The following is a 71,480-nucleotide window of genomic DNA, read 5'->3' on the forward strand; positions in this document are numbered from 1 at the left end:
CAGTAAATGTGGTTATTGATGACAATCCAGAAGAACCAAATGTAGTAACAATGGCTGACTTAGAGTCAGACTCTCTCATCAGTGATCCACCAAAATCGTCTAACACAGGCAAACTGACTGACACACATGAATCATCAGAAGAAGATAAGGATAACCCAGAAACGGACAAGCCGCTCTCTGATTGTGATGGAAAAAATAAGCCTACCTAGAACTCAGAAAAATCATCCATCAGATAACATCATTGGTGATCCAACAGATGGAATTCACACCAGAAGCAGGTTGAGAAGTAATCTGATAGAAATAGATGGTTATGCCTGTTACACCTCAAAAATAGAACCCAAAAATGTGAAGGAAGCCTTGCAGGATGATCTATGGGTTAAAGCAATGCAAGAAATCATGTGTGGGATCTTGTTCCAAGACCTGACAGTGTAAACAAAATCGGAACAAAGTGGAACTGATGAAGTTGGTAACATTGCAAGAAACAAAGCTCGGTTTGTTGCTCAAGGGTATACCCAGATAGAAGGAGTTGACTATGATGAAACATTTGTACCTGTTGCAAGATTGGAATCAATCAGAATCTTACTAGCAATAACATGCATACTGGGCTTCACACTGTTTCAGATGGATGTCAAGATAGCATTCTTGAATGGATATTTGCATGAAGATATCTATGTGGCACGGCCTAAGGGCTTTGAGGATCTAGTACATCCAAATCATGTCTACAAACTTAGAAAAGCTCTCTATGGACTCAAACAGGCTCCAAGGGCATGGTATGAATGACTGACGCAGTATCTATTATGATCGAGGGAGTGTGGACAAAACTTTATTTGTCAAGACCACAGGAAATCGTGTTACAATTGCTCAGATCTATGTTGACGATATTGTGTTTGGATCTACCCTACAGAAGTGTACTGATGATCTAGTGGAAGTCATGAAAAAAGAGTTCGAAATGTCCATGGTTGGTAAACTGACTTACTTCCTAGGCCTCCAAGTTAAACAAAGTTCTAAAGGGTACTTCATCTCTCAAGAAAAGTATGCTAAGAACTTGGTTAAGAAGTTCGATCTGGAATCATGCAAGAGACCTAGGACTCCTATTTCAACCTCTACAAAGTTGTCTAAAGATGATGTCGATCCGCCAATAGATTCCACAGTCTATCGAACTCTGATTGGAAGTCTGCTCTATTTAATAGCCAGTTGTCGAGACATAATATTTAGTGTTGGCATGTGTGCTAGATATCAGTCAGCCCCCAAAGAGTCACATTTGATAGCTGCTAAACGGATTTTGAAGTACATCAAGGGTACAATTCAGTATGGAATATGGTATTCCAAGGACAGTGAACTGAGTCTGATTGCATACTGTGATGTTGATTGGGCAGGAAATATTGATGACAGGAAAAGCACATCTGGTGGATGCTTCTTTGTTGGGAAGAACTTAGTATCATGGCTAAGCAAGAAACAGAATTCAATTTCTTTGAGTACAACTGAAGCAGAATACATAGCAGCCGAAGGATGTTGCACTCAACTTGTCTGGATGAAGCAGATGCTGCTAAATTATGGTCTCTCTCAGGGCTCTATGACACTTTATTGTGACAATATCAGTGCCATAAACATTTCAAAGAATCAAGTTCAACACTCGAGGACCAAACATATTGATATAAGGTATCACTTTATCAGAGATTTGGTTGAAGTAAAAGAGATTGAAATGGAATATATTCGGACAAATAAGCAACTGGCAGACATACTGACAAAGCCTATAACACCCCCTAAAACCATGCTATTTTAAGCCTTAAAACATGCATATATCTAAACCAAAACATCAAACACAGCGGAAGACTGAAAGAGGATAAATATAAAATTGAAGGAACGGGGTGCTATGCCACGCTCACCCAAAGGTGAACGCACAGGCTACATCTGCATTGTTCAACATCTAAAACCATCATAACAAAGTACTAAGTCTAATTTGGCTCACATGCCACAAAACATAAGAGGGGAGCTATACTAGCTGGCACTAAACCGCGCACCCGTCTAAGCATCACCTGAAAGAAGCATATAAAACATGGGACGACGCCCGGTCAGCGAATAACGCTGGTAACCCACCAATACATGTGAAATATCATACATAGGTAAGATATAAGTTTGTAAAGCCATTTTCGAAACGGAATACATATATATAAGTCCAAAACCAAGATTAATAGTCAACACAAGACTCAAACACTCTCAACAAGAACACGGGAACACATCCCAAGACTGCAAAGAACAACAACGACTCACAAGAAGTCTCAAGGTATAATCTATCATCACACAATAGATTAATACCCGACATGCATAACTCAAAGGAATAAGGACACATCAAACGACAACACATGCCAACGCAACACATGCCTTTGTGACTACACACGTCACAAGAAGAGAACTCACAACAACGGCTACACAAGCCCTCGTGACATCACCCATCACGAGTTGATATGCCTTCCTTATGCCCGGTTCCAACCTTATGCTACCCCCAACCTTATATCTAGTTCCAACCGTTACCTCCAGGACCCCTGTACTTCTTAGTCCAACCTTTTCCCACCTGGGACCGTCGTCCCCAACCAACAAACAACCAACAAAACCACCAATTTCATAGTACACAAGGTACCGATCACACACACGGCGACACACACCTCTCCAAAATACGTGAACCTGACACATAGGTCACAACTCCATAATCACGTCATGGCCACCACAAGGACCACTGCAATACCTTGGTGACTAGTGTCCCATACCACTAATCGTGCAATCCAGGTAAAGCCACACACACATCACACCTCAACATGAATCAATCAACGGATCACAACGAAGATATGAAACCATACTCAATCAAGAAATGGATCACAGTCCACAACAACAACGATGAATAACAAAAGTTATCATCAACCCATAAGAAGGTACAAACAACACACACGCTAGTATTTAAACACCGAACTACCATGCTTATCAAACGGGTAAACCAAATGTAGTTCCGAAGAACACACAAGACCCATCACGGTTCAACGAATCACAATGTTAAACACTTAGCACGATTCACGTCACCAAAACCTACATGGATTCCTACCATATAGTTCTAGACATACGAAACGTCAAGAAGACACTCAAATAATTCCATAAAAGAACATCGGGAAGTCAAAAGACCAAATACCGAGTCAAAAAAATCACGGGAAAAAATCCCCAACCATCATCAAAACACGTACCCGCGGGTGGGGCCACGGGTGAACCCCCACCAGTGGTTCCGCCCGCTAGAACCATTCCCCAAAACCAACATTCCCAATGGGTGGGCGGCGGGTGGACGCCTACCCGCCGTTCCGCCCGCGGGTACGTATACCTGCACAAAATAATACCTTCGGGGTTTTTCAACTTCAAGTCCAAAACATGCCAAATCTCACCAAATATAACAAAGTGACTTGAATCAAAGGAATAGCCAAGCAATGGCACACATGAACCCTAAACACAAGCTCTAGATATGCATTTTCACAAGACAATGCATAAACACTCACATTTCATAGCAAAACACATGTAGAATCCAAGAAATCATCATATAGGTAAGCAAAATAGATTTTGTAGAGCATGGGTTACCTCTTGTAGACAAAAACCTTTCTCTTAACACCTCACCAAGCTCCTAACAAAGCTCACCTTCCAAACCCACTTCAAGAACACACCAAAAGATCATAAAGATTCTATCTTTAAGAAAAGACACCTTAGAAAACACTAAAAACACAAGATGAACATGGATCTTACCCTCCTTGATGCCCAAATGTATGAAAGGTAGAATCTTGGAGACAACTCTTAAAGTTTTGACAAAGCTTCAACTTGGTTTGGAAGAAAAGCTATCCACCTTTTTAGAGAGAAGGTGGAGCTAGAATTTGGAAAGTGTAAGGAGAAAAATGAGGGTGTTCTACTAGGTTAGCTTACAATACTTACACAAGGTGAAAAGTCAAGAATACCCTTACTAACATGAAGGAGTGTAAGGAAACAAGGGAACTCCCTACAAAGCTCAAGGTACAACTTTGACTTTGGGGTTGACTAGTCAATTACTAGTCCCCGACTATTGAATTTTCAGGATTTTAGGAATTAAATTACCAATTGAAATAGGATTCATTATTTAATTAATCCGTTAATCGAATTTGGATTTCGGGGTGTCACATGCTCTCCCCCTTCAAAGAAGCTTCGTCCCCGAAGCTTGGGTACGACGAATTAGAACAAACGGTAAAAAGGAAAAACAATGTGACAAGAGTGTCAAGAACAATTTCTTTTGGTCAAAACCCAAAAGATTCCACAAGATTTCAAGGCAAGAAAGAATCCAAACAAGGATTAGCAAAAGTTTAATCAAACGGATATATTGAGCATAACGAACTCTAGTTCCCACACAAACATCAACTTTTAGCCAACAACTAAGAACTAGACAACCAACTCAAAACACCAACTACAAACTATCTAAACAACAAAACAACAAACAAGAACAAGCATACAAGGCAAGCATCAAACAACTACCAAACGATAACAACAACTAAGAAGATAACAACAACTAAGGAAGGGCGAACAAGGCGGCCACAACTCCACTCTAGAAGGACTCTCTCTCCCACTCATCGGTGCTCTCATCGAATTCTTCATCATCCTCTCCTCTGCGGCTTGAACTGGCCTCGATCTGATCTAGCCTTTGATGCACGGCGACAAACTGCGTCTTCATGTACGCGAAGCCTTCTTCGATCATACGGTTCTGTTGACGAAACAAAGTAACAACCCGCTCCTCATGCGTCATGGCATCATGCTCCCTCTTGGTGCGAGCTTCCCTCCTCCTTCGATTTTCTTCACTTTCAGAATCACTTTCTTCGGCCTCGGCAGCTTCCGGTGCTTCCACTTCTTCCTCACGGCCTACCTCACCTTCATCTTCTTCATCACCACCCAAACTCTGGACTGCGAGGCTCAACTTCCCGGCATGAATCCCAAGCTCGGCTACCAACTCGGCTCTTTCCTCAGGGGCTTTCCTTGCCACTTCTTCCAAAGTGATGTAATCAACATCTTCCAACTGAAATAGATTGCAACAACGAAAATTGGTGACATCCAACACCAACTTCCCCACGGCCTTCGGTAAACAACCATCCACACTTACACCCTTCCTAACTAGAATCCAGCTCAACACCATCCTATACGGTAGGCTTTTCCGGTTATGATCACTGCAGAAAACCATATGTTGTAACATCAAAGCTGGCAGGTTGAACTTGACCATATTCTTGAGACAAAAGGCAAAGGTGCATTCCAACTTTCCCAACAACTTACTTTTGTTGTTATTAGGTAACAAACAATGCGATATCAACATAACCAAGATCCTCTGTTCCGCAGACAACCACTTTTTCTCCGGCCTTGAAGCTTGAGTGAAACCACTCGTGCGACCCAACAAATAACTCAAATAGTCCCGGTACCCTATGGTATCCGTACTAATCCATGAGTTACCGCTATATTGAGCAACTCCTGAAGCAGATAGACTCAAAAGCTGAGCTAGCCTCTTTTCAGACAGAACTACCTTCGCACCTCTCACTTTAGAAGTGATCTCAAGCTTATCACCATCCTTTGTCACAACCATGTGACGATAGAATTCCTTAACCAGACTCGGGTAAGTCTCGACCCTTATGGCGAGAAACCCATCCAACAAACCTTGGAATCTAAGCATGTCCAACAAAGAATTAGAAAAAGATTCTGGGTCAAAGGCTTTACCTTTAAGAACGAGGTAATGGGCATCCACCCATTCCGTTTTCCTAGCCAAACTTGACCTTCTAGGCATGGTAGGAGATGACCCAAAACTCAACAAAAGGAACCCGAAGCTTTCCTCTTCTCCTCCTTCTTCTTGCTGCCCTCTCTCACTCTTGCTGCTCTCTCTCTCTCTCTCTCTCTCTCTCTCGCGGTGCGGCTTTGACGAGGCGGCCCGGCAGCAGCTCGGCGGGGAGGCTCCGGCTTGCGGCGGCTCTGGCGGGCGGCGACGGTGGCAGGTCGGCGACGGGCGGGTGGTGACGGATTGGGGAGGGGTGTCTCTCGGCTGATTCACGGGTAGGGAGAGGCGGAAAGGAAAAGAAATTGGGGCTTAGCGATTTGGGGAAGAATTGGGGAAAAGATGATTTAATTTGGGAATTTGGGTAAAATGGAGATTTATGGTTTAAATGGAATTAAAATTGGGTAGGTTCCATGAAAGATAATTAGCTCAAGTGGTTTAGAGGTTGGATTGGTAAGGAGTATACTCGGGTTTGAAACTCAAGAGTTGTAATTAAACATTTTGCTTGGATTTTAGGCTACACAAGATAGGACTTTTGTATGGGTTTTCTATTCTCACATTCAAAGAACACTTGGGAAATTTAGAGGGTTCTCAAAAGAAGGGTTACAAGGGTATCCAAGTGCAAGGATTGTAGAATTATTCCAAGCATGATTTATTTCGAAGATAAATAACTAATTTCACAACGAAACTTACTCGCAAAAACTAAGGGAATCATCTATCAAGAAGATCTTACACTTAACTCCAAAGAATCACTATCAAAGAAAATATGACTAGGATAGCCAAGTAACTCAAGTAGGCAACGAAGAACACAAGACGACACTCAAGGTAGCAAGGAACAAGATGCGCACAAAATATAAGGGTAGGCTAGGAAAGAATTACCTGCTAGCTCCTCCTCCACCAAATCTCGGTCTCCGCTTGCGAACGCCCCATCACAAAGACTCTCCCTGCTGGCCTGGCCCCAGCTGCTCCACGGCTCAAGCTACCTCCCGCTGCTCCTCCGGCTCCTGGGGGTGGCGGCAGCGCTCTTTGATTGGCCTGGTGAGGGCACTCAGCAACCTTGTGGCCCCTTTCTCCACAACGAAATCACTTAAACGGTTGGCCATAACAATCTTGGCCCGCGTGCACCTTCCCACATCTTCGACACGGAAACAACTTAGCTTGATTCCCTTGCTCCATCCGGTTGGGTACTTGAGTCGAAGATGACACATTCTTGGCTTGAAAACTCGGCCGTGGCTTCTTGAAGGTGGAAGAGCCTCAACTCTCGGTTCTTTTCCTCGCTTACTCAAAAGATCCCCGCTGAAGCTGCTAAGCACGGTACAAATCCGCGGCACTCAGATAAGCATCCCTAAGAGAACTCGGCCTGCTCATAGTCAAAGCTTTTCGTGCCTCATAATTCAAGCCGGCAACGAATCTCTCGACCTTAGCGAGCTCCGTAGGCACGAGCATCCGAGCAAAACGCCCCAACTCCAAAAATTTCTTGTGGTACTCGACCACAGACAGAGATCCTTGCTGCAGGTGGAGAAACTCCTCGTACATGGCGGCTCGCACATGTGCCGGGTAAAACCTCTCGCGCATCCTACCCTTAAGCGCAGACCAACCGAACTCAGGCTCTTCAAGCAAGGTCGGACCCTCATGAATCCACCACAGATCAGCTTCATGACAGAAGTAGAATGTTTCCAGTTCTACTCTTCTCTCCTCGAGATAACCCACAACCGCGAAGATCTTGTCGAACACTCTCATCCATTCTTCTAAAACCACCGGGTCTTCTTCACCCGTGAAGGTCGGCGGCCTATGACCCGACACCAGACGGCCCATATCCCTGTGCCCAGCAGGTTGAGGAGGTGGCACGAGGTGGTTGTTGTTCAGCAAAGCCTCACTAAGCGTCTGCATCGTATGTGTTAGCTGCTGGAGGTTCTGAGCAAGCTGTTCATTCGTCGGGGTCTCCGGGGTATGCGCTCGTGGACGAGGAGGCATCGCAAACTTCTACAACAACAACACGGTTACCAAAAAGACAACAAGCAAGCAAATAACTGAAAGCAACACTCAACTCACTGCGCAACCTAGAGTCCTAAGCCTAACACTTAGATTCTTAAGGTCAATTTAAGGTCTCAAACCACTCTTAGCCACTTAGAAAGTCTAGACTTAACCCTCCTAGGCTCAAACCTATGCTCTGATACCAACTATAACACCCCCTAAAACCATGCTATTTAAAGCCTTAAAACATGCAGATATCTAAACCAAAACATCAAACACAACGGAAGACTGAAAGAGGATAAATATAAAATTGAAGGAACGGGGTGTTATGCCACGCTCACCCAAAGGTGAACGCACAGGCTACATCTGCATTGTTCAACATCTAAAACCATCATAAAAAAGTACTAAGTCTAATTTGGCTCACAGGCCACAAAACATAAGAGGGGAGCCACACACACATCACACCTCAACAGGAATCAATCAACGGATCACAACGAAGATATGAAACCATACTCAATCAAGGAATGGATCACAGTCCACAACAACAACGATGAATAACACAAGTTATCATCAACCCATAAGAAGGTACAAACAACACACACGCTAGTATTTAAACACCGAACTAGCATGCTTATCAAACGGGTAAACGAAACGTAGATCCGAAGAACACACAAGACCCATCACGGTTCAACGAATCACAATGTTGAACACTTAGCACGATTCACGACACCAAAACCTACATGGATTCCTACCATATAGTTCTAGACATACGAAACGAGAAGAAGACACTCAAATAATTACATAAAAGAACATCGGGAAGTCAAAAGACCAAATACCGAGTCAAAAGAATCACGGGGAACAAATCCCCAACCATCATCAAAACACGTACCCGCGGGTGGGGCCACGGGTGGACCCCACCCGTGGTTCCGCCCGCGGGAACCATTCCCCAAAACCAACGTTCCCCGCGGGTGGGCTGAGAGTGGACGCCTACCCGCCGTTCCGCCCGCAGGTACGTATACCTGCACAAAGTAATCCCTTCGGGGATTTTCAACTCCAAGCTCAAATTCAAGTCCAAAACATGCCAAATCTCACCAAATACAACAAAGTGATTTGAATCAAAGGAATAGCCAAGCAATGGCACACATGAACCCCAAACACAAGCTCTAGATATGCAGTTTCACAGGACAATGCATAAACACTCACATTTCATAGCAAAACACATGTAAAATCCAAGAAATCATCATATAGGTAAGCAAAATAGATTTTGTAGAGCATGGGTTACCTCTTGTAGACAAAAACCTTTCTCTTAACACCTCACCAAGCTCCTAACAAAGCTCACCTTCCAAACCCACTTCAAGAACACACCAAAAGATCATAAAGATTCTATCTTTAAGAAAAGACACCTTAGAAAACACTAAAAACACAAGATGAACATGGATCTTACCCTCCTAGATGCCCAAATGTATGAAAGGTAGAATCATGGAGACAACTCTTGAAGTTTTGACAAAGCTTCAACTTGGCTTGGAAGAAAAGCTATCCACCTTTTTAGAGAGAAGGTGGAGCTAGAATTTGGAAAGTGTAAGGAGAGAAATGAGGGTGTTCTACTAGGTTAGCTTACAATACTAACACAAGGTGAAAAGTCAAGAATACCCTTACTACCATGAAGGGGTGTAAGGAAACAAGGGAACTCCCTACAAAGCTCAAGGTACAACTTTGACTTTGGGGTTGAATAGTCAATTACAAGTCCCCAACTATTAAATTTTCAGGATTTTAGGAATTAAATTACCAATTGAAATAGGATTAATTATTTAATTAACCCTTAATCGAATTTGTATTTCGGGGTGTTACAAAGCCTCTGGATGCAAATCGGTTTGAGATTCTCATATCTGCTCTGGGGATCTGTAGAATGGATTGTTAAGGCAGAACGATAAATCAGAAGAAGGGTTTTGAATTTCTCAGCCTCGAGTCAAATTTCAAAATTTGATTTCCTTAGTTAAACCTCTTCTCATTTGTTAAGTCCAATCCTACCCTATTATGTCTACACTAATTACTTTTTCAAATTCCAAACCTTCCATTTAATCCCTAAAAAGAAGCCATATCGTTGCGTCAATCACATCATAGCTGCATGAACCTTGTCAGCCGCATTGATTATCATCTCTCACCCTTGGGATTATATCTCTCTTGTGATCATCCTTAGTGGCAAAGAAAATCCTAAACCATCTCTACTTTCTTCGTCAAAATCTCCCAAAATTCTCTGTCTGAGTGTTGCCTCTTCCTCACCAAGAAATCCAACAGTCATGGCCGATGCGGTGAAAAATATAATAAAGTTTGGAAGAAAGGATCACTCACCAGAGAGTGCTCTAAAGTATGTGAATACTCTTCTCCGTCTTGCGATGAAGAAGAAACTGAAGTTGGATCCTGTTCTTCGAGATGAAATACTTGTCACGGTGATATCAGACTTTCCGGAGTTCTATGAACACTGGTCAGATGAAGATACTAGCACTTTGATGGTGATGGCCACTGAGGCAGATGATGACAACAGTCCAGCCACCATTGATGAACCAGAGGATGGAAATCGAGTAGGGGCATTCCTGAAATACTTTGCATAGAGGGCTTTGGAGTGGGATGAAATTTCTCAATGATGTGCCGATGCTCACCCTTTGTATCTACAAGCAGCCCAGGAGGAAGTACAGCGACGATGAGAGGTTCTACAAACCAGGTCAAACACTTCTGGTACTCCTATTGAAATTTCACCTGATAAGCCTTCTGAGTCTTTATCTATTGCCGTTGAGTCTAGTCTACCTTCTGTGGTGTCTGATTTGGTTCCGGGATCTCTAGAGTCATTATTGCCTGCTACGTCGAATATATCTGATGTTCCACCCCGTTTGTCTACTGTTGATATGTCTAAGGCTGAAAAACTTGATGGGTCTGTGTCTGATAAGGTTGCCCCTTTATCTACTAACATTGATGAGTCAGTACATGTTGTGTTATTTGTTGATACTGGTTTGCCTATAATTCCTGATGACCATGAGTCCACAGTTCCAGTCAAGAACTCTGCTGACATCTGTTTGGTTAATCCTTCTCTTAATGAGTCTGATGTTCCCCCATCTGAACAGTCACCCAGTCAGAGAATACCCATTCATCTAATCCAAATGTTGCCATTCCTGTCTATACATCATCTAGTCTGGCTGAGAGTCTAGAACATATTCGCCACTTTGCGAATTTACCCTCTGAATCAGTACCTGAGCCCTACAAAGTGATACGACCAAGGCCTGTTCCTTCTATTCCAACAGACATTGATGATGAGAAGATACTGGCTGGAGTGTATGGTTCCAAGGCTCCACCTTCTGAACTAAATGAGTCTCTATCAGTGGCAGAGACAGTTCACCCAGATTCCACAACCTTCAAAATCAGAGAAGTTACCAAGCTTCTAGCCTCATCTACTGCACATGGGTCTGAGACCAGCAATTCTGTGTCACCAAGTCCTACAAAGAGTTCACCAGTCAAAGAAATGGCCTACAAGCCAAAGTTTGTCTCTGATGCTGCCAAAGAAAAATGGCCTACAATGGTGAAACGGGAGTTGATTGTACAGAGATCGATTGATGAGAATAAGCTGACTTCAGTGTGTGATGTATTGCCCCTTCTGCGTGAGGTTGGCCTGCTGAAGACTGTGACGTCTGTATGTGCTTATTCAAAGCTCCTCACATATGAGTCCTACTGCAACCTAAACGAAGAAATTGATGATCTGACCAGCAAGAGGTGTATGCAAATCTTCATTCAGGGTAATTGGTATGTATTTGGCCCTGATGTGATCAATCGGTACTATGGGTTGAAGCCAGTGGATGAGGATGAAATCACTGACTGGGATCTGGTAGCCAAGACCCTCTGTAACACCCCCTAATTTCCATGCTATTTAATGCCTTAAACATGCAGATATCTAAACCAAAACATCAAACACAGCGGAAGACTGAAAGAGGAAATATATAAACTGGAAGAAACAGGGTGCTATGCCACGCTCACTCAAGGGTGAACGCACAGGCTAACATCTGCATTGTTCAACATCAAAAAACCAACATAACAAAGTACTAAGTCTAAATTAGCTCACAGGCCACAAAACATAAGGGAGGAGCTACTCTAGATGGCACTAAACCGCGCACTCGTCTAAGCATCACCTGAAAGAAGCATATAAAACATGGGACGACGCCCGGTCAGCGAATAATGCTGGTAACCCACCAATACATGTGAAATATCATACATAAGTAAGATATAAGTTTGTAAAGCCATTTTCGAAACGGAATACATATATATAAGTTCAAAACCGAGAGTAATAATAAACACAAGACTCAAACACTCTCAACAAGAACACGGGAACACATCCCAAGACTATAACGAATAACAACGACTCACAAGAAGTCTCAAGGCATAATCTATCATCACACAATAGATTAGTACCCGACATGCATAACTCAAAGGAATAAGGACACACAAAACGGCAACACATGCCTTTGTGACTACACACGTCACAAGAAGAGAACTCACAACAACAACTACACAAGCCCTCGTGACATCACCCACCACGAGTTGATATGCCTTCCTTATGCCCGGTTCCAACCTTATGGCTACCCCAACCTTATGTCTAGTTCCAACCGTTACCTCCAGGACCCTTGTACTTCTTAGTCCAACCTTTTCCCTCCTGGGACCGTCGTCCCCCACCAACAAACCACCAAAAAGACCACCAATTTCATAGTACACGAGGGTACCGATCAAACACACGTCGACACACGCCTCCCAAGAAATATGTGAACCTGACACACAGGTCACAACTCCATAATTACGTCATGGCCACCACAAGGACCACTGCAATACCTTGGTGACTAGTGTCTCATACCACTAATCGTGGAATCCAGGTAAAGCCACACACACATCACACCACAACAGGAATCAATCAACGGATCACAACGAAGATATGAAACCATACTCAATCAAGGAATGGATCACAGTCCAACAACAACAACGATGAATAACACAAGTTATCATCAACAATATGAAGGTACAAACAATACACACGCTAGCATTTAAACACCGAACTAGCATTCTTATCAAACAGGTAAACCAAACGTAGTTCTGAAGAATACACAAGACTCATCACGGTTCAACGAAACACAATGTTGAACACTTAGCACGATTCAAGACACCAAAACCTACATAGATTCCTACCATATAGTTCTAGACATACGAAACATCAATAAGACACTCAAATAATTCCATAAAAGAACATCGGGAAGTCAAAAGACCAAATACCGAGTCAAAAGAATCACGGGGAACAAATCCCCAATCATCATCAAAACACGTACCCACGGGTGGACCCCCACCCGTGGTTCCGCCCGCGGGAACCACTTCCCACTGGCTACGTACCCCGCGGGTGGGGCGGCGGGTGGTGCCCCGCCCGCCGTTCCGCCCGCGGGTACACACCCTGTACCAAAATAATCCCTTCGGGGATTTTCAACTCCAAGCTCAAATTCAAGTCCAAAACATGCCAAATCTCACCAAATACAACAAAATGACTTGAATCAAAGGAATAGCCAAGCAATGGCATACAAGAACCCTAAACACATCTAGATATGCATTTTCACAAGGCAATGCATAAACACTCACATTTCATAGCAAAATCACATTTAGAATCCAAGAAATCATCATATACGTAATCAAAATAGATTTTGTAGAGCATGGGTTACCTCTTGTAGAAAAAATCCTTCACTTAACACTTCACCAAGCTCCTAACAAAGCTCACCTTCCAAACCCACTTCAAGAACACACCAAAAGATCATAAAGATTCTATCATTAAGAAAAGACACCTAAGGAAACACTAAAAACACAAGATGAACATGGATCTTACCCTCCTAGATGCCCAAATGTATGAAATGTAGAATCTTGGAGACAACTCTTGAAGTTTTGGCAAAGCTTCAACTTGGCTTGGAAGAAAAGCTATCTACCTTTTTAGAGAGAAGGTAGAGCTAAAATTTCGGAAAGTGTAAGGAGAGAAATGAGGGTGTTCTACTAGGTTAGCATACAATACTAACACAAGGTGAAAGGTCAAGAATACCCTTACTAACATGAAGAGGTGTAAGGGGACAAGGGAACTCCTTACAAAGCTTAAGGTACAACTTTGACTTTGGGGTTGACTAGTTAATTACTAGTCCCCGACTATTGAATTTTCAGGAATTCAAGGAATTGAATTACCAATTGGTTTAGGATTAATTACTTAATTAATCCCTTAATTGAATTTGGATTACGGGGTGTCACATCTTCTCCCCCTTCAAAGAAGCTTCGTCCCCGAAGCTTGGGTACGACGAATTAGAACAAGCGCGAAAAAGGAACAACAATGTGACAAGAGTGTCAAGAACAATTTCTTTTGGTCAAAACCCAAAAGATTCCACAAGATTTTAAGGCAAGATAGAATTCAAACAAGGATTGGCAAGAATTAAACAAACGGATAAATTGAGACACAACACAAACACCAACTTCTAGCCAACAACTAGGAACTAGACAACCAACTCAAAACACCAACTAACAAAGCTAACTACTCACTAAACAAACAAGCAAGAACAGCACACAAGGCAAGCAACAAGCAACTTGTAACGGTAACAAAGCTAAGAGGATAACCACAACTAAGGAAACGCGAACGAGATAACCACAACACCGAGCTAGAACGACTGGCTCTCCGACTTATCGGTGCTCTCCTCGGATTCTTCATAATCCCCTCCTCTACGACTTGAACTGGCCTCAATCTGATCTAGCCTTTGGTGCACGGCAACAAACTGCGTCTTCATAAAAGCGAAGCAACTAAACCAACTACTCAAACTACAAGCTAACGACCACGGCAAACAAGAGAGAATGACCAAACGCACAACAGAGCAAACAACTACCAACGAACCTACTAACAAAACAAACAAGGGACGCAACAAGGTTCCACAACGAAAACGGTAGGCTCGCGAAACGGATGGCAAAGCTTAAGAGATGGGTTGCAAACGAGGTTTTAAGCAACAAAGATGTTCACCACCAACCAAAGTTAGAGAAAACAAGGGTTTAAAGTAAGGTAGTAAGATTGATAGGCTTGGTCACAACGAAGTTCAACACCAAAACCGTCGGTTAACAAAACGAGAGACAAGACTTAGAGATAGGTTGAGGGTTCACAAAGGTAAGACAAGAAAGAAAGATAAGGTGATAGATAGAAGATTTACCGGAAAGGAAAGCTAACTTCACAACGAGCCTAACTCCTGCTCAAAACTAGCCAACGATCTACTCAAAACGAGACAGCCCAGCTAAGGAACAAGCCACAAGCAGAAACTGACACCACAAGAACCCTAAACTAGATCACTCGGGATCACAGAACCAGGGTTGCAACTTCGAACGATCTCTGCTGACTTCTTCAACCAAAGGAAACAAGGTACCCCCACTACCTAACTTGAGCTCGACATCTGCGTGAACTTGATCCCTCACTTTCGACAAAGGCTTCAACTGCTAGATCCAAAACACGAGTTGGATGTCCATCTCTCCGGCTCTAGGGTGAACTCGCTGAAGGCTACCGACTTAACACTTGCATTAGCACACCACTTCCCACCCTCCACAGAGCAACGCTTGAAACTTCAAAACATCGGTCTTGATGAAAGGTTCAAAACAGGAATGGTAACAAAGGAGAAAGGTAACTCAGGGGAAAAAGGCTCACAAGAAGGGATTCGGTACCACGGAAAGGATTAGAGCGAAAGGTTTGGGTTCAGAAACTCAAGGACCACGTTACTTAGGAGTAGGATCAAATTCATCAAAGTTACAACTTAGGAAATAAGGTTGCCAGCTTGCACAGAATCGTTAGAAGCGGGGAATACAAGAACGAGGTTCGGTTCAAAGGGAAAGATCAAGGTGAGAGTTTAGGTTCAACAATGCGATAACCATGTTGATTAAGAAGAAGAGAATTGTAAACGAGGTTACAACTTAGGGAGTAAGTAATCAAACGGGGTTCAACGGAGTTGAAAAGGATTTCCCCACGGAGGGTATCCGGTTTAAACTCAAGGAAAAAGTTTATTAGGAAGGGAATCAAGATTTTCAAAGTCACAACTTAGAAAAGATGAGGTTGCAACATTGAACAGAGTTGAGTCAAGAAGGAAACAAGAATGAGGTTTGAAAAGATAGGAATGATTTCTCGAAAAGGGGCAAGGGATTTGACGAGGGCAAGAGGGGAAGATCGGCTTCAAGAGACATAAAGGGTTCACAACTTCTGGCGAAGCTTCGACTTGACGCTGATCACTCCGCTTGTCAAACTGAAGGCTCTCTACCACGACTCAGACACAGATTACCTCTTAGACCTTGCCAGATTCCTTCATAAGCTGATGACACCGCTAACTTGCACAAGATGATTTGGAAAGAAAGCAAGAACAAGGTTCGGAAGAAAAGGATCACTTGGCAAAAAGGGCGATTGGATTTGTCTAGGGACAAGAAAAGATTACAGAGGGTCAAGGGTGACTCTCGAACAAGATAACACCTGAAGCTAACACGCAAGGAAGGGTACAAAGACAATGGGAGGTGTAGCAAAAGGGTACAAGAGCTCACTTCAACGGTTCCCACTTGCATCTGCCTCACGACTGCGAATCTTGCCTTGTCGAGGTCCCAACTTCGTACACAGGTCTTGGATGCTATCTCCACTTAGTCCATTATTGCATCCACTTCGAGACTTTCTTCCTGACCAGGGTCCCACACTACCAACTGGTTTTGTGTCCACTGAAGTCCTCTTCTTAGCCCTACACTCAAAGGATCGGTGACCCTTCTTTCCACAAGCAAAGCACTCTACCGGCTTCCCATGACAGTCCACGCCGGGGTGATCACTTCCACACTTCTTGCAAACGGAGCACCTTACCCTAACCTTGATCTTCCAGATTGACTGGGGAGCCTTACCTCCCTTAGAACCATCTCTTTGAAGACTTCCTGTTGATTCGACATCGGTAGCCATCAAACTACTAACCACCACTTAGATTCTTAAGGTCACTTTAAGGTCTCAAACCACACTTAGCCACTTAGAAGTCTAGACTTTACTCTCCTAGACTCTAAACCTAGGCTCTGATACCAACTGTAACACCCCCCTAATTTCCATGATATTTAAAGCCTTAAACATGCAGATATCTAAACCAAAACATCAAACACAGCGGAAGACTGAAAGAGGAAATATATAAACTGGAAGAAACGGGGTGTTATGCCACGCTCACTCAAGGGTGAACGCACAGGCTCACATCTGCATTGTTCAACATCTAAAAACCAACATAACAAAGTACTAAGTCTAAATTGGCTCACAGGCCACAAAACATAAGGGAGGAGCTACTCTAGCTGGCACTAAACCGCGCACTCGTCTAAGCATCACCTGAAAGAAGCTTATAAAACATGGGACGACACCCGGTCAGCGAATAATGCTGGTAACCCACCAATACATGTGAAATATCATACATAAGTAAGATATCATACAGTCAGTAAGACCTTGATTAATCCCAGAGAGCAAAAGGTTAAGCTTCCTTATCCCAATCTTATATATGGTGTGCTAACATCCCAGGGGTTGATTTCGATGCCTAGTGAGGTCATTACTCCTTCTCTGCTATATACTGTGGATCCACGCCTACTGACTGGCAAACACATCAAGGATGTTACACATGTTGATGCTCTAGGAACCACTGAGGCTGATATTGATGACGACACCTCATATGGTCGTGATTTGAAGTTGCCCTTACAGTTGAAGGCCCGTGTGTCTGAGCTGCAGACCGTGAGTAACATTATCTCAAATCAGCTCAACGTTGCTCGCACAGAGCTGGCAACTGTCTTACTCCGAATGAGCCTTTCTGAGTCTGCTGCTCGTGAAGCTTTAAAGTCTGACAGTGGAGGTCCCTCTAATGCTTAACGAGTCCTTTGCCTATCATTTGCAAAAGGGGGGAGTACTATACTCAGGGGGAGTATTTGTGATGGTTGAAGTCCTATCTGGCCCTGTCTGGGCATTTTTGTGAAGAAATGGTCTGTTCTATATCTTTATCCAACACGGGTTGTGTGCTGATGTTTTTTTTTATGGGTTGTAATCAAACAATATTTCTTTTTGCTAAACTGTTGTCAGTCATGGCCCTTTTAATTACGTTTTTTGCTTCTCTATCTTTAGTTGAGTTATTTTGCCAAATAATAGCCAAAGGGGGAGTTTATTAGTGTTTTATTTCTTTAAGAAAAACCCCAACATATAATTGGCAATATTATTATGGCAAATTAAGATAGGGTTTAGCTTGGTGTCTGACCATCTTAGAAGAAGATTGATTGATCAGTTAAATCAACAGACGCACATCTAGATTAAGCCACCGAATGACTGATAAAGGAAAGTTTCTAAAAGCTGGCACGCGGTTATGAGATGATGGTTTTGGAAAGAATATCAACGAATCATCTTCTGAGGTATGGACCGAATCTCAAGATTTATTTCTTCACAAAAAATCCTACCTTTTTACAACCAGAGATATATTTGGAGAGTGTTCGAATCAAGAAGTATATGTATACTTATTTGTTCAGAAGTTAGGGTTGCATTGATTGAAGCCGCAACACTTTATACTAAATAGAATACACATCTCTAGTTGTCATGCCTCTTCTCAAGACAATAAGTTCATGGTGATTACGAAGAAGAACTTGAGAAGTATCAACTTTGCTTAAACGATTGGACGCGAAGATCACTCAGTTGTGGGAACAACGTGGGACTGTGTCATTGAAGCGGACTGCATCAGAGTTAGCTCTCCAATTGAAGGGATTTCATTGGACTTCTGAATGTGTGGCTCTTCGACTTAAACAGTCCACTAAACCTTTGTAGACTGGGTACTGACCTTGTGTGGGGCACTTGGGTGAGATTGTTCTTCTCTACCTTTGTACATTGGGTTCTGAGTTAGTGGATTGGACGCATCGGTGATCGTCCCCCAGATGTAGATACTTTCTGTCTTAGTCCTCCGCAATATGCAATATCTGCCTATCTATCTGAATGACTGTTTGTTTGAGAATCTGAGTTAGTCAGTCACCTATTCAGTTTGCAAGAAAGTAAATCGATAATCCCAGATTAAGAGAATATGCAAAATTACAAATTGATTTAGTCAATGAATTGTACATTGTGCCTTATGCCTTGTACCTAGCCAATAATTTTTCCCTAACAATTTTGTAGACAAGGGAGGCTATTCTAGTCATTTCACAACCCTTACTTGATATCCAAGATATTTTTCCCTAACACACCACTATTTTCTTTCCCACACTAGGCAAGAACTTCATTTCCTCCACCTTCTCTCTAAAACCTTAGCTTCTTTCCCAAGCTAAACCAAAACCCTTCCCCAACCTTGCAAAGAATCCATCAAGACTCCAACTTTCATCCACCTAGACCTTAGGAAGGTAAGGTTTAAGCTTAGCTAGTGTTTTTAGTTGGTTTCTCCTTATCTTTATCTAGGTTTTGGTTGTTTGTGTGGTTTTTGGTTTGTATTTGAAGACTTTGGGGAAGAAGAGTTCCAAGAAGAGGATTAGAGGTTGAAGGAAGTGTTTCTAGGCTTAAGGAGGTAACTCATGCTCTATAAAACTTATTTTACACGTGATATTATTGATTTCTTGATGATCTTGATGTTCATGAGTGAAATGATGCATATTCTTGTGTTTATGCATGTTAGAGCTTGTATCTAGGGTTCATAAATGCTATTCTTTGAGCTTTTCATGTGTTCAAGTCCCCTTATTGTTGTATGTGTGATTGTGGGTGTTTTGGACTTGAACTTGGCATTGGTTGCATTTTTCCCTGAAGGGATTTTTCCTCCCAAGTTTTGGACCCGCGGACAGAACGGCGAGCCCAAGGTGAGCCTACCGTCATTCCACTCGCGGGGAACATGGTGAAGGGTAGCGGGGAGAGCCACGGGTGGTTGCCGACCCGTGGTTCCACCCGCTAAGTACATGTAGGGGGAGTGGCGGGTGGTTGACCCCCCACCGTTCCGCCCACTGGTATGTGATGTTTTGGCCTCCGTTTTGTTGAACCGTTGTGCAATTGTGTGTCTCCTTTGATGTTTTGGATGTCTAGAACGATGTCCTAAGTATCCACGATAGGATTATGAGTCTTGAATCATTGTTAAGGTCCAACTTTGTGATTCGTTGGATTAATGTGAAGTTATTGATGTTCGTTTGTAGGGGTGGGCATAATTCGGGTTCTACCCGAATTTGGGTCGGGTTTGACCCGAAAAATTCAATTCAGGTCAGGTGAATTTGAAATCGGGTCCGACCCGATTTAAAACCGAAAAAATTGTATATATTTCGGTTCGAGTCTCGGGTACAGATTTTTTATTTCGAAACCGACCCGAGACCCGAAGTGTTGGTCTACGTATAAAATGCTTGTAGGCATTAGCTTAGCAGAGTGGGCGAGTGGCAGTGTAGCTTGTAGGTACTAGGTAGGGGTTTCTTACTTTTCTCTGCAAACATGTAACCCATTTTCTCAAACCCATTTCCCCTCTCTCTACTTAGCTTCTCGCCGACAACCATGGAGGAAAACACATGTTTAGATCTATTTCTTCTCTCCCTTGAGCTTTAAATTCTTCAGTAGTTTAGCAAGTCACCGGCTACCACCATGGTTCATATGGTGATTTTGGTCTCCATCGTCCATTGCTATCTTAAATCGCCGAATTGGTGACCATCACTATCATGTATGTTCCTCTGCTCTATACTCTTGTTTCGATTTTTTTGTCATGCTATTTGTAATCATTAATTCACAATAACATCATAATGGTTTCTATGTTTCAATACAGAGTATTATCTTCTCCTTCCAAAATTTGTCTCTCATATCTCTAAACTTTTCAGTCTTATCGAATAAATCTTGCAATTTATTTTTACTGAATCTGGATTCACTTGTTTGTTTATTTATATATTTAATTTTGGAGTCATTAACTAAAGTGATTATGTTTTAATTTATATTTCACTTATTTATATATTTAATTTTGGGCATTATTCTCTATTATTAATGATGGTTAATTTATTACACAGGCAACAAGACAAGGGTATTCAAGAAGGCAAACAAGTCACTACTTTGGGGAGACTGGAGAGCAAGTGGTTTCTATTCTTTGGAATGTTAAAGGGTGAAGCAGCAATAGCAACTAGTAATTACACTTAGTTACACTTAGTAGTAATGAATGATAATACGTGTAATTGATAGTGTAAAAACTCATCTGGAATTGCGTGAAACTTGATAAAATTCAAATTCTTGGGAAGCTAAAAGACTTAATTCTTAAAGTAGATTCTTGGTAATGTACAACACTTACTACGAAGTACTATTTTTAATTATGATTTCGGGTGGTATAGTTCAAACCCGATTATAGTCCGACCCGAAGCACCCGAACCCGAACCATAATGCTATTATTTCGGTTCGGACTTCGGATGGTAGAATAGGGGACCCGAACATTTCGGGTACCCGAATTTTTAGTCGGGTCGAACCCGAACCCGACCCGTGCCCACCCCTATTCGTTTGAACCGTTATGTCTATCTTAATTGATGTGCATGCTAGTTATGATGTTGTTGATACTAGTATGTGTTTGTTCATTCGTTCTCAATGAAGATTGGTAACTTGTATTCACCAATCATGGTAATCTTTTGATTAAAGTCTATCGTTATTGTGTCATTGTCTTGAATGTTCCTTTCATGTCTCTCCTTGAAGTCTTTCAATTGAATCTCTTGTTGTGATCTTGTACATATGTTATACTCTATTGTTGATTCCTTGATTTGGCTATTGATGAGCCTCAATCCTCTATGTCAATGACTATGTGTTATGATTAAAAGCTGGCGGATTATGAGCTTTGCTCAATTGATTGGCGGGATACTATCACGTGATATGTATTGTTTATTAATGAAAAGCTGGCGGAAAAGTAGGCGGGGAGCAATGGCTCCGGAGGGATAAGGTTGGTGGAGTACAGGGTGGCTTGGAGGTACAGGTTGGAACTGATATAAGGATGGAATGGTGTAAGGTTGGAACATGGCATAAGGTTGGAAATGGTCATTGGTTGCAATCTTTGACTTTCGTTTGCTATGAGCATGTATTGATGTTATCCTTCATGTTATGATGTTACCTTGATTGATATTGATGATCATATGTTGTTGATTATTTTGTTCTTACCATTGTATTGATCCCTTGATTTATCGTATGATGGTCGGTTGATTGAGAGTGTCTTATGATGAGTTATATGTTGTCTCTACTCCTTGTTTTAAAGCTAGAGTTGCTAAGCTATATCTATGTATTCCAAGTCTCAAATGATTTTCTTATATCTATACCATATTGTACTCAACGTGTTGTGGTGGGTTACTTAGCATTATTCGCTAACGGGTGCTACCCCTTATGTTTTCAGGTGCAGAGTAGTTCTCGTTCGAGCGCCTAGAAGAAGACGTAGTTTAGCGTAGCTCTTCTTATCCCTTAGTCTAGACTTTGTGGCCTGTGCGCCTTTAACTCTAGAATTGTTGACTTTATGTTGGATTGTGGTATTTAGTACTTGGTTTCTAGCATGTGCATCTATAGATTAGATAGATGTGGCATAGCATTTCCCGATTTGACTGTTAGTTTCCGTGACTTTTAATGATTAATGTTTAGTTTAATCTCTATCTCTAAGCTTTAATTGCTTCTGTTTATTGTCTAAAATCGGGGGTGTTACAGGAGCGTTCTCGCCTGGATACGATGGCCCCAAAGGATACTCCCATGGCGGCCGGGGCATTTCTGACCGGGCGTACCCAAAAACGGATATCAGTAGATTCTACGGAAGCAATCTCTGCTCATTTAAGTAGCTTCCTTAAATTAGTCTAGACGGTTTATGGTGGTAAGTAGGCGGCTGCATCAGCCTTACGTCAGCCATACCCCGTCTCTAGGCTTGACCTTACGTCAACCCTACTTACCATATACGAACCTCATACTCATGTATAAATATCCCCACGGGATCACTATGTATCGGATAGACACTTTTAAGGGCAAAACCCTAGAGAAATAATACCACATTATTCTCTCTCTCTCTTTGATACTTTATCTCTTGTTTTCATTATCTCACAAGCACACTTTTCGGTAGTGTTGGCCTACCGAGCGGCCATCGAGGCTGTGAAAACCAACATCGACCACTCTCTCTGTGGTTAGTGTCCAACCACCGCCGACCAGTATAACACACCTTCAACTGAACAGAACGAATCCCCTACTGATCGTCGTCAACCGGGCATGTCGTTAGTAATTCCCAAAATTTCTATATTATTGTTACAAGATGTAATTTTAATTAACGACGTATATTGGTTTTAGTTCTATATTAGGAGTAGCTGAAATAAACATATGTATCTCAGCCACTCACTAGAGCCGGTCATCAGCATCCGAGTATAGCGGTTGACAGCTTTTTATGTCGATCGAACTGATTGATGCTGCCCGAGTAGCCTCCATGTTTAAGCAAAGCAGATGAATCACCGACCCTTTCCCGATCAGATGTTCAGTATGTCATATTCCAAAGTCAGGGGATGAGCGTGTATTCTCCTTCCCAAAGCACCCATCAACCTCACGATTAGTATCCCGACCTAACCAATCAGTGGTAAAAATGAGGTTTTTTCACAACTTCTCAAGGCTAGTGTTCTGTAGCCAATTCCAAGATTACTTCTCAGAGCAGATTGCCGATGCGATTTTTCCGAGCGAAAAAGATCTCCGGTCAGCCGTCTTTAGATCCAAATCCGTGGTCGGCGCAATCGGTGATGGCACCGTTCGCGTGATTTTTTGAATTGCCATGCACGTGCGAACATTTTTAATTCTGTAACATATATTACTGTATGGGCTAGATAATACTAGTCATACCCACAAATTAGAGTGGGCTACAGATATAATTTCTAAAGTCCAAGTTAGATTAGTCAGGCCATAGATTAAAATGGGCCGTAGCATTTTAGATAGTAAGTTGCATAGGTTAGATTGCAAATTGTATAAGTTATAGGCTTGTACTTAAAAATTGTAATAGTTAGTATTAATTGTAATAAGCCCGGTTAGGTTGGTGTTTCCACCATCGGCGCCTTAAACTCGGTTAGGTCGGCCATGCCACCACCGATATTGTTAAGTCCGGGAAAAGTCCCGGCATCAAGCCCTACTATGTAGGTAATTTTGGTCTCCGGACCAATCAGACGAAGACTACGGAAGCTTGCCGACCATCGCGCAAAGTCGCAGTTCACCCCGGCCATAACCGATGAGGGCCTGAGCCCGAAACACGACCGCAATGTCGCTTAAACTTTAAGTGTCGGTCATTGCCGATGAGGGCACAAGCCCGAGAACGACCACAATGTCGCTTAAACTTTTAGTCCCGGTCATCACCGATGAGGGTGCGAGCCCGACGACCGCAATGTCGCATAAACTTTTTGTGGCTCAAGACCGGACTGGACGAGGATCCAAATGGTCTTGTGCCACCCGGGGGGGCGAGGTTCTCCCGGAGTGCAGATCAACAACCCAATCCTGCGTCGGACAAGTGTCCACCCGGCCTTTGGGTCTATCGTCGTTCGCCCACAGCAACGGAGCCGCGTAGATTCAAGAGCTTCATGAACGGTAGACCGGTCCGCCCAACTTGAGATCACGTCTCGACACCGAGGTAGTCCGGTTAATTTGGCCCCAGTACCATCAATTGGCCCGAGATCATGTCTAGGCATTAAGCCCTGCAAACTAGGCATTTGTTGACCGGTTAGGTTGGCCTTGCCACCATCGGCGTTTTAAAGACCAATTAGGTTGGCCTTGCCACCATTGGCACTCTAAGTCCAGCCTGGTTGACATCGTTGCCACCACCGATGCTCGAAGTCCGGTTAGGTCGGTGTTGCCGCCACCGGCCTAGTCAGTTCGAGGTTATATCTTGGCTTCAAGCCTTACGAGGTAGGTATTTTTCCGACCGGTTAGGTTGGCCTTGCCACCACCGCCCCAGTTAGCCTGAGATCATATCTCGGCTTTAAGCCCTATGAGGTAGGAATTTTTTTTCGACCGGTTAGGTTGGCCTTGCCATCACCGGCCTAGTTAGCCTGAGATCATATCTCAGCTTCAAGACCTACGAGTTAAGCAATTGAGCCTGCGAGGTCGGATTTCCAACCCAGTTCAAAACCAATCTGGTGATTGGTCAATTTTTTGATCGCTTGATCATGCCCAAAATCCAATCGCTCTATCGGTTGCGTATAAATCCTCTATCGCGTTAGGGGTCCAATCCCTTGATCGGTATGTTTTAGATTTAGCAAAGTTTCAAAGTCCTATAGGTTAGGCAAGTGGCCCGGTGGTGCACCGCCGCGGTCAACTCGATTGGGTCCCTTCCTGATCATCGACGCTGTGAGTATGATCCGATGCATTGGCATCATAAGCTCGATCGGGTCATTCCCGATCACAATCAAAGTGAGAAGGCGAATTCGAGAACCCATCGCATCTACTCCCATATGCTGACGATTCTCACACCTAAGGGAGTGGGGGGCTACGCTGCAGAGTAGCCGTTCGCCAAAAGCACTTCTTGTGTAGACCGATTTTCCTGTTCCCGTCATCATTTCCCGAGTTAACCGACCTTCCCGATCTCGTCGTCGTTAGACTTTCAGGTCTTTTAGCAATCCCTTCGCTCGGGGGCTCTCGGTTCGTAAACTAAACGTAAAAGGGAGCAAACTCCCCATTCAGATGATTATCATTTTTGCAACGCATTTCGCTATCGTTAGACCTTCGGGCCTCGTAGTATCCCTTCGCTTGGGACCCTCGGTTCATAAACCGAGTGCACCCCGATCAGTCTAATTTTTTTGTCCTTAAAAACCTATCGTAGTGGCTAATGCAGTCACCAAAGGCTAGCCAGTCGCCACCAACTAAAAGCGATCTATTAGTCGTGTAATCTAGATTAGAGCTTGACCGAGCTCAAACTAGTTGCAATCAGTTAGCCCGAGTAAAGGGCATTGGGAAGATTGTTCCCACAAAAAAATCGCACGATCAGTTGAGGTTCCCAGACCGCGAGTAGAATCCAATCTCTTGATTGGTAATACTTGATCGCTAGACCGCGTTAAAAGCCCAATCTCCCGATTGGTGCAAGTAGACCCCTAGGTCGACGCAATTTGACTTCCGTTCCACGCAAGAGTTTGATCCATTAATCGTACGTGAATCCAATCCAATACCGTAGTTGGTAAAGTAGATCTTCGGATCACAACCAAATCGACCCCCCGGTCATGTTCAGCTAGGGGTGTCAAAGTGGGCCGAAGCCCGCGGGTTAGCCCGCACCCGCCCCGCAATGGGGCGGGTTAGGGCCGCAAGAAATTAGGCTCGCGAAAATGCGGGCCTAACGGGCATGGTCCGCGGATGGCCAGAGCCCACGCGGGCAAACCCGCGCGGGTTGCGGGCCGACCCGCGGGCTAGGTCATATTTAAAAAATAAATAAATATATTATATATATAATATCTTTTTTTTAAAAAAAATCATATATATAATATCTTAATTCTTAGGCAATGTGTAGATCTAACTATCTAAGAGTACGTAGAAGGGGAGAAATCCAATAATTCAATAATCCTTCGCCAATTCTTAATTCAATAATTCCTAGAGTACGTAGTTCTTCGGTTCTCCCGTCACCATTCGCCTCCAACTCTATCAAATAATTACTAAAATTAAATCATCAATTCATACATATTTATGAATTACTAAATCGCCTCCAAGTCTAGCAAACATACATATTTATATATGTGTTATACACAGACGGGAATTGTAGAGGGAAAATCTGAAGCCGAGAGAGAAATCGAGTGTGCTGTTGAACCCGTGATTTGATCACCCGTCTACAGTTCTGTTGAACGCGCGGTATCGATCCGGGTGATTTGGGAGAGGTTTATGGATTTTATGGAGGTTTCCGGTGCCATATTTCAAGCGGTTTTAATATGTTTATATACTATTTAATGTTTTTTTTCTAAATTTAAGTAATGGCCAGCGGGCCAGCCCGCGAGACCCGCATGGGGCGAGCTTGGGTTGTATAGTTCCAAGCCCGCGGGCTTCGCGGGCCAGCCCGCCAAAGCCCGCCAAATAAAAAGCCTGCGGTGGGGCGGGCCGGCCCGTATTGACACCCCTATGTTCAGCAGTCCAGTCGTTAAACCGGCAAAGTATGATCTCGCAAATCGTGTTGCAAGTCTGACCCCTAGTTCGGGCAACCCCCCTTTTTTGTCAACCAGACTACGCTCAGTGTTGTACTCTTTTTTTTCTTGGCTAAAATTTTTTCCCAATGGGTTTTTTATTAGCTTAAGGTTTTTAACGAGGCAACCGGCGCCTGTCACGGACCGTGTAACCAGTTTTTCCAGCCCGAACCCTTCCTCATTACCTCGTCGTCAGGGTACGGACTGGGGGGCTTCTTGATAGGATATATACCCCGGGTAGGTGTTTCCGTTTTATAGTCGGGTCGGGGTCAAGCGGTTCAGGACCCAGTCCGCGAGTCCAAGTCAAAGGTGACGGGTCAAACCCGCCACCTCCGTGTGCCTATAAAAGGGCTCTTAGCCCTCATTATTGTGGGTCTTCACTACATCTCTCTCTCTCTCTAATGCTTGTGATGTGCTATCTCCCTTCTTTCTACAAACAAACACCCAAGAACTTTTATTAATGAAATAACCCCTTTGATCTAGTTGTTTGTTCTTCATACATTCACATACATACATACAGTACATACATCCTATACGAGCGGGAATTAGTACTATCAATCTATAATTGACTAAAATAAACAAAAAATAAAAAAAAATAAATGGTCAGATCATTGCATTTAATTAAAAATGGAATGGAAATTAAAAATTAGACAAAAATATTTCAATAATAATATTCTACATCATCAATAGTAAATGCATATTTTAAACAATAGTAAAGGTAAAGTAAAAATGGAACAGAAATATTTCAATAATAATATCTACATCATCAATTAAAAATGGAACGAAAATTAGGTAAAAATATCACTGCATTTGATATTCTAATTGGCTAATTGACTGAAAATAAAAAAGAATAATTGGCTGAAAATGAATCTGATATTACTAATTGATTGAAAATATAAAAGGATCACTAATTGAGTGATATTCTATCATTATATATTTTCAACCGAGTAACCCCTCCTGATAGACTGAAGGCGTTAGCTCTAGACGAGGATGGACAATATTGTGTTGCCACTATCAATGTCGTGTACAAAGAGATTTCAATAATGTGTAAATATAATCGGTGATATTAGGTTTTTTTTTTAAATGGAAAATTTGCTATATATCTAGACAAAAAATATATCGTACATACAAATGAATTAGGATAGCAATTCATTCCTATAACTGAGTTGTTGGAGAACGAACGCATTTGCCTAGTTTATTCTTCCCAAAAGGTTGAATCCCCAAACCTAAGGGCTTCCTACACCTCCGCCCGACAGAGCATCTAGGAGGATGTAAAGACAAACTATACCGTGTGCTCCCTTGCCCAAAAATGACGTCGTTTTGGGCATTTTCGTGTGTCTGCTGTTAACTTCTTAAAAAACAAAAATTCATGTTTCGAATGTACAGAATTGTATAATAGAATGCATAGAATTTTATACCTGAATACACAGAATTTTATAACTGAAAATTCTCATGTTTCGAATGTACAAAATTGTATAATAGAATGCACAGAATTTTACACCTGAAAACACATAATTTTATTACTAAATACACATAATCTTTTTTAAAAGGATAAAAATCCCCTGTTTCGAATGTACAGAATTGTATAACAGAATGCACATAATTTTATACCTGAAAACACAGAATTTTATAACTGAATATACATACATTTCCGTGGCGTTAACTTCCCACACAACTTAACAAAACGAAGTTGTTTTGGGAGGCGCGAGACGCACATTGCTATGTGCACCGGGGTGCATGGTATAACAATTGAGTGACACCTCAAACTGAGCGTTATCCAAAATTGCATAACTACACATCCATAACTTCATAACTATACATCCAGAATTGCATAACTATACATCCATAACTTCATAACTATAAATCCAGAATTGCATGCATAACTACACATATATAACTTCATAACTATACATCCAGAATTGCATAACTACATATCCATAACTTCATAACTATAAATCCAGAATTGCATAACTACACATCCATAACTTCATAAATACACATCTATAAATTCATAACTATACATCCAGAATTGCATAACTATATATCCATAATTTCGTAACTATAAATCTAGAATCGCATAACTACACCATGCATAATTACACATTCATAACTTCATAACTATAAATATAGAATTGCATAACTACACATTCATAATTTCATAACTAAAAATCCAAAACGAATGAACTAAAAATTTAGAATGAATGAACAAAATAATGTTGTTGCTGAGAATCGAAAATAAATTTTTTTTTAAGTAGAACGTATATTTTTAGTAAAAACGACATCGTTTTTACATCTGTGTGCACCATACATGGTGCACACGGATGCACGGCATAATTTGCCCACCTCAAAGTGGAAAGAAAAATTTGCAGATTACATAGAAAGCCCAAATAAATGTATTGGGCTTGGGAGCCTGAAACAATTCCATTTTATTCAGAAAATTTTATTCCTCTCCACATTAAAAACCAAAGACCAATACCAAAGCTCGGCTCACGTTAGCACTTTTCAATCTCCGGCATCCGCCATGGACGCTACGGTGACCGCAGATCCAGATTCAGATCAACCTCCATTCAACACAGCTCCCACCGCCACTGCTGACGCAGACTCCGGCGCCGCCACTGCCATTGATGATCCCTTAAACAATCCATACGGCTCGCTGAACGATCACTGCCACGAACTAGGCGCCCTGCAGGATCTGGCTTGCCGAGGAGCGTGGCGGTCGATCCTTGACAAGATTGGCCGCGCTCGCTCGCTTTCCCTCCTCACAAAGCCCCATGAGCACCTCATCTACCTCACTTACAATGTCCTTGCTCTCACTAAGCTCCGCCGCTTCTCCGACGCCGGCAACGAGCTCAACACCGTGCTTGAAGGCGACGAATTCGAGAGCTCCCAATACGTATACGAAACTTACCCTAATCATTACCCCAACTCCAAGGGCTCCATGGTCCCCTTCGCCCTCCGTTGGCTCCACGCTCATCTCCCCTCCACCCTGGGTCAGCGCCAGCAAGCTCTCGATCGCCTGTACTCCCTCCTCGATTTCATTCGTTCCAAGAAACTGAACAATTTGCAGTCAAGGTCAAAAGTTTCAGAAGATTTGTGGAGAAAACGCGAAATTTTTGTGATAAATACTATAATCAGTTACCATTTGAGTCAGAAGGAGTTCAAGGTGTGTTCGGATTTGCTGAATGAATTGATTGGAAAAAGAGGATGTGGGAATGATCCCTTTCTGGTGTCAAAACTGGGACATGTCCAGATGCAGTATGGAGATTTGGAAGGAGCAAAAACAACTTTCAAAGTAGTAGAAGATATAATTGAGAATGAGGATGATGTGAGGTTGAAGAATTTAGTCAGCAGGAACAAGGCATTGATTTATATTCTAGGAAAAGACTATGTTTCTGCTGTGAGGGAGTACGAGGAGTGCATAGAGAGGGATGGGATGGATATGGTGGCAATCAACAACAAGGCATTGTGTTTGATGTATTTGAGGGACTTATCTGATGCTATCAAAGTGTTGGAGAATGCCTTGGAGCGGGTTCCCACCGTGGCATTGAACGAGACTGTGGTGGTGAACTTGTGTAGTATGTATGAATTGGCTTATGTTAATCATGTGGATATAAAGAAGACTCTTAATAATTGGATTGCTAGAGTTGCTCCAGATGATTTCGATTCGACGTGTACCCGAATATGAGGTATTCATTGTTTAACCTTAATGCAAACTCGAGATTAAAGACAGTATTCAGTTTTGATGTATGCTACTTTCTCATTATTGAATGCATCTTGTGTAGTATGTATGAATTGGCTTATGTTAATCATGTGGATATAAAGAGGACTCTTAATGATTGGATTGCTAGAGTTGCTCCAGATGATTTCGATTCAACCGTGTATGAGGTATTCATTGTTGGTTTAATCTTAATGCAAACTCGAGATTAAAGACAGTATTCAGTTTTGGTGTATGCTACTTTCTCATTGTAGATTTACCCTGCAATCAGAATGATACCTACTTTGTGCTAAATCTGGCGGGTGCCATTTATGCTTTTGCTTTTCCCTGTATGTTGTGTGCTTCTTGTTATTTGGGTTAATGCATTATCATGGACTAATAAATTGGCATGTTATACATCTTTGTATTTGGTGCAGAATGGAAGGTTTAGCTGTGACTTGTGAGTATGCATGTTTTGGGCACATAATAAAAACTATAGGGACAATGGCACATTTGATCCCCAAGTTATATCTAAAGTATAAACTTAGTCCCTCAGTTATGGTCGATTTTGTTAATATTATGTTAAATTTGGATGAAAATCAATAGAAAAGTTTAGATGGCACGAGTAAACATAAAATTTTGATTTTTATCTCCTCCTTACAGATGTTCCTATTGTTCCAAGTTAGAACACTTCAATACTAGGAACATCCTTCTCATATAAATGAACAGATATGAAATCAAAATTTCATATTTACCCTTGCCATTTAAACATTTTTATTGGTTTTCCATTCTAATTTAATGGGATATTAACAAAAAGAATAAAAACCAACATTTCAAGAATAGAGAGTCTATATCTAGGTTATAACCTAGGATCAAATATGTCATTTTTCCAAACATATATATAGTTTTAGGTAAGATGAGTGAGTGTTTTGATTGATTCCCTACCAACTTAGCATAGTTTTGAAGTTTTACATTGAAACTCCAGGCTAAATCAGGGTGGTTTTCCATTTTCTTGCTGTGTTTAAAATTGCTTCTTCATCATATTTAGGCTTTCATATAACTAAGAGCTAAGAGGTCAGTACGAGCTGAGGTGAAACTCAAGGCATCGATGTTCTATTTTAAACCATTCTGGAAAATCTAATTTGCTGTAGCTTCAATACTAGAGAATGGTAATGAATCTTCGCCTTGGTGATTTTCTGATTGAGTCCTGGCACTATGTGAGAGCCAGGATTAGATGTTCTTGAAACAGATGCATTTGAAAATAGTGAAACTTGTCAGCAGCGATTTCTAACAGACTTAACTGCTGTTCTGATGTCTATTGGAGTAATGGACTGTAGTTATGGAATGAATTATTGCTGTGGCTTGTTATGTTAAAACTTAAAAGGAACAAATTGCTGTCCACAAGCTATGTATTGATCTTCAGAAACAGTACCATTTATAATGCATCTGCTGCTATGTTCAGAAACGTGAAGGGGGTTCTGATTTCTAATTTCAACTCCTCTTTGTACCAAAAATTATAATTCAATGTGCGGTTATTCAAATATTTTATTCGTACAAGAATTGAAATAAACTTCATATGATTTTTTTAAAGTATATTAATTATTCTTTATCATGGAATATTTGTTCTATACTTTCTCAATATTTTTCAATTCAAAATCAATGTCTTCACCACTAGGGCGCAATCTTGTGACCACTCATGATGTCATCAGATTACATAAATACATAATAGTTGACATAAAGGATATTACTTTCCAAAGACTTTGTAGTCAGAGACATTGACTCTTTGTGCTTCACTAAGTTGAGAAAGTATGTATGAATAGATACTACATTGTAATAAAGTCAGAATATGTCTCTTTGTGTTTCAGTAAGTTGAGAAAGTATGTATGAATAGATACTACATTGTAATAAAGTCAGAAACATAAAAAAGTATATATATATATATATATATATATATATATATATATATATATATATATATATATATATATTACCTTAATGCAAAGTATACCAAAAGTTGTCTTCAAGTACAACTTCTATCAATCGTTATACCCTACACCACGGCGCACATAGCACTGTGCGCTGCGCGCCTCTCAAAACGACGTCGTTTTGGGGTCGTTTTGGGAGGCGCGGTAGAAAGTTGCTAGGATTATGTGTATTTGTTCACACAGTTATGTGTATTTGTTTATACAGTTATGTGTATTGGTTCATACAGTTATGTGTATTGGTTCATGCAGTTATGTACATTTTTTATACAATTATGTACATTCTTTTTATACAATTATGTACATCCGAATCAGAAAATTTGTGTGTATTATGTTAATAGTTGATGTGTATTATGTTAAAAGTTTATGTTTATTATGTATTATGTTAGATTATGTGTATTATCTTTTAAAAAGAGTATGTATATTTTGTTATATAATTATGTACATTCATGTATACAATTATGTGTATTCTAGTATAACATTATGTACATTCTTGAACAGCGGATTTTTTTTAAAGAAAAAACTACTGCCATTCACTGGGGCGGGAAATTTCAAAAAAAAAAAAAAAAATTAAAACGACGTCGTTTTGCATCTAGGCGCATAGTGCAACGCGCGCCGTGGTGTAGGATATAAATTGCCAACTTCTATGAGAATGGGGTCTCATTTAGAGTTTCGACACATACAACCCGACAATTTTGCCCTCGAACTTTTCAAATTATCTTTGGACGAAATATGTATAATATTTTAATTTATGATATTGTAATTTATATATTATTATAATATTTTAATTTATGAATTATTATAATTATATTATTGTATTATTATTATTATTATTATTATTATTATTATTATTATTATTGTGTAGGGTATATTAATCTTTATATTCATTATTCTTTATCATAACAAAAACCAAAACAAACAATAGAGTTCATATTTGTAGTAATTTCTTTTTTACCAATCAAATAATAGAATCAATCTATCTGATAAGACAAAATCTTGTGTGAGACCGTCTCATGGCTCTCAATCCGTGTGACGAATCAGAACTTTGATTAATGAGGTTGAAGATTCAATCCATTAATCAAAGATCCAAATCAAAGATCCAATCCGTCTCACGACGGTATCACACAAGTGTTACCTAACTGATAATTTTTTGTTATTATATAAAATTTTAGTTTCATTCCTCCTCTGAACCAAACGTATTGTTAATTTACGTATACTCCGAACTAATAACTAAGCATTTTGTAGGCAATATTATCAAATAAAAATAATTAAAAAAAATAGTTCAATAAATATTTCACAATTCCTTTAAGTCGTAAATTTTAATTATAATATTTGAAAAATATAGAGAATAATCTAAATAGTATAATTTTCATAAAATGTATATTTAGGGGCAGACTTAGATAGGGGCAGTTGCCCCCTACCCCACCCCATTATAATTATAAATATAATCATACATATAAATATGTGTGTGTGTGAGTGAGAGAGCGAGCGAGATCGAGATTAGACACTAGGTGACAGCAAATTATTGCGCGAACCATGGTCCGCACAGTTGTGGGACCAAGATTTAAAAACATCGTTGAGAATATTATGAGTAAAAATAATATACATTATATCTTAGAATAATGTGCATTATGTATAAGAATAATGTGCATTATGTATAAGAATAATGTACATTACGTGTTAGAAATAATGTACATTATGATTTAGAATAATGTACATTACGTGTTAGAATAATGTACATTACGTGTTAGAATAATGAAAAATCTGGGGTAATATAATATACATTATGCTTTAGAATAATGTACACTATGAATTATAAAATGTATGTTGTAACTGGATACGCGAAAAAATAAACTTATACAAAATGACGTCGTTAGCTGTGTTGATCACGGTCCACGCAATAACTATTGCTAGGTGACCCAAGTGGCCTTGGCCTAGCCCGATGAGATTTCATGCTTAGGCGGCCTTTAACAAGTTATTATATCGCAATATGACATAAATCAATTAAATATATATTATTACGTATAACTGCAATTTGAAGAGTTGCAAAATGTTTTATATTTGATGGGTCATTTACAATTTTTTAATGAATTCAGTGGTATAATTGTATTATAGCGAGTAACTAAGGTTAACCACATTAGTTGGTTTTTCATAATTTTTTAGACAAATAATGCTTATGTGGATGAGAGAGAGGGATAAGAGATAATTTTTTAGCTCCTCCTACAAATGGTGATTTTTTGTGAGACCCGCAGGAGAGAGAAAAGGGAAGGAAAAGGCGCCAATAGCCACCACTCACCCCTCACCATATTCATGAATTTGCGAGTCTCCGCATCTGCTAACTCCTGCTTCAACTGAAGCATTTGCAATTTTTCTTTGTTGAGAGATGACTCTAGTTCTTCCTTCTCTGCCTTAAGGGCTGATAAAAGATGTTCACTTGTTTCTTCAACCTTTTTCACCTGCATAGCACAGTCAGCTCAAACCATAAGGGGATAAGCAAAGGAAAAAAATTAGATGTTTAAATAAATTATGCAGTTGCAAAAAAAAAAAAAAAAAAAAAAAAAAAAAAAAAGTAGGAGTGAAATTAAATAGAGATGTGAAGAAATCAAATGATAGCAACATCAAACAGAAATCATCAGACTTCTATATATGGAGAATTCTCACAACAAAAGCAGACTACATGTTTAAAGAAATATATGGACATGGATGAGAATTGGATTGTAGTAGAAACTCTACAATGAACATTAATAACAAAAGATGTATTAGAACTGATATGGATTATACTTTCCTCAAGCAAAAGTGATAGTGGAGAGATTGTCAAGCAAAAAATTTAATATGAAACTCATTTTATTGGCAGCAAAAGACATGATATTAAGTATTTCAACATTAAAAATACCATTGGCTGTGAATCATTGTCCATCACAATTTCACTAATTTTTCTTTCTTGGCTGGTTTCAATGTTCTGATTCCATATCTCTGGTTGCATTTGTAGCATTATGAACAGCAGAACTGGAATCTCAACCATCTTTGATTGCAAGGTTGATTTGTGGCTTAGTTTGAGTACATTGACCTAGAATAGTAAAGAAAGCCAAGTTGAGAAAGGCAAACAGAGAGAAGCTGTGAAGAACGATTTAAAAGTAATTTACCCCACCTCATTACAATACCGACCATTGCATCCACCAAAAGAAACAAGAACATCTTCCTAAAATAGTACAATAATTCTTAAAATTTGAAATAAATTAACAATAATTCAATATATAATAACAATCATCCTACACGATAATTCCAAAAATTCAAAATATATATATATAATAACTTATAAAATTCAAAATATGTACTGAATAAACCCTAAAATTCGAAATACATTAATCAATAATTCCAAATGTAATTAAATAATTATTGTCAACTTCCAAAAATTCAAAAAATTGAAACAATATTTCAAAAAATATACAAAACTCACAAGCTAAGGTAGGTCGTGGCGGCGGTGCCGCTGTGCAGTGGTGAGGCAGTGAGGCTGTCAGGCGGCGCGAGTGTGCGGTTGTGCAGCTGTCCGGCGGTGCGGGAGTGCGGCGGTGAGCGGTGTGCCTGTGCGACAGAGAGAAGAAGAAGAAAGAAGGTAGACGGTGGCCTTGGTTGCAGCGGTAAGGCGGAGAGACGAGAAGAATATGGAGGGGGTGGGTTTCTGTTTCGAGGTTCGATGCCTGCTTTTATGTTTTTTGGAATAAGTCCTAGGGAATTTAATATTTAAAAAGAAATTTAATCAAATACGACGTCGGTGTAATGCCTAACCGACGTCGTATATGGTTTAAAAAATCTTTAAATAAAAAGAAATTACATATGACATCGGTTATTTAATTAACCGATGTCGTATGTCTTTTTTATTTTTATCATTTTTAATTTATTGATTTAAGACGTCGGTTTGTAAGTAAAAACCGACGTTAAATGTTTTTTGAAAATATTTTATTAATTCATTTGACTTTTAACGTCGATTTTATAAACAACCGACGTTATAAATCCGACGTTAAATGTTATTTCTGTAGTAGTGTCATCCAGGTCCTCAAGTAGAGCAACTGTCCAGTGTTCACTGTCAAAACTCAAAAATTTTGTTTCAATTTTTCTTTTCTAAATATTGTGAATTTGTGATTCAATTCTTGTTAGTGATGTGAGTGGTATGCTTTAAATCCAAAAATTGTTATAGAAAATCCTAAGTGGAGTGATTTGGCAGTGTATAAGCAGTAATTTGGCAGTGTGGATTGTAAATTTGTATTGAATATAATTATAAATTGATTGTGTATCTTTTTACATTGATTGTGACACTGAAATTTATAATTTATAAAGGGATCATTAAGTGCTTTGACTGTTAGATCATCTGAAACATTCACACTTAAATGGATGTCAAATAATGTAGGCTGGGAATATGGTATATTTTGCAGGGAGGTTATGTTTGGTGGAGTTTATAGAATTAAAGAGCACGTTACACATATAATAGGAAATGTTGCTGGATGTTCTAAATCTATAAGAGTATAAGAATACAATCAATGAGCTGAGGCAAAGATGAGAATGAGAAGTAAGAAAGTTGAAGATATGTTAATTTAAAAACCAATGTGAATAGTGGTGATTGGATTGACATTGATGAGTTTAAAGGGTCTCTTGAAGCTATGCAGTCACCCTGAACACTTGACCCTATTGATGATTTTAGAAGTGTCATCAATCCCGAATCTTCTTTGAATTTAGCGAAAAGAGCATGCAACAACAATGTATTAATAATGGACGACTTTGCAAGGAAGAACAAATTGAGTAAAATAATATATTTGCAGATGGAAATATGTTAGAAATAAAGTGTAATTGTTTTGATGAGTCAAAAATGTATTTAAAGTAGATCCCACATTTTATTTTGAGTCTAGAAAAATATTTTCTATAAGTCCAAGCCAAACCAAAATTCGTAAGGAAAAATATTAGTAATTGAAAATTTTTCTACATGTAAATCATTTGCTTTCACTTGACAACAAAGGAAGAAGTGGAGTATGGTCAAGCAATGTGACAATATTTTAAGTCAAAGGTCACAAGTTTGAAACTAAATTAATTCTTTTTGAAGAATTAATTAATTCATACCCGGAGCAGGTTGATGACAACAGTCCAAATCAAAATCATGTAGTCAACTAGGATAACCCTTGGAGAAATGTCGACTGCCAATTTTAGAAAGAGGATGACCTCTATTCTAAAATAGGAAAAAGATCAATTTTATAGAAGATGACCCTTGCAGAAATAATTCGAAGGGTGCAACAAATTTTTCTACTTGGAGCTAAGATCTGACTACGAAGAAGACACGATTTTTTAGAAGGAATTAATTTAAGCTCATGCAAGAATCAACAGTCTGAATTATTAGGATTAACTTGACAAATCAGATCAACAAATAACATGTCATATGTTCACATTATCAGAAGGTGCAACAAAGTCAAAGTTTTGGAGCTACAAGTTTCAAGGCTTATCTTCTTTGTCCAAACTAGAAGACTTTTTGATAAAGATAAGAGGCAAAATTCAAAATTCAACTGACAAAGTTGCTCAAGTCATTAAATGTTGCATAACAAGTTAACAAAAGCTATCAAATCAAGCGAATGATCAAGATTTGAAGATCTACAACGGGCAAATAGCTTTATTAAGCTATAAATACCCAAGCAGACTTGAAGGCAAGTACGAAGTCACAAAACAACGAAAAATATCTAGAAAGTGCAAGTGTTTGAGCTACATGATTAGAATTCAAGCCTGAGAGAGAAAAATTATTTTCTTTGTAAAATTCATCTCTATTGAGTGTAGAAAGATGGAGAGTAGCAAGGAGTTGTGAAAATCCTACTGAGTGTAGCTTTGTGTGACGAGCGGGCTAAGCGCGAAGAATGAAGTGAACAGAGTGAAACATTTTATTGATTGTAGTCTGAATGAATTAATTGTTCAGAGAAGAGATAACATGCATATATATACAATGAGATTAGCGGGAAAGGAGGTTACAATTGCCACAAGCTATTTTACTCTATTGTCCTTCAATTTGGTGAGCTTCTTCACGTGCTGCATGCTCCAATAACCCCCCCCCCCCCCCCCGCCACGTAAGCTGGAGCGTGTAAGTCTTGAACGCCCAGCTTAGAGAGGAACAAGTGAAATTGTGCCGTAGAAAGTGTGTAACACCCCTAAATTTTGATATATTTAAAACCTATAAAATAAAGGCGAATCTAATATTTTAATCGCAAACAGAGCATAAACGAAACATAATAGTAGGGGTGTTATGCCACATCTGAGCTGGAGAACCCAGATGCACAGGCTAAACTATCTTACAAAGCATAAACCATCATGAATATCCAAATGTAAATCAAGGCACGCAGGCTGGCTCATCAAGGCTAGAACTATCTAAACTAAGTCCACGAATCCGACTAGCGCACTCCGAAGCTACTCAATTGATCCTGAAAAACATTCGGTGTAACAACCGTCAGCGAATAATGCTGGTAACCCACTCCAATGCGTTAAGTACAATATAGATAGATATAAGAAATCATTTTGAAACTGGAATACATATATACTTACGAGACACTAATTTAAATCCAAGATCAAGACTCAAGACACGTCAACAGACTCAACAGTATAAAATAATCATAAAGACTAGCATGTGTTCTAAGAATACGATACAAGACGTAACAGATAGATAGGCACGTATATAACAAATAGAGACAACAAGGGCATTCAAGACAATCAGTTAGCAAGTAATCATCAAAGCACACAATCCATCTTCCGACCTTATACCAAGTTCCAACCGTGTAGCTCCCCTCCGTCCTTATATCAGTTCCAACCTATACCTCCAGGCCACCCTTATATCGCCTCCCTTATTCCTCCCGGTAACTACATGCCCCCACCGACAAACCACCTTTCAACCACCAACATATCAAGATAGCGCCGCAGTGCCATTCGCATGATCCGCACCTCTAGTGCCAATATCAAGGGGTCAGCGCATATAGCCCTGACATGACACCGCAGCACTTATAACCTGACCCATGCTCAACGGGAAGCAGGTCGAAGGTGGAGCACAGTAACCGCTAGGCCTGTACCTTTAGTACAATGACCGGGCACAAGTGGTGCCAACCGCCAACAATTCATTTCCACCAATCACAATCTCATCATCATCATCATCATCATCATCATCATCATCATCATCATCATCATCACCATCATCATCATCATCATCATCATCATCATCAATCACACCGGCCATTGCACAATGACCACGATACTCATCACCGTTCAATCAAGCAACACATAATCAATCAATAACAATCAACACATAACAACAATGACACGTACTACACATAATTTCCTAAAACGGTACGCAAAACACCAAACGAGACCATACACGACAAACGGGGTACAACGGGACAGGGGGAAACAACAAACGGGGAAAACATCACGAACCACGACAAATTTCCAGCGGGTAGGTGGCGGGTGGATGACCACCCACCAGCCACCCGCCGGCGGGCAGCCAACATTCTAGCGGGTGGCCGGTGGGCAGGCCTCCGCCCGCCGGTTGCCCGCTGGGTAGGTACTCGCCGGGCAGCGGGTGGGTGGTGGGCAGTCATCCCCCCACCTACCCCCACTGGTACATAGACAACTCTTCGGTCCCGGGATCACTCGTGGAACCCGAAACCATGTCCAAACACATTCAAACACATAACAACAACACCACGTATTCAATTAACGGAAACAAACCAAGAATCATACAAAATATGTTCTAACATGATTCCTAAACATGCCAAGACTCAACATAAATCATATAATGGTTCAAGAGCATCCGGAACCACAGGAACATCAAGAAATCTATATGCAAAGTCCTAAACACAAGTCCTAGGCTAGACTCAACACCCGATCATGCATAAACCCACCCAAATATACCAAAAACATCATAATACGGAATTCACGATATAAACCCTAGGGCTCTAGACATAATTAAAATACGAGATCATACATATAGTCAGTCACAATATTAAGAACATCAAGATTATCAAATAGGCACAATATAAATCCTATGCAAGGGCTCTATCAAGAAACACCACAATTACACCCTAAACACAATCCCTAAACATGCCAAGATCCGAGATTAAACACATAATGGTCCAAGAGCATCAGGAATCTCAATATCATCCAGAAATCTATATGCAAAGCCCTAACAACAAGCCCTAACCTTGAATCAACACCTGAGCATGCATAAACCCACCCTAGAACGCCAAGAACATCACAACAACAAGATTTACAATATAAATCCTAAGGACAAGCTCTAAACATAATTAAATACAAGAACATACCAAGACCACACAGGCCCACCAAGAACATCAAGAATAACAACAATCCATATCCCAAATTCCTAAAGACAAGCTCTAACAAGGCACAAATACAAAATCATACATTCAATCGTTCAACGGAGCCAATCAATAAAAGATAGCAAGGAAAATAGATTTTGTAAGACATGTGTTACCTTTTTAGCTTAATTAAACTTCTCACAACTTCCTAAGATCTTTCCTCAATCGATTCGCCCTAAGCCCGTTGATGGGGAATTCTTTGATTATGTTCTTGGGAGAGGATTTCATGTGGGGAGAGGGAGATATGGGTGATAGGGTTCTAATGCCTTCTGATTCCCCTATATATAGGTTAGGATCCCTAATATGAATCTGAAAAGGTAAAAGGCTTAGGGTTCATAATATTAATCTAAAAGGTAAAAGGGCCCTCATTATTTTATCAAAAAGGCCAACGGGCTTTATTTTAGACAAAGGTCCACGGTCCATCATGGACCGTATCAATAAATTAGGGACTTGGGTATTTAAAATCATAGTTTATAAAATAACTAACCAAAACCCGTAGTAACATATTTGGGTACATATATATATTTTTAGCAAAATATTTAATTATAAGTAAATAGCTCTATTTGGTAAATATTTATATCTAATATAAATATTTAGTGAAACACGGGGTGTTACACTTACCCACATACCATCATCCTTTTTTCAGTCGCATACCTTTTTTTAATGGTTTGGTGATGTCCAAAGTAACCCTTATGCGAAAGAAAACACGTAGCGAACTATCAAAATTCCTTTCATCATGCTTTTCCTAACCTCCTAGGAACTTCCCTATGACTTCGAGAACAGACTCGGATCGATAACCTATAGGAAGTCCGTGAATCTACACCCAGAAAGTCGCTTTTGATAGGTCGACTGTGTTTGGATCGTCTTGGTGGGAAATTTTGTGAGATCAGGAAGCTTTGTTCATATGACCAGGGCCCATATTCAGTAATATGATTTATGTGATGTTCGTGAAAAAAATCCGAAGAGATAGAGACATGGTTGGAGTTCTTTGACATTCATACCCCTAGCCGGACGCCAAATTGATGCCATGGTATCTCTAAAGAACAGGAACTTTGTAGGTTTATCTAAAGCTGGCCTACCTATTGCCAGGAATTCCGATTAGGAGTTGGGGGGGGGGGGGGGGGTCCCCGGGAAACGTTGTGTTGGGCGTCAGCTAGGTTGGCCGAGTTTAGCCCCTACTCGATTCGAAACATGACGTTGTGGCTTACCATGGAGAGATGTGGTTAAATAGTTAATGTCCACCTACTTATACTTATCACCAATTGGTTTTAAGTATGATATGCCGACTAGATAGCCAAATAACTCTATGGTTAAGTGTTCTTGACTTACAGCAGTCATAAGATGGGTAAATCAATGGCGAGGCTAAAGCTCAGTCTAGTCTCGGATGGTATGTGGGCGTAAGTCGGGCTAAGTCCAGTCCTAGGATGGGGATGATGGGAGGATGATGGGCGCGTAGGCTAAGGACCGAGTCAGGCATGCTGCGCAAACTGGGCTTGGTGTTCAAAGGTTGTGTTCTAAGGTTGCGGCAGGTGCTGGGGGGTGGGGGGATTGTTGGGCGTCAACCGGGTTGGTCAAGTTCAGCCCTTGCTCGATTCGAGACGTGACGTCGTGGCATACCATGGAGGGATGCGATTAAATGGTTAATGTCCACCTACTTATCACCAATTAGTTTTAAGTAGGATATGGTAACCAGATAGGCAAAGAACTATGCGGTTAAGCGTGCTCGACTTATAGCAGTCATAAGATGGGTAATCCCTTAGGAAGTCAACACTAAGTCACAGGCTGGGTGACCCCTTAGGAAGTCAGCATAGTGCAGTGTTGAGATCCATCACAGTGGCGTGAATTTGAACGGAGTTTTCATCGTCCAAATCGACCAACGTGAGGTTTACTAACTCCTGAGAGATTCGGGTGGACGCCATGCATGCAGGGTGAAAGCTTTGAGAAAGATGATGAGAAGGATGAGAACGAAATAACAAAAAAAATAAAAAATAAAAAAACTTAGGAACGCCACAGGGATGGAGAGAGAGACACACGCGAAGGACCGCGAGAGATTTTTTACTCGACTACAATTTAATCACAATGTATTTTTTTTTTCGGTTACTAGTAGGACTCGTACAATAGAATGTTTTTTCATAGACTACAAGGGCTAGCAATGCCATCTCGAGGTCGCCTTCTTCATTAGAGAGGACGACCTGCTGGTCGACTTCTCCAGTTGAGACCATTTGATTTTTTTTTTTTAAATTTTTGTACTTGCCGGAATTTTTATTTGCCGGAATGTCGCCGAAATCTTGAATGACTGGTTATTCCAGGTGAGTAACCGGCTACTGGGGTTATATGCCTCAAAATGACAAGTTCGAGTGGTGTAATTTCACTTTTGTAAAGTTCAATGACCTTAATTGCTCTTTTAAAGAAAGTTTAAGGGTTTATTTGACTCTTTTCCCAAAATAAAATAGACAAGAATGCCTATATTTATTAGCACACAAACACCAAGGACATTACATGGATTAACACATAATGTCTTTAGATTTAGATAATACTTATCAACCCAATTGGAACTAGTGCTATCGTCACATTTTCACCATTTCAGTTCTTATTAAAATTTCAATAAATAAATAAGAATAAAGTGCAATAATAAAAAAGATGTATGGTTTAAGATGATATATTTCATTTATATTTAGAAGTGTAGTTGAAACCAATAATTAATTCTCAACCAGAAGGCGGATAACGATGACAGATCAGTGGATGCATGCCCACTAATAAGATAGTAATTAAAATATAGTGTCTGGATTTAAAAAGTGGTCAAAATTAAATTAGAATAGATTATCAGGACTATGTGGTCTAATGGTATCCGGGTTGGACTTCCATTTGGAAGATTATGAGTTCAAGCCTCAGTGGAGGCGTTATTGGTTTTTTGTGTTTCAGTATGTTGAGAAAGTATATGAACAGATACTACAATGTAATAGAGCCAGTAACTTTCAAAAAAAAAAAATTAGAATGGATTAATTTAAAACTGTCTTTCCTAATAATACAAACCTAACTTATTTTTAATGCCGAAGTATAGGTTTGGATAATACAAACCTAATTTATTTTTAATGACAAATAATTACAAGAAATGTGTTCCCACAAAGTGCTGATCTGAGAAATTTAATAAATATATTTTATGTTATCCAAAAAATATAATAATTAAATTACATGAAGGTAGAGTTTAATTTTTTAAGACGTTTGAATTTTTTCAAGAAGAAGATTTAAATTTCTAAAATATCATTGCCAACTAACATAGAATGTGATGGCATTCTAATTACCATTCCAAATGTGTGGTCGTTCAAATGGGAAATGATAAAATATATACTTTACATTTAAAAAAAAATAGTGAGTTACCAACTTTATTGAGCATATAATATATAAACATAAATTTTCAATTCAACTAACATGATTGATGTGGTGGTTCAACACCTCATTCCTTAAGCATGAGATTGGGGTTTCAATCCTCACTCATTTGAATGAAGTAAACCATTTGGCTAGTCCCACCTTCTGAAAAAAATAAATTTTCATAGTTCAACTATTCAATTTTGTATCAGGAGTCAACTGGAATTAGTTGATGTGAAACAGTTGGGTTTGGTTAAGAGAACATAATAATATAGTTTGAAATATAATTGTGAGATGAACACAACAACTAACACTACCGTCCGCCATTTTTATACAAACTGACACCGACCACCATCCAGTTTGTTTAATGTATACATTTTTATTAATTTATTATACACGACGACGACAACGTAACCCGGCCGAATTGAATGCCGTATATTAATTAATGTATTGTATTTGTGTTCGTTCATCATCTGGATCAAGCTAAGGGAATTCAAGAAGCTAGCTAGCTAGATAGCGCTAGGCTGCAGCTCATCAGATTCAATACCAATATTCTTGGAGCATATATATATGCACGGCCCAGGATCGCTCTCTTTCTCCTCTCAGCTCCACTCCACCTCTCTTACTCTCAAGTAATTAATATAATGCATATACACACACACACACATATATATATATATATATATATATATATATATATATATATATATATATATATATATATATGTGCTTCTCTGATCTATATATCTCTCTCTTTTCTTGATTTTTGGTTTCTTATTAGCTAGCTAGTTGTTGATTGGTTTATATATGATATGATAGAGGTTTGGAGTTAAGAAGACGGCAAGATTATTGGTGTAGAGTAAGAGGGGCAGGAGTGAAGATGGAGGAGGGTGATATCTGTGAGGTGATTGAGACCCCCAGCCCCAGGGTGAAGTCCGTGAAGCCTTCAAAAACCTTGACTATACTTGACCAAGCAATTGCTCTTCAACAAGCTGGTGCCCCCGTTATCAGCTTAGCAATTGGGGAACCTGATTTTCATACTCCCCCTGCAATACTCCAGGCCGGTCATAATAATATGATACTATAAAGATTTTCATGTTTCTTGATTATATTATTGCATCAATAATAAATTCATTTTAATTTAATTGTTGCATTAGCTAGGCTGGGGTGAAAGCAATTTGTGAAGGATACACTAAGTATACACCAAATGCAGGTATCATGGAGCTTCGCTCAGCTATCTCTCACAAGTTTAAAGGTACTTAATTACTTTTTTGATCATCACTACTTGAATTGGGTATATATACATTTGTACTTTCCTGGATTAAGAGTAAATTTTATTTTTGGTCATACTGTTATAAGGGTAATTTCAATTTTAGTTATTATAAGTGTTTCACTTTTTTTTTTTTTTTTTTTTAAAGAATCTATCACCTCTCACTTAGGAGAGCAACTAAATACCAGTGGACGACAAGCCACTTGGTATAAGTGTTCCACTTTTGATCCATCGTTAACATTTTCCTTAAATAGCCGTGTAGTCCGGGAGTATTTCCGTCATTCCATGGTTGAAGCTTAGCTTCTCCTTTACCCTTTCTTCCCATCCGAATTCAATTGCACTAGTGTAGTAGAACACATCCAAAACATCCGAAGAAGAAAGCTTGCGGTTCCATCTAATTTAGTAAGCGGCGGCGGTGGCAACCAGGGCGGCGCGCGGTGGAGTGAGAATGAATGCTAGTTGGAATGTGGATGAACACTGCTCTGCTCAGCAGTGATGAAGTAAAGGAATAGAGCACAGAGGCAAAAAATCACCTGCATCGCCGTCGGGAACGAAGTCCTAAGCTACAAGGATGCCTCTCTCGTCAATTAACTACCTCCTCCCGGCTATGTACAGCGTTCACGCCGCTCTGGTGAAGCTAAACCTGGAGGGGGAGATCGGCATCATGACGGTGCACTGGCTGGCGGTGTTGGAATCGTCGTATCTGCCGTTCTCCGGGGCTTTCAAGCGAGATCTGGTAGGGTGCCTTTGCGAGATCCTCAAGTTCCATGTCAAAACCGGATCCCCTTTTCTGATCAATGCGTATCCGTATTTCGACTACAAGACGCATCCCAACCATGTGGCGCTGGATTTCGTTCTGTTCCAGTAGAATCCCGGAATAACTAACCCCGTCTCCGACCACGACAACATGTTGTTCGCTCAAATCAACGGCCATACGAAAATAATTAAACCTTAGTGAAACATGGTCTCGGATGGGTAGAAAAAAGGATAAAGGAGAAAATGATGGAAATACTCCTGGATTACACGGGTATGAGACGGAAATGTTAAAGGTAGACTAAAAGTGGAACACTTATAATAACAGTGGTCACAATTGGCAAGACAAATAATGGTGGACTAAAATTGAAATGAGTCCTATAACAGTAGGATCAAAAATGGAATTTACTCCTAGATTAATATTGTGGAGTAGTTTCTTGATAATGATTCTTTTAAGTAATTTAATTATTGCTGTAGAAGAGAATGGGCTGTCTTATACTCCTGATCAAATTTTGGTGTGTAATGGGGCAAAGCAAGGTAGTCTTCAGGCAATGCTTGCAGTTTGTTCTCCTGGAGATGAGGTATATATGCTACGCAGGTTAAATATCATCTCAACTCTACAACTTCCTCTCATCTCATCTTTTTGCAAAAGATAGATTGTGGCATTAAGTTCGTGGATGGATCGGAGTATGATAAATCCGGTAAATAAATACCCAATTAATCCTAAATGACTTTTAGTATTTGATTAGGTCCTCCACTTTGATGGTTTTACTCAATTCAGTCATATGTTAGGATAACTTAGTAATTTCACCTCTACTAATACCTAATTTAGTCTTTTACTATAGTAATTTTACCTAAGTTAATTCTCCACTATGGTGATTTTTCTGTATTTATCCTTCATTCTAACAGTTGAGGTCTCAATTGGGTAAAATCATCGAAGTTGAGGACCTCATTAAGAGACTAAATCGAGAAAAATTAGGACTAAATTGGGTATTAATTTACACTTGGTTCAAAAAAAAAAATTTTCCAAATATATATTTGCTTAGAGGCAGATGGCATGTGTTCTATCTTCCATTCAGGTTCTGATTCCATCTCCGTCCTGGGTTAGTTACCCAGAAATGGCAAGGTTGGCAGATGCAAATCCTGTGATTCTACCCACCAGCATATCACAAAATTTCCTTTTGGACCCTGAACTTCTTGAATCCAACATCACTGACAAGTCAAGAATCTTGACTCTTTGCTCTCCATGCAACCCAACAGGCTCTGTTTACCCACGGGAATTGCTTCAACACATTTCTCAGATCGTAGCCAGGCATCCCAGACTTCTGGTACCTTTCTAATTATTAATCCAGAAATCTATCTCCAACAATGACATTTATATGGAGAACATGAATTCAAACCAATTCCAAGCCTCATGGATGTGATGAAACTTTCTCATTAGGTGCTTTCTGATGAAACTTATGAACACATTATATATCCCCCGGCTACTCATACAAGCTTTGCATTGTTGCCTGGAATGCTGGAGAGGACTCTCACTGTAAATGGCTTCTCTAAGGTCCATATATACTCCATCCATCCATATTCTATTTTTACTGCTTCAATTTACATGATGAATAATACATACATAGTGATGAATTGGAGAAGCTTATTGCTAATTTATAGGCCTTTGCAATGACTGGTTGGAGGCTAGGGTACCTTGCTGGTCCTAAAGATATCATTGCTTCATGCAGCAAGATCCAGAGCCAGGTACACCTACCAACAAGTTTTATTCTTTTTGGATCACGAGAGAAACCCACCACCATTACTCAGAGTGTACTGGGTAAACTCTGGCCGGCTTGTGATCTTAGATTCCTAGCCATCAAAAGACCACAAGAAGGTAAATCAATATAATCTAGATTGTCCATAGCTGTCCGAGCCAAACCAAGAAGCTAGGCCAATAGGCTGCTCCTACTATATATGAGTGGAACTTGTAACCATGTGGTTACTAAGTCAACAATCTGACCAACTCGGTTGGGTTGCCCCTACCTGCTAGTTGCTTCATACATACTGTTTGTGAAACCAAATTATGATCGATTGCTTCAATTCTTGTGTATGGGTAATAATGTAATTGGATTTGCAATTGTATAGTTCACTTCAGGTGCGAGCAGTATTTCTCAGAAGGCAGGTGTTGCTGCTCTGGGGCTTGGATATGCTGGTGGAGAAGCTGTTGCAACAATGGTAAAAGCATTCCAAGAGAGACGTGATTTTCTAGTCAAAAGCTTTGGGGAAATGGAAGGACTCAAATTTTCAGAACCTCAGGTAACTAACTGTAAACTGATCAAAGGGAAAAAGAAAAGCAAGCCATGCATATGTGTGTCCCTCTTGACTTGTATTTGCTTTGTAGGGAGCCGTCTACTTGTTTATTGACGTCAGTGGTTGTTATGGAGTGGAGGTTGATGGGTTTGGCAGTGTGAATAATTCAGAGGCCATATGCCAGTATTTGTTGGATAAAGCTCAAGTAAGTATATTTTTCTGGAGCTCACACCTGTTGGTTATTGACTGGTAGATTGTGTAAAGGACATGGGATTGAGTCTTGCTAATTAGTGTTGAGTTTCACCTTCTTGGTAGGCAGCCAGGCAGGGCTCGTGTATAATGCTCAACAACACATGGCCTCAATTTTAAAGAGCTCAATATCTATTTTTAACCTAGTTGCTAAAAAAAGATCTACAATTAAGCCCACATTTCTTCATGCCTCTTTCTATCTTACCTAAAACTCATTAGTTATTTTATTTTTTCCCAAATCGCGCACCACCCGAGCAAGATTCTTCCTTCCTCCATTAATTTTGCAACTTTTTTCCAAACTTCGTTGATTAACAAAGTTACAATTCAATTTTCGCTTCTCTCTCCTCTCCTAATTAATTGATTAGAATAATTATACTTTTGGTAAGATCTCATTTATTTACAAAAACAGGCTACAAAAAATTCACAAGACGACTATGTTGGGAGACACTGATCATCCCATCTAATAAACCTCTGAATGACCATGATTTATCCTCTATAATCTTATTTGATCATGGTATAGGGGTTCCGGGGATAGAGATTTCTCTTTTGTGGAGAAGCATATTTTCTGAAAATCATGGCCTAGCTACCTAAGATCATTCATTATCTAAAAGGGTACGGTTGTTCGCTTATATTAATTACATTATGATTAGATGATTAATTAATTTAGTTTTGTGGATTGATTAAATTGCAGGTTGTTGTGATGCCAGGAGAAGCATTTGGGGACGACAAATGTATCCGGATCTCCTACGCATCGTCTTCACTCTCCGTTTTGCAAGCAGCAGTTGAGAGAATCAGGAAAGCATTGATCCCTCTTAGATCCCACTAATTTCTTTCAACAAAATTCTAAGAACTCTAATCCAATGGGATATTATTACGAATTCTAAATTGTAATACCATTTTTTTTTTTAAATATCGAAATACCATTTTTCTTTCTTTTATTCTTATTAGTAGTATTATATTTTATCTTGGACTCTCTATCTTATGTGTTATAGATAGGTCTCTATTATATTTATTATCTTTGAGTCTTCTATCTTTATCAATACACAAAATACACGTTCTCATCTGGTATCAGTCGCTTAGGTTCTCTCCTATGGCCGACCCTACTGACAGTTCTGCCCATGTTTCTTCTGAGCGGACTGTTTCTGATGCCGCACTTCACGTTCCCCTTATTGCAAACACCAATCTTTCGTCTGCCCACCATTTTATCTCTATTAAATTGACATCCCGGAACTATTTGTTTTGGCGTACACAGCTCGTACCCTTTCTCACTGGTCAGAACTTATTGGGATTTGTCGATAGTTCTTTTCCGTGCCCAACCGCCGCTGTGGTACTGTCCGTGTCGCCGTCTGGTGAGCAGCAGCCTCCGCCAGCACCGGTTGTCTCTTCTGGTCTTACGGCTGCCGCATGGAGACAACAGGATCAAGCCATCCTCTCGATGATGATTTCGTCGCTTTCCAACGAGGTTATGCACTTGGCAGTCGGTAAGTGCACATCTCGGCAGGTGTGGTTGGCCGTCGAGCAGGCATTCGGTTCCACGTCGCGGGCCCGAGTTCTCTGGTTGCTTGGGCAGCTTCAGGGTCTCTGGTAGGGCGACGAATTCGTGGCGGATTATCTTCGCCGCGCGTAGGTGATTGTTGAAGACTTGGAGTTGGCCGGCCGGTCGGTGACCTTGGATGACCAGAATATGTATCTGTTTTGTGGGCTCCGATCGGAATACCGGCCGTTGGTGGCGACCTTGACGGCGAGGGGTGAACCAGTCACCATGTCTAGCGACCATGGCCCACGCTTCTGTTCCTTCCCGTTTCTGGGAGTTCGCGTTTGAAACGGCAGTCTATCTTATAAACCGGATGCCGTCTTCTGTGGCTCGATCGTCAACTAAGACAGAATACAAGGCGTTGGCGGATGTCTCGGCTGAGGTCACCTGGTTAGTTGCCTTGCTGCGTGAGTTGGGTTTGCCTCTATCTGTGTCTCCCAAGCTGTGGTGTGATAACTTGGGCGCCACCTATCTCTGTGCTAATCCTGTCTTTCATGCTCGTACAAAGCATGTTGAGATAGACTACCACTTTGTGCGTGATAAGGTGGCCAAGGGGGAGCTTCGGGTTAATTTCATTTCTACCCAGGACCAGATCGCTGATCACTAAGCCCATGGCTGGGCCTCGGTTTACTCTGCTGCGTTACAAGCTCAATGTTGTTAGTCACCCGACTTGAGCTTGAGGGGGAGTATTAGGAATATATCATTTAGTAGTATTATATTCTATCTTGGACTCTCTATATTGTGTGTTATAGATAGATCTCTATTGTATTTATTATCTTTGAGTCTTCTATCATTATCAATACACAGAATACACGTTCTCATCATTCTCACACAATTTTCTTTGAAGTAAAGGCTAAAGAACCAAGAAAATTTACATTTTTTGAAAATTTTAAAATGTGAGAATGAAAAATATGATTATGTGTTGGTTTTGACTTGAAAATTTTGAGTTAACTAGGAATGTGATTCTCTGTTAGTTAGAAATATTAATTAAAAGTTAGAGGCCAGGTGACCAAATTCTTCTTTTTAGATAGTTAAGAATGTGTAGAGTATATCTTTTTTTTTTTTTTTTTTTTTTTTTTGTCTTCTTGTTTTCATGTTGAAAAGTTGGGTGATGAGTATCCAGTTAAACGAGTCATGTCAATAAGAAAATATAATATTTATATTGAAAAATATACTAATCGGGAATAAATTGTTCATTATTTACAAGAAAAAATGTAATATTTTTGAGAAAAAATTATAATACTTTTAAATTAAAATGTAATATTTAAGATTTTATCTAAACTGTTATTTATGAGAAAAAGTGTAACATTATCGGTGATAGATTTTAATTGAGTATTACTTATGTGAGAAAGAGTAACATTAATATGATATAAGAGTTGATAAGTAAGGAAAATGTGATACTTTTAATGAAAATTATAATACTCCTAAATCAAAATGTCATATTAGGAGTTGATAAGTTAGTTATGAATAAAATTTTAATACTTAGAATGAATAGTACAATACGAAAAATTTGATCCATTTCACGGATCCTTATAAGAGAATTTGTTGGCATACCTATATATTACTATATTAGAGATTAAAAAAAAAAAAAGTTTTCTTTCGAAAGTTATAGAATAAATATTTGAAATTATAACCTTTCAACGAATTTAATGGTTAACATGTTGCCTAATTTTTTAAAGTTGTTTCTAATAAACACCTCATTTGATTTTTTTTTTCTTATTTATAAATTTTTTTTTTTAGTATTAGTAACTTTATTACAATGTAATATCTGTTTATATCTATTTTCTCAACCTATTGAACCATAAAGAGTCAATACTGTCTCCACTAAGGCTTGAGTCCATGACTTTGGATGAGTCATTTCATACGACTAAACCAAATGACTCAAGGGAAATTGACAAAAATAGGCATATTTTGAAAATGTGGACAAAAATGAACAATTTTTGAAATTTAGACAAAACTTGTTTGACAAATGCGATTTTGGTGTTGCCAAATCAAAAATGCATTTTCCCAAATGCTTTTTCATATATTTCCTAAAATTATTTTTAAAATTCAAAAAAATATACAATTGCATATATCATGTGTTTATGGATACTTTTGGTAGGGATATCAATCTGTGTGTTTGTTGACTTTGTTCTAATTTAGCTCCTGTTGAATAGCTGTATATGTTAGATTAGTTGTTGTAACTTCTTCTCTACCTTTCCTCCTCTGTACACTATTTATAGTTTCCTGAGCTTACATTAATAAACATCAAGTTCATAAACTCTATATGGTATCCAGAGACTGAAATATCCTACGAAAGAATTTTTTTTTCTAATCAATGGCTTCCACCAACACCAATGAGATCATCCAGCTAAATGCTCCCACTCACTTTCCTATCAAACTTACCACCACCAACTTCCCAGTTTGGCGCCGGCAGGTTCACGCCACCCTTGTTGGCCTCAATCTCCTGGACTACGTTGAAGGTTCCACCAAGGAATCGGCCAAATTCTCGGACGATGCTCAATCCGTCCCCAATCCTAATCATTTAATTTGGTACCATCAAGACCAAATTATTGTTAGTGCGCTTCTTGGAAGCTGTACTGATACAATCCAGCCACTCATCTCGTCGGCCACAACGGCTCATGATGCGTGGCAACGCCTTGTTGCAGGTTATGCTAGTGGCCCCGATGACGCATTATCTCCCTCAAGGCAAAGCTAACCAGAAACCCGAGAGGCTCTCAGTCTATTTCAGCATATCTCAATGATATGCGAGCCATAGCTGACGATCTTGCCTTGGCTCAGTGTCCGGTGTCTGAGGAAGATTTGCTCGTGTACATTCTGACTCAGCTAGGAGAGGAGTACAACTCCATTATTTCTGCAATCCGCATTCGTGAAAAACGTCTCTCGTTGGGTGAGTTAGCCGATGTCCTAACAGACCATGAACGTCAATTGAAGGACGCAGATGATTCACGCCAGTTGTTAGCAACTGCCGATGCTACCCAGCGGACTTCGTCCCTTCGGAACAACCGACAATTGAACTTCAATCGAAATGCCCGTACCAATACTAACAACTACGGAGCCAACAGATTGACTTGGCAACAAGGCGGCACTAATCGGCCCACTGTTAGCTGCAAGTTTTGTAACTTTGCAGGTCATGAAACGAAAGTTTGCCGCAAGCTTGCTAGGTTCCTGAAAGAGCATAACATCCTCACCGCCCAGATGCCGCCTATAGTCCAGTCCGCGCAGGTATCTCCACCCTGGATGTTTGACAGCGGTGCATCGCATCACGCCACTTCTAGTCTTGAGTCACTGTAGTCAATCTCTGAGTACAATGGGCCTGATGAGGTTCGCCTGGGTGACGGTAATTCCCTACATATTTCACATATTAGCCAGTCTGTTATCCCTACTCCATCCTCTGTCCTTACCTTAGAAAATATCTTGCATGTTCTTCAGTTACACACTAACTTGGTTTCCATATCCCAACTATGCAAGACTAATCATGTATATGTGAAATTTTTTGGTTCCCATTTTCTTGTTAAGGATCTTCAAACCGGGACTACGCTACTGAAGGGAGTGAACAATAATGATGTCCACTATGGACCTGTTGCTTCTCACCCAATTGTACACACTACGCAATTGTCCTCTCTGTCTCAATGGCACCAACAGTTTGGCCATCCGTCCAATAGGCTGTTGCAACACTATAATGTTCCAGTTTTTATGTCATCTCTGCGACAATTCTACTAATCTTCCCGCAATATTCATAAAAGCCATAAATTACCTTTCGCAAAAAATACCCTTGTTAGCACTAAACCTCTGCAATTAATCTATACCGATGTATGTGTGTAAACGCGAAAAACTTGAATTGTATATATTCAAAATTCAAAGTATCGGTTACAAGTAGTATCAAGTATATATCAAACGGGAAGGGGTACAATCTCTGTATATGAGAAGTCCTATGATTCTCTGCTACAAGTATGCCTGTTAGAAGTGTGCCAAATTTGGAATATGCCAAATTGGAAGTGTGTTGAGTTCAGAGTATGCTGAACTTGAAGTATGCCGAGTTCGAGAGTATGGCCGAACTGGAAGTATGCCGAGTTCCTTGTTGGAAGTGTGCTGAGTTCAGAGTATGCTGAACTGGAAGTATGTCAAGTTCGGGAGTATGGCCAAACTGGAAGTATGCCGAGTTCGGGAGTATGCCGAACTGGAGTAGTTCCTTGCTGAAGGGCCTCCGGAGTTGGTAGCTTGTTCCTCAATGAAGGGCTAATATGCAGCTTGATCTTCAAAGAAGGGCTTCCGGTGTTCAAGTGGCGTGTTCCTCAGCGCGGTATACGCAGTACAACTGCGGGCGTGTTCCAGACGATATCCTGGCGAGACTTCGGCAGAGCTTCAGTATGCAGATTTCCAGAGCCCCAATTCTTGAAAATGAAACCACTATTTATAGTGGTGAGGGTGAGAGAAAATCTCCAACCAACTCTTAATTCCTTATTTAATTTAATTTCTTTAATTAAATTAAGAAATGTATCGGGACACCATTGTGTCCGGGTTCATGATTTCATTAAATTTCAAATAATGTCAAATAATCCGAATTCCTCAAAATTATATAATCCACATATAATTTTAGTAGGCCAAGACCAAGTCAAGCCCGCTAATTAAGCAACCCAATTCATCCAAGCAGCCTGGTCCAACTCGATTAAATATTCCATCAACTTGGGCCGAACAATCCAACATTCAATTACATTTAATTAAGTAATTAAACTAATTAAATATTCAATGGGCCATTTAATTAACCCGATTAAATAAATATTAGTCCAATTAACTTAATTAAAGTAATTAATTTAAGAATTAAATATCCACCACGGTCCAACAATATTACTTAAATTTTTCAATGCTTACAATGGGGACCTACGGGAAAGTCTATTGATGAGTTTTACTATTATCTAATATTTGTTGACCACTTTTCAAAATACATTTGGCTATACCCCATGAAGCATAAGCCAGATGTCTTTGAAATATTTACTCAATTAAAAAAATTAGTGGAAAAATTTGTTAGCTTTCCGATTGTCTCTATTTACTCAGATAATGGGGGAGAATTTGTAAAACTTATACCGTTCCAGCCTGAACACCCATGGTATTTCTCATTTCACCACCCCACCACACACTCATGGGCATAATGGTGTCGCAGAGCGACGACACAGGCATGTGGTTGAAACCGGTATGGCCCTCTTTCACTCCGCATCCCTGTTGTCCTCATACTGGACCTACGCTTTTCAGGCAGCCGTCTATCTCATCAACCGGTTCCCCACACCGATCTTAGGTAATCAATCTCTGGTTTACGTCCTGTTTCATCAGTCGCCTAACTATAGTAAGTTACAACCTTTTGGCTACTTATGTTTCCCGTGGTTGCGCCTTTATAACACCAAGAAGCTACAGCCGAAGTCGTGTCCGTGTGTCTTTCTTGGCTACTCCAACACTCAATCGGGTTATAGATGTCTGGATCCTAGTTCCAGTCTTATTTATGTATCTAGGCATGTTAGGTTTGTGCCTCATGTATTTCCTTATAAAGATTTGCATGAAGCATCTAACAGCTCACCATCTGATTTGCATGGTTCTGAATCACGCAATATTATGTTCAAATCATCCCTTTTGTCTACACAGGTTGAGATCGTTCCCCCAGCTGCACAATCACTCGCGCCGACCTTTGTGTCTTCTCCGAGTACGTCTCTCTCTAACGTAGCTGACTACCCTCAACCTGCTCTGGTGGGTGTTCCAACTCCAGTTTCAACACCAGTTCCAATTCCAGTTCCAACTCCAGTTCCAACACAGTCAGTTGCGTCCAGTTCGTCGACCACCACTGTTCCACAAAGTGGTCAACATGCAGGCCAATCTGTGTCTGACTCCCAGCCCGTCACAACCTCCGAAACTTCTCAACCACAGAATAATCTTCGCTGCTCTTCCCGGGAGCGTCGTCCGAATCCAAGGTATTTTGATTATGTCATTAACCAAGTCACGTCACATCCCTTGCCTCCCACTTTAGAACCTTCTACCGTCGCCCAGGATCTTAAATACGCTTGGTGGAGGAAGGCGATGGATGAGGAGTTTGAAGCGCTCCAACGTAACAAAACATGACAATTGGTTCCCCGCGGCGCAGCTGTCCCAATTGGCTGCAAGTGGGTCTATCGTGTAAAGCGCAAACCGGATGAGTCGGTGGATCGGTATAAAGAACGGCTTGTCGCTAAAGGGTTCTTGTAGACTACTGGCCGAGATTATTTTGAAACGTATAGCCCGGTTATGAAACCAGTGACCATCTGTGTGGTTTTGACTATTGCCTTGAGTAATCGCTGGACTTTGCGCCAGTTAGATATTAATAATGCGTTCTTTCATAGGACGTTGCATGAGGAGGTGTTCATGGAACAGACACAGGGCTTTGTGGATCCTTCATTTCCGTCCCATGTTTGTAAACTCATTAAAGCTCTATACGGTCTCAAGCAGGCGCCTAGAGCTTGGTACTTGGAGCTTTCACAGTTCTTGTTATGCTGTGGCTTTGTGAAGTCACAAGCAGATAGATGCTTCTTTGTTCATCTATTCTACTAATACTGTCATTGTTTATTTCCTGGTGTATGTGGATGATATTACCTTAACAGGTAATGATGTTGAGGCTCACATTATTCATCTGTGTGTTTGTTCTAATTTAGCTCCTGTTGAATAGCTGTATAGGTTATATTAGTTGTTGTAACTTATTCTCTACCTTTCCTCCTATGTACACTATTTATAGCTTCCTGAGCTTACATTAATAAACATCAAGTTCATAAACTCTATATAACTGAAAATTGATGGATGGGCTAGTTTGATAAGAGAAAGATTTTAGAGTTTGGACAAAAAATTGTTAGCCTGATAACTCCAAAATCAATAGCCTAAACAGTTTGCATTCTATAAAAGTTTTCTCCAACGCTAGCAAACTCTAGGTTATAATAATCAACCGATGCATTGTTGTGGATGTTGGATTGAATGAATTGTTGCAGATTATAAGTTAAGATAATAAGTTGTACTATTGATGCATTATTTATATTAGGGTAACACTTGTGTTAGACCGCCTCACGGGTCACAATCCGTGAGACATGTCGAATCTTTGATTAACGGATCGAATTTTTGACATCATTCAAAGATCCGACTCATCTCACGATTGAAACCCGTGAGACAGTCTCACACAAGTTTTTGCCTTTATATTATTGTGGAAGCCATATGGATTATTATGGATGATTGTTTTTTTTTTTTTAAAGATATTATGGATGATTGTTAGTTTGCCGGTATGGATTATGTATGTTAAAAGGAAAACTATTAGCGGTAGGGAAAACAAAATACTCCCTCTGTCCCATTTTATCTGTCTTACTTACTATTCATTGGTCAAATCAACTCTTTCTTCTTTGTTTATTTTCTTTAGTATTTTTTACTTATTTTTAAATTTGATTTTTTTGTGTTTAATAGTACTTTTTGTGTAGTTTCTAAATATATAAAATTTTTATACTAATTCTAAACTTAATATTATGAAAAATTGAATTAAAAATAATTTTATTCAAGCCTTGTTAATCAAACCAGACACATAAAATGAGACCGGGAGAGTATTTTTTTTTTTTTTTTTTTTAGTGAAGAGTGCCTATAATATTTTTTTAGTTGTGTTGATTCATTAATTGTGTTGATAAAATTTAAGATTAAAGTATTGATAGAAATGAAGTTGAAAGTGTACCGGAGAAAAAAATAATGTATTTTCATCAAAATAAATTTTTTAAAATGACAAGAGGCGTTTATTCTTCCATAGGGATGGACACCTATTCTCTTTTGAAATAATAAATAGAGTTAGTTTCATTTTGGTCCTAAATTTATAGGTGACAGTCAATTTTTACTCTTTTTTATCGGAACATTCACATTTGGTCATAGTATTATTGTGATAAGACCAATTTTGATCCTCTATCAACAAAACAGTTTTAATGATGTTAACTACAAAGGAATTTTGGTCTCAGTTACGGATTTTTTTTTAAAAAATAAACATAAAAATATAGCGAGGTCAACTCACTTTATATAAAAATGACCAAAATGTCTTTGTATTTAACGATATTTTAATGATTTTGTTGACGGATGACCAAAAATGGTCATGCCACAATAATACTATTACCAAATGTAGATGTACTAATAAAAAAAGATTAAAAGTGGATTGTCACTTATAAATCTAGGACTAAAAATAGAATTAACTTGAATAAATAAATTGACTTTATGCGTCAGTTCCATCTAGGAATAGATGCAAAAAGTATTAATTTATTATTTTTAATAAACTTTCTGCATATGTTAAAGTACTACCTATATGCGTCATCTGTAATGCAAATTGGTTTGTCCAACAGACACAGATGACTCATTCTGTACTAGTGGAAGAAGAAATAAGAATTGAAGATTGTTTCTATTATTTTGAATGTTGTAGTCAACCCACCACTTTAGAGATTTACTTTGTCAAGTGTTATTTTCTCCTTAATTCATAGATCCTATATCTCTTCTAGCTTCAAAAGTGAATAAATGTTAATTTCTCTCCGTTATTTACTTTCCATACCCCTTCTTTGTTAACCTTTCACAATTAGACCCATTACAAGACAAATAAAAGGCATACTTGATCTTAGTATGTAAATTTAGATATAAACTAATAGGAGTATGAAGGGCAAACCTATGAGATATTTTTCCAATGCCAAATTTTGCAGAAACTCAATTTAGTATTTATTAAGCGCAATTTGAGTCATTTCTACTCGGTTTTGACCCATGATTGAGCCCTAGTTGCTCTCCCTCCTTTCCTTTCATATCTTTAGATTAGATTAGGCTTGATTTATGTTCTTTAACATTTTGGAAGCTTGTAATCTTAAATTTGAAGCTTGGATGTCATCATTTCACTTTTTTTTTTTTTTCAATAGATAAGTTTCATTTCCCTTTTATCTCTTCATTTGCAACGTTTATGCTTTATACTTGTGATGTTGATATATTTATGATGAGAGTAATTGTTTCATTCAGTTCAGAAGAGATAAGAATTACAATGTTATATGAAATAGAAAGCTGAAATAACTCCTATCTAAAAGGGTTACCACAGGAGACTAAACCAAACTATGTACAAATAATAATAATAAGATAAACATTAATAATAATAACATTATTCACACACCCCCCTCAAGCACAAGGGTGGTGCGTAGCCACACTGAGCTTGTCACGAAGAGCCACGAACAGCGGTCCTGGAAGCGGTTTGGTGAAGATATCTGCAAGTTGATCCTTCGTAGAGACGAAATTGACAATAAATTCTCCTGCTGTAACCTTGTCTCTGACAAAGTGGAAATCAATTTCCACATGCTTCGTCCGGGCGTGAAAAATAGGATTCGCACAAAGGTAAGTAGCACCTAAGTTGTCACACCATAGGGTGGCAGGATCCCCAGAGTGCAACCCCGGTTCACGGAGAAGTGACACGATCCATGTGACCTCGGCAAAGACATCAGCTAAGGCTTTATACTCGGCTTCAGTCGAAGAGCGGGCGACCGTGCGTTGTTTCCTGGAGAGCCATGAAATAAGATTGGAGCCCAAGAATACGGCATACCCACTAGTACTCTTCCTATCCACGGGACAACCGGCCCAATCAGAGTCTGAAAACTCATGAATGGCGGAGGAGGTAGACGCAGACAATCGCAACCCATAATCCAAGGTTCCCTTGACATAGCGTAAAACCCGCTTCAATAGACCCCAATGATCCGTTGTGGGTGCGTGCATGAACTGACAAAGGCGATTAACAACATAGGAAAGATCTGTACGTGTGATCGCGAGATATTGCAAAGCTTAATATGTGCGAGTAATTAGTTTTGAGGCTTGGGTTAGGGTTGTATTATCTATTTAGATGCTTTATTTGTGATTATTGCACAATGGGTGGAAATGCCTAAGTTAGGGTTCGTGAGATTATGAAGGAATTGTGCTAGATTATTGTCAATATTTTATTGGTCACGTTCATTAGCATGTTTTTAGAGGATTATATTCTTGGTCACAATGAGAGTTGGGTCAAAATTCGAAGTAATCCCTTGCATAATCTCTATTTCCCACTATGAAAATATGGGGAATATGGGGATTTAGATATTTGTTGTAGTTGAATGACTTGAAATTGATACGTCATGAGAGTGAGCAATTCCTAGTCCTAATTCTTGTTTAAATGATCATGAGAATGATTTTTAGACAAGAATTCCTATGTGCATTTCCTCATTTCCTTGGTTATGTGTTCTCTCATAATCCTATAAGTTCGCTTGCATCTACTAGATTTTTCTCTCTAGCTTTTCTTTTATTTAATTTTGTATTATCTCTTGTTTATGTGTTTGTTATATCTTGTTTATATTATGCTTGCTTAGCTTTTTGTTAATTTCTCAAGGCTAGTGACTAGTTACTTGTTATTGTATATTACGTCTCATAATCTCTAATCTTCGGCCCCATAGATAACATTGTACACCCGTACACTCACATTATATGTATGCTACACCATGCATATCTTATATGCATTTAAACTCCCACGTCATGCACATTAATTGACTAATCCGTTAGTCTGAATGATACTCCCTCTGTCTCATTTTATCTGTCTTACTTTTCTTTTTAATCTGTCCCAAAATATTGTCCACTTTCCAAAAATATACATTATTATATTTCTACTTTTCCCACTTTGCCCTTTACAAGTATTTATTAGTGGGCTTTACTATCAAATTACATAGAGAGATGTTCACGAATCACGAAGTGCTATGTTTACCTTCCTCCCATCTTCATCCCCTATTTCTTTTACCCATTTTAATCTTCTTATCTTTTCTTCATTATTCTCACTCCCTCTCTCTCTATTTTTTTCTTTCTTCTTCTTACTGAGTTACCCATTTTTAATCTTCTTATCTTTTCTTCATTATTCTCACCCCCTCTCTCCTTATTTTTTTTTCTTTCTTCCTTACTGAGTTGCAAACACTCCATCTCCCTTTCTATTTTTCATATTTTTTTCCCAGTTCCTAGTTTGTATGTTTTTTTTTAACCTTTTTCCCAAAATAAAAATATAAGCAAGTTCATTTTCGGATTTGTAAAGATAGTGCAGTAAATTAAGTTCTAAGTAGGAGACGATACAGCTAGGACGGTCTTCGGTTCAATACAGGAGGCAAATTCTTCCGCAGACGGAACTTCTTTGAATGTTTGAATGCGAAGAGATTCCTCCACTGCCATGGCTCACGAACCTCTACAGTTCCCAGTTTGTTTATTCTTGTATATAGAGTAGTACCAATATTTTATATGAATATAAAGAAATTGTTTATTGAAGAAATATAGAGATTAGATAAAGAAATTTTTTACTGAAGAAAGATGAAGAAATGAATAGATGAGATGGGAAAGTGCAAAGTTGTCAGGGTGTTTGAGGGTAAAAATGTAAAGTGAGAGTTTTTTTTTCACTGCCTTAAAATATGTGCCAAAAGTAAATAGGACACATAATTCGGGACAGAGGGAGTACTAAAAAATGGGTTCAAACACATACCGTATGTGTTTGTGTTGAATATTTATGAGTTAATACCCAAAATAGTCCCTCAACTATGTCGTAATTACCAATTGGGTAAGAATTGTATAGTTGAGGACTAAATTGGGTAAGAATTGTATAGTTGAGGACTTAATTGAGTAAAAGTTACATAGTTGAGGACTTAATTGGATAAGAATGGTAGTTGAGGACCAAATTGGTAATTATGGTATAGTCGATGGACCATTTTGGGTATTAACTCAATATTTATATATATAGTAAATGGTTGAATATATTAATTCAGATATGTTTACCAGAAGTATAAATAATATTTTGGTGGTATGAAGTCGAAAATAGTATTTATGATTGGTAGGAATTTTATGATTCGAATGATTAAAAAATGATGAAAAATCCTTCTGATGAACTTTTAAATTTTGGAAGAAGTTCCTTTCCCTGGAAGGATCCTGTCAAAACGAATTGATCGAAAAAAAGGAATTGAATGAGATATCATAATATATTCTCATAAGACTTTCTTTTAGTGAAGGATCTTCTTCTGATAAAGATCTGCTGGGAAGACTTTCTTAATGCATATTATATTTATTAATATAATAAATTCTTAATCGGTTATACACATTTTGTTGGTTTTATTGGGACCGCGTCCACCATAAATCGGGTATAGAAATATAGAACGGGGAGGTAAAGAATAACTTTATTACCCGGGGCGCTAAGCCCAAAATAGTACGTACAAGCCCAGAATAACGGCCCAAATACAAAGAACGCGGGCCAAGGAATGGAATAAGGCCAAAAATAATAACTAAACGAGCTAAGGGAATTAATGGCAAATTATACTGTGCATCCGTATGCATCATGCATGGTGCATAGATGCAAAAACGACGTCGTTTTATTAAAAAGGCGCGTCTCACTTAAAAGAAAAAATTTAGTTTCGATTCCCAACAACAACATTATATTGTACATAATTTGAACTAAAATTCCAGAATCGATGAACTAAAATTCCAAAATTTATGAACTAAAATTCCAAAATTTATGAACTAAAATTCCAGAATCTATGAACTAAAAATCCAGAGTGAATGAACTAAAAATCCATAATGAATGAACTAAATATCCATAATGAATGAACTAAATATCCATAATGAATGAACTAAATATCCAGCATATATGAATGAAAAAAAAAATTAGTTTCGATTCACGTCTAAATATCCATAATCAATGAACTAAAATTTCAGAATCTATGAACTAAAATTCCAGAATCTATGAACTAAAATTCTAGAATCGAAACTGATTTTTTTTTTTTTTTAAAGTGGGATATGTGTTTTTAATAAAACGACGTCGTTTTTGCATCTGTATGCACCATGCATGGTGCATACCGATGCACAACATAACGATCCGGAATTAATAAGTGAAATAAAACTAAATATGTTACCTATAAGACTCGAACCCTAGTGTGCTAGTAGGGGTTGAACACTCAAACCAATGGACTGAGGGGGGTTTAGTGAGCTAAGAGGTGCCTTTAAAAGGGAGGGAAGGATACCTATTTATACTGTTGAAAGATTCACAGATGGTTGACAAATGGACGGCATTTGACAGCCTTCATTCTGGACCACACACGTGTCCCCCCTACCTTGCTTCCAGCGCACTCCTATACATGAGTGGAGCTTTCTACCCTTTAATGCACAAGATCTTGACACTCCCATGCATAAGTGGAGCTTCCTACCTTTTAATACATAAGATCTTGATTGGCTTGGTGGTTTGGGACTTGTGTTGTTATGCTTGAGGTACCGATAGAATTCCATTATTCTTGTTGGGCCAACACATTACCCATAAAGATGGACACCCGTTTGGGTGGTTAGACTGACTCTCTCAATAAAACGGGCCTCCCTGGTCCATATCACCATCACACATATTTAATTTGTGATCTGGTGAACACCAAAATCACAATTTCCAATTGAATTTTGCCTATATTTGTTCAAATTTTAAAAGTTTATTTTTGTCCATTATTTTTAAGAATATGCCTATTCCTGCTGGTAATTTTGGATGACTTCAAAGAGTAAAACAACGGGGCCAAGCTTGCATCATCTTTGACAGGTCAAAATATGATTTTGCGTGTGGCGTGTCGCCATGTTAGCATGCGTGCCCCACTATTGGGGGTTACTATATATTAATTAATTAAGGGACGTAAGAGAAAAGAGAACATGCAATACGGTTACTTGGATTGGATTGTTCCAATAGCTGTTTGCGAAAAGTTTCACCAAAAACTTGGAACACCCCTGGCCTCAAAAGAGTGAAGATAAAGAAAGACGGATTACATTAAAACAAGCGCAGCAAAAGTAGTGCAAAACATTCAATACATGCAGATAACAATGGATCAAGGTTCATATTTTTTATGAGTTCCGATTAAAAAATTTTGTATTTGTAGTTAAAACATTCTATATATGCAGATAACAATATATGTACATTGTGAGTCCTAATTCAAAAAAGTTAATTAACATATTATGTGTCTATAGTTATTTATTATATATATGCAGTTAATAGTAGTTTATTTGCCTGTAGTTATCTTATTGCAAGTACAGAATGTATCAATTTTTGGTATAGAATCTGAAGGTTATTTTTATACTAAAGTCTGAATTTTACAATTTTGGCAAACAGAGCTATGAACAAGTAGAAAACAGGCTAGGGACAACTTGATCCGAACACCAAAACTAGAAAGACTTGAATTACAAGACAATCAATCTCCCTAACGCATGAAAGAATATTCTTATTCACCATCGTCATCCCATGAATTCATTATTCTTGTCTTCTCTTTATATATAGTAAACCAACCCAGCCATCGTTTCAATCGTATTCTTCCACGACGGCTTTATAATTTAAACCCAAAACTCTAGTCTAGGCGAAACCAAAAGAATGGCGGCGAGCAACGAAAGGGCATCACAGATGGTGTTTTTCGACTTGGAAACGACGGTTCCCAAGAAGGCAGGACAAAGGTTTTGGGTTCTAGAATTCGGCGCAATTGTGGTCTGCCCGCGAAGGCTGGCAGAGCTGGAGAGCTACTGCACCCTGATCAGGCCGAGGGACTTGTCGGCCGTGGCGGTAAGATCAGGGCGGTCCGGCGGAATAACACGCGGAGCGGTAGCTAATGCGCCCCATTTTGAGGAAGTTGCGGATAAGATATTCGACATTATGGATGGTAGGATATGGGCAGGACATAACATTCAAAGATTCGACTGTGTTCGTATTAAGGAGGCCTTTGCTGCCGTCGGCCGCCCTGCGCCGCTGCCTGTCGGAACCATCGATTCTTTGGGCATTTTAACACAGAAATTTGGCAGAAGAGCTGGCAATATGAAGGTATATTGTGTATACTATATTCTTATCCAGAAAGCCTAGACTTTATTACAGCAAATGCCAATTCTGATCCACTATTAGCAAAATGATAATTTTGGGTCTCCCATTAAAACATGTCCGAATTTGTAATTTATAAGCATATTTTTGTCTATTCATATATTAATGGAATCGACATATTATACATGAACGGATGAAAATACTCTTACAAATTACATAATCCCGCATGTTTTAAACGGAAGAGTGATCAGCTTGATCGATTTTGGTACGAAAACAATAGTCATAGATGAAAATTAAACATGTGAACTAAAACTATCATTTTGGTAATACTCCAGGGACCAAAATTGGTATTTGCTTTTATTATATACATAAATAATAATCTCTTTGATAAGTGTGGTATTGACATTTAGATGGCAAGTTTAGCAGAATACTTTGGACTTGGACAGCAGAAACACAGGTTAGAGAAAATCTAAATGACAATGGAAACATAATTTATTGGATCAAAGGAAGATTTAACGCTAACATTTGTTTAAACTATGACTGATTATTTCTAGGAGTTTGGATGACGTTCGCATGAATATGGAGGTCCTCAAGCATTGCGCAACAGTAATGTTTCTGGTAATTAATTGAATAATATTCATTAACCTTCATTTTATTTGATCATTCCATTGATAAGTGTATGGACTGATACATCTCGTAATATTATAACTACTAGGAGTCGAGCCTCCTGGGTATGGTGAATAACGAATGCCGTGGGGCGCCTAACATTATGACGAGAAGCAGAACTGCAATGGTATGATGAATTGATAGAAACATTCCGTTTTAACTAAAAATTTAAATTAGTAGTGAGTTTGTATAGTAATTATATATATCAATATTGTAAAAATCGGCTTAGGCGGCCGCCTAAGCGCTAGTCGTCTCTAGGCTGAGGCAATTTCAGTCATAAGCAGCTTTTAGTTGGTCGGTCGATTAGTCGTCCTAGGTTGGGCGCCCAACTCGGCAGAGTGGTTTTCTTTTGCCTGCTCAGTTGAACCTCTTCTATATTTCTTCAGTCATGTACTCAACTAACTATCAAATATATGTATTTGATTAGTTTTGGAATTATGACAACCTAAATACTTGGATTATTCAGCCACCTAAGCAGCGTCCCTTATGCAACATTGATATTTATTGTCACTAGTATGTGCACAGAAAGCGAGATTAATTATGTAATGGTGTAAAAGTATGGATTATGGAGATGTCTGATTTCTTGAATTTCACTCAGAATTCATTGAAAGAAAAATGGCATACTTGTTCATCATCAGTTACAACAAGAAGCTGTAAAGGAAAGTTGAGATGCAGAGAAGACGAAGAAGCAAGTAGAAAATCAGCAGCAACAACAACAACAACAACTTCCCTTGGATATCACAGAGCTGTTCCTTACACTAGGAGGCAAAGGGCACATTTCATTCAACTCCATTCATCCTCATAATCATATCCACTTAGCTTCTTGATGATCAACTTTTAGGCTACTTGCAGAAAGAAAGTGTCAGCTAAATTCTGAGCCTCCTAACATAACCTTCATAGTCCCCCATCATCATTCTTTTTATATTTTTTTAGTGTAACATTCCATATCCCAGAACTGTAATTGCATCATTTTATGCAATTCCAGTTCCAGAACAAGTATACATAGTCTATTGTAAATTTTCTAAATAAAAAAAAAAAAAAACAAAAATAGATATAGTAAATTTCAGCCTTTTGCTGCCATGGGTTCGTCTTTATTACAAGCAATGTTAATAGCTAATAAATCCAAAGGGTCTTACTTGGTGATTGCCTTGTCATCATCACCCTTGGCTATGTTCTGCTGCTGCTTCTTCCATCTCTCAATCTCCTTTGCTAGTAATGCCTTATTATCATCATCCTCATCTTCATTCTTGAATTTCTTCAACACAATCTTTCCATTCTTGATTTTGTATGCCAAGTTAAAGCACATTTTTTTTTTCTACTCTGATCTGCCTGCACAGTCCCTTCTGGGTACTAATAAACAATAAATTTCTTCAAATCCAATCTTTATATCATTTGTGTCTTTCTTCCTTCGATGTTAAGGTTTCGATTTCTTGTTTGGGCCGGCGATGGGATCAATGTATGTTGTAGCGTCGTATAATGCTTGGTTTTAACCACCCGCACTATAAAATTATTTTACGTACTACTAACCAATACAATGGTCAGTTGGAGCCCTTCTTTTTCTGCATAAAATATATCAGGGAGCAAGTAGTGTCCCATACTCCAATAATATTTTTTTAAATAAAAAACTTAGGTGATCCAGTTTTGCCGGACTAATCCTAAGCTCGTGAAATCCCGCCCCTAAAGTTTCTGCGGAGATAAATCGCGCAATTAGCCTACCGTTCAGATCATAGTCTTCATATGCGCACAAAAGATCCAATTCAAACTTGCCGCCTCCATTTATGATCTTTTATAAATCCGACAACGAACCAACTATACTAAGCCACGAGGGACTCCAATAATTTGTTTAATTGTACTTTATATACATTCATATAAATAAATTTATTAATGTGATATCATTCATATGATCATATCTATATATGAATATGATTTGCATTTGCGCACATACTGACGGTGCATTAAATTTTTTCTTATAACTTTAACCATTCTTTATGTTGATTTTCTAAAAAGTTTCATTTTAAACTACTCAATGAAATATTAATATTAAAAATTTTCTCAAATGATACAATTTGATACTCCTCTTTTCTCATTTTATATGATATATCCACCATTTGTTAGTGAAATCATTATTCACATTTTTTTTAATTATAATTTTTAAATTTACATTTTTTTTTGTTTTTAATAAAAATGTTAATGTAATTTTTAAATATATAAATTGTATTAACTATTCCCAAATTAATATTTTTTAAAAATTAAATTGTAAATAATTTTAACCAAATCTTGTTGACGCTTCATATAAAATGAGATGAAGAGATATTTTTAATATGGTTAACCAATTCACCTCGACGAATATGAAAATTCTTAACTATTTTCATATAATATATACATTTGAAATAAGAGTTAAGCAAGTACTATTTTATCAAAATTTAGAGGTCATTTAATTTAGATTATATTACATAACGGTCATAACCCTTGTACTGTGAGTATTAGAATGTTATATACATCATCATTAATAATAGTATAGTTGGACTACCATATATATGAAAATAGATACTTGACCAAATATATGATAGTTCAACTATACTATTATATATTGTACATTTTATTAGCATCTTTTCATTTTTATAATTTTTTATTTAAATTCATAATAATATATTTTATGCGTCGCATGGGTAAAATATTAGTTTATTACTTATTTTAAATATATACTTCTCCCAAAAGGCTGAATCCCCAACCTTAAGAGCCTTCCATACCCCGACCCGACAGAGTATTTGGAAATTTTAAATATATACTTCGACCAAATATGTGGTAGTCCAACTATTCTATTATATTGTACATTTTATTAGCATCTCTTTATTTTTATAATTTTTTATTTAAATCCATAATAATATATTTTTTTTCCCTGCATTGCATGGGTAAAACACTATTTCATTAATTATTTTAAATGTGGTAACTAAAATACTTATTTCTCAACGGAAGCTAAAATTATTTTAAAAAACTTAAAATAAAAATAAAAACCATCGTATCATATCGCATAAAATTACTGTCAATTAATTAACTAATCATGTACAAAAAGTCATCACGGTAATTTACATATCACAAAGAGGTGGCTAGTTTACACGGCCTTGTACATTATGAAGAAATAGAATACAAGTTCATTGGTTCAGGTAGAAAATATTTAGGAGGAGAGACCAAGGTTTGAACATTGTAGCAGTAGTGTAAGGATTACGTTTAAAGTGGGTAGATTCTTTGTGCATACCGACATTTGGCTCCTGGTGAGCTATTGAGTCACCATGATTTACATCCTCCTAATATATTTTGTCGGATCGGACCGGAGTGTGAGGGGCTATTGGATTGGGGATTCAACCTTTTGAGAGAAGAAGAAGAAAGAAAATAAAAGTTGGGATCCAACTCTTTCCAACTATGAAAATCTTAAAGATAAATGAATAAAAGGAAAAATAGCTAAAGAAGTCATCACTGTAAGTTAATCCTAAAACATAAGATCTTCAGAACACATGCCTTTCACATACTGTATTTAAATAGCATTCTGGGAACATACCTGGCTCCATTGTTTTCCCGTAGTTGCTTCAGTTAGAAACTTGGTTTCTCCCTTCAGACCTTTAACATTCACTTAATCTAATTCTCTGATGGAGAGAGTTTTTTAGTTTTTTACAGAGGTTGGGGAGAGGACCAGAGTCTCAGAATGAAATATAAATAATAATACGTTCCATCAACGTAAACCTGATGATATGCAGTTGAAACTGCAATCTTATCTTCTTAACTGACCAATCAGGGGATTATCTCATTATTAAATCATAAATAGATATTTAATTATGAGTCACAATAAAACATATTGAACCATAGAATAATAATAATAATAATTATTCTAACATTCTCCCACTTGGCTCATAAGTCATAAATTTAATAATGAACTTGAAACATAATATGCATAGTATAAATTAATTCCTTTGTTATATTGGTCATAACATAAGTCATCGTTAAGTTAGAAATTAATAAGAATCATGGCGGTAATACGTCACTTATTTAACGCAGTCCCTTCCATGTATCACAATACTAATTTCAAACTCAATATGATTCATAATGAACTTTTCATAATGGTCCACGATAATGTCTTTGTCAAAGACAAATCCTGTTTATATTAACATAATAAAACATTCATGTATATATACTTCATAAACTAAACAGGATACTTTAATACAGAAACGAAACTATATTGAGCTCTGTGTATCAAATATTTCAAAACACAACCTTAACATAACGTTAACCGCTTTCAATAACGCCCATTCTTTCAACATGCTCACGAAATGCCTTCGGTGGCAATGCTTTAGTTAATGGGTCTGCAATCATTAATCTAGTGCTTACTTGTTCAATTGATACCCTTCGTTCCCGAACATCTTCTTTAACGGCAAGATACTTCAGATCAATATGTTTAGCACCACTAGTATACTTGTCGTTTTTAGAAAAGAAGACTGCTGCGACATTATCACAATAAATTTTCAGCGGCTTGGCAATACTGTCGACAATTCCAAGTCCTGAAATAAAATCTCGCAGCCATAATCCATGATTTGTGGCCATAAAACACGCCACAAACTCAGCTTCCATAGTGGATGCAGCAATGACAGTCTGCTTCGCACTTTTCCAAGAAATAGCTCCCTCGGCTAAAAGGAATAGATAACCAAATGTGGACTTCCTTGTGTCCAAACACCCAGCAAAATCTGAATCTGTGTATCCTATCACCTCAAGGTGATCAGATCGCTTATAAGTGAGCATGTGCCCCTTTGTACCTTGCAAGTACCTTAATACCTTCTTTGCAGCCTTCCAGTGATCCATACCAGGATTACTTTGATAACGACCAAGCATCCCAACAGCAAAGCTAATGTCTGGTCGGGTACATGTTTGAGCATACATCAAACTCCCAACGACAGATGCATAAGGAATATTTTCCATTTCTTTACGCTCCAATTCATTTTTAGGGCATTGCATAAGGCTGAACTTATCTCCCTTCTGAATTGGAGCAATTGATGCAGAGCATTTTTCCATTCTAAATCTTTCTAAGACTTTGTTAATATATGTTCTCTGAGACAATCCTAACACTCCTTGTGATCTATTACGAAATATTTCAATTCCAATCACAAAGGATGCCTCACCCATATCTTTCATTTCAAAGTGCTTAGAAAGAAATTGCTTGGTCTCATGCATTAAACCAAGATCATTAGTAGCAAGCAAAATGTCATCGACATACAGAATCAAAAATATAAACTTGCTCCCACTAACCTTTAGATATATACACTGATCAACGGTGTTTTCTTTAAATCCAAAGGTCGTTACAGTATCATTAAACTTAAGATACCATTGTCGGGAAGCTTGTCTAAGGCCATATATCGATCTGTTAAGTTTACACACCATGTGTTCCTTTCCTTCAATTGAAAAACCCTCAGGTTGGTTCATGTAAATTTCTTCTTCCA

The 71,480-nt window shown here is 38.9% G+C and overlaps 6 protein-coding genes and 1 long non-coding RNA gene across 15 annotated transcripts; 4 read left to right on the plus strand and 3 right to left on the minus strand.

Moving 5' to 3' along the window:
• Positions 1–16,379: 16,379 nt before the first annotated feature.
• Positions 16,380–16,775, minus strand: LOC109178445. The gene has a single exon (XM_019328081.1). It carries the CDS (start codon positions 16,773–16,775, stop codon positions 16,380–16,382), a length of 396 nt encoding a protein of 131 aa, XP_019183626.1.
• Positions 16,776–29,382: 12,607 nt separating this feature from the next.
• On the plus strand, positions 29,383–32,103 carry LOC109178511 (trafficking protein particle complex subunit 12). Of its 5 annotated transcripts, none has more exons than XR_002053732.1 (2): positions 29,383–30,721; positions 30,909–31,062. XR_002053732.1 is itself a non-coding variant. In XM_019328140.1 (2 exons), exon 1 carries the CDS (start codon positions 29,466–29,468, stop codon positions 30,627–30,629), a length of 1,164 nt encoding a protein of 387 aa, XP_019183685.1. In that variant the 5' UTR covers positions 29,383–29,465; the 3' UTR covers position 30,630; positions 31,933–32,103. The 5 variants fall into 5 exon arrangements, 4 of the variants coding, with proteins under 4 accessions (XP_019183685.1, XP_019183688.1, XP_019183686.1 ...); XM_019328140.1 differs by lacking the exon at positions 30,909–31,062 and adding an exon at positions 31,933–32,103 and having other exon boundaries at positions 29,383–30,630; XM_019328143.1 differs by lacking the exon at positions 30,909–31,062 and adding an exon at positions 31,076–31,185 and having other exon boundaries at positions 29,383–30,630.
• A 2,640-nt stretch (positions 32,104–34,743) lies between these two features.
• Positions 34,744–36,303, minus strand: LOC109178512 (acyl-CoA-binding domain-containing protein 4-like). 2 transcript variants are annotated; one of them, XR_002053733.1, is made up of 4 exons: positions 36,078–36,303; positions 35,769–35,819; positions 35,514–35,687; positions 34,744–35,076 (listed from the first exon to the last, which is right to left on the minus strand). XR_002053733.1 is itself a non-coding variant. In XM_019328144.1 (3 exons), the coding sequence occupies exons 2-3, from the start codon at positions 35,640–35,642 to the stop codon at positions 34,831–34,833; spliced, it is 375 nt and encodes a 124-aa protein (XP_019183689.1). In that variant the 5' UTR covers positions 35,643–35,687; positions 36,078–36,303; the 3' UTR covers positions 34,744–34,830. The 2 variants fall into 2 exon arrangements, 1 of the variants encoding a protein (XP_019183689.1); XM_019328144.1 differs by lacking the exon at positions 35,769–35,819.
• An 8,613-nt stretch (positions 36,304–44,916) lies between these two features.
• On the plus strand, positions 44,917–49,873 carry LOC109178510 (bifunctional aspartate aminotransferase and glutamate/aspartate-prephenate aminotransferase-like). 3 transcript variants are annotated; one of them, XM_019328137.1, is made up of 10 exons: positions 44,917–45,005; positions 45,193–45,433; positions 45,535–45,628; positions 46,874–46,977; positions 47,476–47,724; positions 47,838–47,951; positions 48,059–48,142; positions 48,524–48,694; positions 48,780–48,893; positions 49,629–49,873. In XM_019328137.1, exons 1-10 carry the CDS (start codon positions 44,944–44,946, stop codon positions 49,761–49,763), a joined length of 1,368 nt encoding a protein of 455 aa, XP_019183682.1. In that variant the 5' UTR covers positions 44,917–44,943; the 3' UTR covers positions 49,764–49,873. The 3 variants fall into 3 exon arrangements, with proteins under 3 accessions (XP_019183682.1, XP_019183683.1, XP_019183684.1); XM_019328138.1 differs by lacking the exon at positions 44,917–45,005 and having other exon boundaries at positions 45,335–45,433; positions 45,531–45,628; XM_019328139.1 differs by lacking the exon at positions 44,917–45,005 and having other exon boundaries at positions 45,349–45,433; positions 45,587–45,628.
• Positions 49,874–53,216: 3,343 nt separating this feature from the next.
• LOC109178446 lies at positions 53,217–54,194 on the plus strand. The gene is made up of 2 exons (XM_019328082.1): positions 53,217–53,696; positions 53,991–54,194. Exons 1-2 carry the CDS (start codon positions 53,217–53,219, stop codon positions 54,192–54,194), a joined length of 684 nt encoding a protein of 227 aa, XP_019183627.1.
• A 10,612-nt stretch (positions 54,195–64,806) lies between these two features.
• LOC109178440 (protein NEN4) lies at positions 64,807–67,023 on the plus strand. 2 transcript variants are annotated; one of them, XM_019328075.1, is made up of 5 exons: positions 64,807–65,337; positions 65,742–65,788; positions 65,886–65,949; positions 66,047–66,124; positions 66,512–66,594. In XM_019328075.1, the coding sequence occupies exons 1-5, from the start codon at positions 64,897–64,899 to the stop codon at positions 66,533–66,535; spliced, it is 654 nt and encodes a 217-aa protein (XP_019183620.1). In that variant the 5' UTR covers positions 64,807–64,896; the 3' UTR covers positions 66,536–66,594. The 2 variants fall into 2 exon arrangements, with proteins under 2 accessions (XP_019183620.1, XP_019183619.1); XM_019328074.1 differs by lacking the exon at positions 66,512–66,594 and adding an exon at positions 66,596–67,023 and having other exon boundaries at positions 64,820–65,337.
• On the minus strand, positions 66,577–67,423 carry LOC109178441. Its single transcript, XR_002053718.1, has 2 exons — positions 67,134–67,423; positions 66,577–66,839 (listed from the first exon to the last, which is right to left on the minus strand). It is a non-coding gene; the product is annotated as an uncharacterized LOC109178441 (long non-coding RNA).
• Between the last annotated feature and the right edge of the window lie 4,057 nt (positions 67,424–71,480).

This window comes from Ipomoea nil, unplaced genomic scaffold (genome assembly GCF_001879475.1).
Source record: "Ipomoea nil cultivar Tokyo-kokei standard unplaced genomic scaffold, Asagao_1.1 scaffold0848, whole genome shotgun sequence".
NCBI classification, from domain to species: domain Eukaryota; kingdom Viridiplantae; phylum Streptophyta; class Magnoliopsida; order Solanales; family Convolvulaceae; genus Ipomoea; species Ipomoea nil.

Excerpts from the sequence above, each read along its gene's own strand:
- LOC109178445 (XM_019328081.1), bottom strand. The coding sequence starts at position 16,775 with ATGGCTACCGATGTCGAATCAACAGGAAGTCTTCAAAGAGATGGTTCT.
- LOC109178511 (XM_019328140.1), top strand. The coding sequence starts at position 29,466 with ATGGACGCTACGGTGACCGCAGATCCAGATTCAGATCAACCTCCATTC.
- LOC109178512 (XM_019328144.1), bottom strand. The coding sequence starts at position 35,642 with ATGGTTGAGATTCCAGTTCTGCTGTTCATAATGCTACAAATGCAACCA. Across the intron at positions 35,077-35,513 it reads ACAATGATTCACAGCCAATG|GTGAAAAAGGTTGAAGAAAC; the intron begins GTATTTTTAATG and ends TGTGCTATGCAG.
- LOC109178510 (XM_019328137.1), top strand. The coding sequence starts at position 44,944 with ATGCACGGCCCAGGATCGCTCTCTTTCTCCTCTCAGCTCCACTCCACC. Across the intron at positions 45,434-45,534 it reads CTCCCCCTGCAATACTCCAG|GCTGGGGTGAAAGCAATTTG; the intron begins GCCGGTCATAAT and ends TGCATTAGCTAG. Across the intron at positions 48,695-48,779 it reads TCAAATTTTCAGAACCTCAG|GGAGCCGTCTACTTGTTTAT; the intron begins GTAACTAACTGT and ends TTTGCTTTGTAG.
- LOC109178446 (XM_019328082.1), top strand. The coding sequence starts at position 53,217 with ATGCGAGCCATAGCTGACGATCTTGCCTTGGCTCAGTGTCCGGTGTCT. Across the intron at positions 53,697-53,990 it reads CTATAGTCCAGTCCGCGCAG|GATCTTCAAACCGGGACTAC; the intron begins GTATCTCCACCC and ends TTTCTTGTTAAG.
- LOC109178440 (XM_019328074.1), top strand. The coding sequence starts at position 64,897 with ATGGCGGCGAGCAACGAAAGGGCATCACAGATGGTGTTTTTCGACTTG. Across the intron at positions 65,789-65,885 it reads CTTGGACAGCAGAAACACAG|GAGTTTGGATGACGTTCGCA; the intron begins GTTAGAGAAAAT and ends GATTATTTCTAG. Across the intron at positions 66,125-66,595 it reads CGAGAAGCAGAACTGCAATG|AATTCATTGAAAGAAAAATG; the intron begins GTATGATGAATT and ends AATTTCACTCAG.